Here is a 62496-nt window from a genome sequence, read left to right as displayed (position 1 = left end):
ATTCAAGAACAAATTCCTTATTCATTATTTAAAGACCCATTGAGCCTAACATGCTATAATTTTCGTTTCTCATTGTTTTATTCATTTTTTTTAATTCATTCATTCATTCATTCATTCATTCATTCATTCATTCATTCATTCATTCATCCATTTATTCATTCATTCGAATTCATACATTCATTCGTATTCATTCATTCATTCATTCATTCATTCATTCATTCATTTATTTATTTATTTATTTATTTATTTATTCATTTGTTATTTTTATTTTTTTGATGTCTTTTACAATGTCTCATTGGTCATATAGTTAAACTGTATTTTGCTTCATATGCATTTTGGTAATTAATATAGTTATAGTGCGTCCTAAACATACTTATTTACGTTTTGCTTGTTTACTAGTTTAATCATATCACATTCGGCACTACTTTCTTTATATGATACGAACCTAAGATGCTTTCTATTCATTACTAAACATTATTAAAACTAGTTTGCCCCTTCTAAATAAAAAGATATATTATTTATTCTTGAGGCATAATGTGCCTTTAAAAAACTAATACTATTGTTAAAGTACATTATTTCTCAGGTATAATGTTGAATGTAGACTATTGCATGCGACTTCCTGTTCTTATTTTGACAATGCTGTGGCCGAGTGGTTTAAGTCGCCGACTTCAAATCACTTGCCCCTCACCGCTGTGGGTTTAAATCCTGCCAGGGACATTATGCTTGAAATGGCACCTGGGGTCTTCTCCTACAAAAATAAAGCTGGAAAGTCGCCATAAGACATTCACAGTGCATGTGTCACTTAAAATCGGACAATAAAAACATAAAAAAAATACTTAAAACGTGTAGATTTAAAACAAGAAGAAATAACTGTAAATACTGTAATAACCCATTCATTACTCTATGTGCACGGCAGATTACATGGTCATTTAAATATTTATAACAAAGTTATAAAGTTTATTTCAAAAACAAATATTGACCATACATTGTGAAGAATTTATATTTTATTGGTTTAAGGATTTAACAAAATGAAATCTGGCCAGTTTTTTGCCACTTTTAAAATATCTCGTGAAAAGTACCTTGATGCGTTTACGCTCCTTTATTGTCCTTTAATTATAAAGTATTTCACCATGGGTAATTGATATGTATCGATTTTATTTTAATGGCTGTAAATTTTAATTTCCCGAGTCGCTTATCGAAAAACCAATATAACATATTTATTTATTATATACTCATAAATGAAATATTGGTGAAATAAAATGCGTATTTTCATTTTCCGTATTTTCACTGTAAAAATTATTTTTTACTGCAGTGAAACATATTTTCCGTATTTTCACTGGTGTCTTGCCGGACTACTTTCTTCTTAATTCAGCCAATACACGAAATTAAACGAAAAGTCTTAACAATTGTAAGGTCAAAAAAGAGGAAGGGTATATAATAAACAGAAAATTTAAGTTCTTTTCTATAAATACAGGATTTATTTTCGTTTTGTGATATGAAAATTACCAAATTGCATATTATTTTCACTTGTGGCTACATGTACTGCCACTCATGAAATATCTATTTCATATCACTCGATGAAAATAAATACTGTATTTATAGAAATAAACTTGAATATCCTCTTTTTATTATAGTGCACGTTGGTATAAAGTCATTAAAGTTTGGATAACGGTCACGTTGATATAAACTATATACACGGCTGCTGTCGTCATGGACTCATTTCATTTTTGTTCAAGTAAAGGACGCTTTTTAATTATAAATTCGTAACAAAAATTCCTGACAGATTATATGGCCATATACAGTGTCTACATATATATAAACAAACGTTTATATAGGACCATATAACCTGTAAAAAATCTTTGTATCTGATATTATAACTTATTTAATGTCCTTATTAAGACGATAATAATAATAATAATAATAATAATAATAATAATAATAATAAAAGAAATAATAATAATTATCATTATTATAAACAATTTTTTGTGTTGGTAACACATTAAGAAATACAATTTTTATATACTGAATGTTAGATCAGGTCAGTGTTTGAGTAGTGTCCTGTGTAAGTAGTGTCCTGTTTGCCAGTGTAAGAGTAGTGGTCTGTATGTCCCTGTATGAGTAGTGTCCTGTCTGTCAGTGTGTAAGTAGTGTCCTGTTTTTCAGTGTGTAAGTAGTGTCCTGTTTTTCAGTGTGTAAGTAGTGTCCTGTTTGTCAGTGTGTAAGTAGTGTCCTGTTTTTCAGTGTGTAAGTAGTGACCTGTTTGTCAGTGTGTAAGTAGTGTCCTGTTTGTCAGTGTGTAAGAAGTGTCCTGTTTTTCAGTGTGTAAGTAGTGTCCTGTTTTTCAGTTTGTAAGTAGTGTCCTGTTTTTCAGTGTGTAAGTAGTGTCCTGTTTGTCAGTGTGTAAGTAGTGTCCTGTTTTTCAGTGTGTAAGTAGTGTCCTGTTTTTCAGTGTGTTAGTAGTGTCCTGTTTGTCAGTGTGTAAGTAGTGTCCTGTTTGTCAGTGTGTAAGTAGTGTCCTGTTTGTCAGTGTGTAAGTAGTGTCCTGTTTTTTCAGTGTGTAAGTAGTGTCCTGTTTTTAAGTGTATGAGTAGTGTCCTGTCTGTCAGTGTGTAAGTAGTGTCCTGTTTTTCAGTGTGTAAGTAGTGTCCTGTTTTTCAGTGTGTAAGTAGTGTCCTGTTTGTCAGTGTGTAAGTAGTGTCCTGTTTTTTCAGTGTATGAGTAGTGTCCTGTCTGTCAGTGTGTAAGTAGTGTCCTGTTTTTCAGTGTATGAGTAGTGTCCTGTTTTTCAGTGTGTAAGTAGTGTCCTGTTTTTCAGTGTGTAAGTAGTGTCCTGTTTGTCAGTGTGTAAGTAGTGTCTGTTTTTCAGTGTATGAGTAGTGTCCTGTCTGTTAGTGTGTAAGTAGTGTCCTGTGTAACAGTGTATGAGTAGTGTCCTGTGTAACAGTGTATGAGTAGTGTCCTGTGTAACAGTGTATGAGTAGTGTCCTGTTTGTCAGTGTGTTAGTAGTGTCCTGTTTGTCAGTGTGTAAGTAGTGTCCTGTTTTTCAGTGTATGAGTAGTGTCCTGTTTGTCAGTGTGTAAGTAGTGTCCTGTGTGTCAGTGTTTAAGTAGTGTCCTGTTTGTCAGTGTGTGGGTAGTGTCCTGTGTGTCAGTGTTTAAGTAGTGTCCTGTGTGTCAGTGTGTAAGTAGTGTCCTGTGTGTCAGTGTATGTAGTGTCCTGTTTGTCAGTGTGTAAGTAGTGTCCTGTTTGTCAGTGTGTAAGTAGTGTCCTGTTTTTCAGTGTATGAGTAGTGTCCTGTTTTTCAGTGTACGTGTAGTATCCTGTGTCAGTGTGTAAGTAGTGTCACTGACACTGTCACAGTGTGTGAGTAGTGTACGTACTGTGTGCCAGTAGTGACCTGTGTGTCAGTGTGTGGGTATGGCGCTGTGCTTGTACACGTGTAGTGCACTGTCTGTGAGGTCAGTGCTGATTAGTGCCCTGTGAGACATTTTCTGTGAGACAGAGTCTGGAAGATGTACGAAAACTTTTTCTAGTGTCAGCGACCACCGTTGTGTCAGTGGTTTCTTGTAGACCAGTCTGTGGGTCGTGTCTGTGTCCTGTAGTCAGTGTGTGAGTTGTGCCCTGTAGTCTGTGTGTGTGAGTAGTACCCTGTATGTCAGTGTGTGCGAGTAGTGTCCTGTTGTCAGTGTGTGAGTAGTGCCCTGTAGTCAGTGTGTGTGAGTTGTGTTTTGTAGTCAGTGTGTGTTAATTTTATTATTTTTTCATACGAAAGATTATTAGTAATTTAGTGGAGTAGCGGGGGATCGAACTCGCAACCCCTAGACTTGTAGTCAGACAGTGTTACCACTGCACCACAGCGCCCGCTCTGATTTATTAGTATTTTGGAAATCCCTATATACATTATCGCATTAGTAAACTATGTAATTGAATTTTCACACCTAAATAGTTAATATAGCTGTGTTTCACAATGGCTGACATTCGTGTCCTTGCCCGAGGGGTTATGATAAAGGACTTAACACAAACAAGTAATAAAAGGAAAATAAGTAATCGATACTTGTTGTTAATGATAAATTATGGATTTAAACAAGTCTGTTCAAACTAGTTTCGCTAGTTAAAAATAGTTCTGTTGGTGGAAATAAGGCATGTTAAAGCAGCAAACCTTCGGGCTAATTTTAACTTTCATGAAATTTAAAAGATGTAATGTTAATTAAAGGTAAATTATTTTTAAGTGAACAATGAATGAAATTTACATAAATGACAAACAACACTTTCAATCCACGTAAATTACCAAAATAAATGTCAAAATATGCAAAAAAAGCCCTTACTACGTTAGTCACGCAAACTATTTATATTTCTATTACACCTCATTCACCATAAATCGACCAAGGGACTCAGTTGGTAATTCGCGTGAATCCACAAATATCTATCAGAAGGTAGTTGGTAATTCGAACTTTGCATGCTTTCCCCTCAAAACAGAAAGTATTTTTCCGTAATAAATATAACGGATATGTGGCAAGATGGATGTATTCTTCAACATTGATACACCCTGTCTCCCTGTGTCCACCAGGGGACTCAGTTGGTTTTTCGCCTGAATACATAACCACATACTAGAAGGTAGTTGTAATTCTACTATTGCATAAATTCCTCTGAAAACAGAAAGAATCTTTTATCTGCAACAAATGTTCCGGTTATAGAACTAAATTTTATGTGTATTTTATAATATGGTAACACCCCTATCACCAAAGATCGATCAGGGGACCCAATTGGTTATTAGCGTGATTCCTAAACTACCAACCAGACAGTAATTGGTTATTCGAATATAACATGTATTTCTCTAAAAACAGAACATATTTTTTAACAGAGATATGACAAAATAGATGATTTCTTCCAAAGGTATCACCGCGTCTTTTTTCGTGGACCAGGGGACTCAGTTGATTATTCGGTGAATCCCCAACTACCTACCAGAAGGTAGTTGGTAATTCGACGTTCCGTAAGCTAGCTGGATAGCTTCCTCACATGAAAGAATCCATAGTCCCTGTCTGGAACCCAACAGCGGTGAGGGGCAAGTGATTTGAAGTCAACAACCTTAACCACTCGGCCACGGACGCCCCCTGATTCGAACTTCTGGTAGGTAGTTGGGGATTCCTGCAAATAAACAACTAGGTACCTCCTTTATTATGTGTTCAAAAATATATGATGTGTTCTAACATGTCATGCTGGTGATAGTGGATTGGATTACCATTACACCTGTTAGGTAGTTGGGAATTACGAAAAACCAACTATCAGCTTGTAGGTAACTAGCAACTACCTACCAAAGTGACGCTCATAAGGTATTGTTTAACATTTCTTTCATTTCAGCTGATAAAAAGTACGATATACACTTTAAGAGAGCAATTTGATTTTGTAATTTATTACAGACGTGCTTTATTTGGACATTCCATTTTAAGTTTTCATTTAAGTAAATATCTAATAATTTCTGTGATTTCGTTTGACTTCGGCATGTACCTTCTTTATTTATATCTAAAGAAGGTTTGAATTTATTTTCTGACCCAATTACCATACAAGTGGTCCTTTTCGGATTTATTGCCACGTTGTTAAGTTTAAACCATTTACTTATATTATCAACATCCCATTGAAGAATTCTCTGAATCACTTCATTTTTTTTATTTGATGCATGCATAGTAGTATATTCAGCATACATGCTTATGTTATAGTGTGTTGTACTAAATACCATATATTTAACGTAGAAAATGAAGAGTAAATGACCTAATATAGACCTTTGAGGGACCCCTGATTTCACTGCTGCACTATTTAAATGATTATTTCCATATTTGACAAACAGTGTTCTATTTTTAAGGTGTAAATAATAATAAGTTCTCAGCTCTCAATAACTTATTATTCTAATACGAGTGCGGCATCAAAGTTAAGGCGGCCTTCAGCTTTTATATTTTGTTGGAAAAACAATTCTGTTTTGCTTCAAACTAAGTATTAAGTAACTTTATCTCGTAAAAATGTGTCATATCACTGTTAAGCCTTTTTACAAAGCGTCCCGAGAGCTATCAATAACGCGACAGTGACGTTCGTTTCTATTCTAAAAATAGAAGGTCGGGTAACGAATCGTCAGCTATAGAGGTATCGATGGGTCTCTTTGTTGTTTATGTATCTTGACGACGGCAAACTTTATTTCCCACCTTAGTTCTTGATTCAACAATTATATGAAACGATAACTCTAAAAACAACATATTTTACCTTTAGAAAAACTGGGACAAAAAGACATGTATATTTTAGGTCCCAGGAAGAATAATAAAACATTTTTAAATGCAATTTCCACATACAATTTAAATAAAAAGTACCCCCCCCCCCCCCCATGTTCGGAAAAAGTCCACCATATCACTGTACAAAGCATCCCGAGAGCTATTTATAACGCGACAGTGGCGTTCGTGTTTTAAGGAAACGAATTGTACACTTTACTAATTTACATATAAGAGAGCAGTTCATGTATTTTGACGACGGCAAATCCCATTTTTCTCCATGATTCTTCTGATTTGACAATTATATGAAACAAACGACATATCTAAAAATAACATATTTAAACATTAGAAAACCTGAATTGACCGCTAATGTTAAAAGTAAATACTTTTTGACAAGGCTGGGCCGATGTGGGGTCAGGGTTTTACACCGATCAATACAGAAAGAAAACGCAATAAACCTTTACTGACAACAATTAATTAAAACATTTTCTTTTGATTTACTTACTGTGCAGCTTCTTACACCAGCTGATAAGAATCTAACATGCTCTAAAACCATTGTTTAAATGTTATAAAACTTCTGTTTGTGTTGTTAAAGAATTTTTTTTAATTCAATTCTGAAGTCTAATGTGCCGCTATCTGCATATGTCTAACACCGCTTAAATCGACATAGCATTAGTCTTTGAACTACTTGTTTGTCAATGACAAGGTCATAATTTGAAAAAAAAAATCTGACTTTCTATACGGACACTAATAAGGATAAAAATAACTATTTGAACAGCTTGTATTATGGTGCAGACATGGTTTATATTTAACCACATTTAAGGGGAAAAGGTGCTTTAAAGTTCATTCGATCTCTTTTTCTTTCTTTTTTTAACTGTTTATTTAAATAGTTTATTCTTTTCTTATATATGTTAGCGTCTAACTATTATATAAATGAAGTTCGATTACTGATTGTAAGTCAGATCAATATCTACTTTAAAAAGTCACAATTATATCAAAGGAAAACCTCTCGAAGTTATTTGCAAATATTTATTAAACTTTCTTGCGTCTCATTTAAATATTTTGTTTTTCATTTATTTTTTGTTTATTTTACTTAGTTTTTATTGTATTATTTTATATGTGATATTTAATTTAGCTGATTTTTGTCTTTGTTTTTTTGTCTGTTTAATAGTTTGTTATAAAAGGTTGCATACTAAAATGCATTTGTTTAAAGGCACATTATGCCTCAGAAATCCTTTTTTTTTAAAAATTCTTTTGAAATGTCACACATGTTTAATAATGTTTAAATAATGGATTAAGTGCACTATAAATGTTTAACAACTGAAAAAGTAGCGCTGTATGTGCGGTTATGTGTCGTTAAGGTAGGAAAATGTAAACAAAGTAGAACTTTAACTTTCATACAAAATACTAATTCACTATAAATATATTTATGCCAACAGAACTAAAGATGCAAAGGATAGTTAATGTATATAGCAGATGAATATGTTTTAACAAGATACAAAAAATAAACAGGTTTTTAGAAATAAAAATGATTTCTGAGGCATTATGGGCCTTTAATAATAACTGAAACTGTTTATATCATTGCGCATGACTTTGTCATTTGCGCTTGAATCGATTTGATGTATAGTTAGACTAAAAATAGTGGAGTGGAGCAGTAGTAAGACTTATCAAATGTCATGACGGCCCCGGTTATATCATAATCAAAACATGAATGCAATTGCACGTAAAATGCGGAAGAACGAAACTGCTTTAAACTTTACTAATTACCACTGGGTCACGTATATAGATATTGTAATAAAATATTGTTTGAAAAATATTGTTGATAAAGATCTAAATGAATCAGTAAGGACATTAAAACGGCCCTAAACTTTAAAAAAGGTTTAACAATAAAATAATAATAATAATAATAATGAAGATAATGATAATAATAATAATTATTAGTTTTATTATAAAATTATGTTTTTTTATATTGATCCTTTCTTATAATTGTCAAATCAAAAGAATTATGGTGAAAATGACATTGACGGCGATAAAATACATACACAAAAGGAATCTACCAATCCACTCTCTGTATTCAAATTAGTAAAGCGGACGATCTTCTAGAAACGAAAGTCACTGACGCGTTATAAATGGCTTTCGGTACTTTGATTTGAAGACGAGTTGATGAAATTGCAAAATAATTAGTTTGAAACAGCATAGAATTGTTGTGGGTTTTTTCCCCAAAAGAAAACAAGTAGAGATTTTGATGCTAAAGCATCAAGTCGCCGGATAGAAATATTATTGTATTATCATAAATAAAAGAAAATATCAGTTTAATGGTTCGAGTATAAAGAAAAGAGGAACAATAAGTTGAGTAATGTGTATTCATAAACACGTTTTCATGTACTTGCCACAATTATATCTTTCTTGCTATAAACTTTGTAAAAGAGTTTTATGCAATAAATTTATGTTATGTTATAATAAAACATCATATTTGAAGCAAACTTGCTTAGCAATTTTGTCAAGAAACTGTTATCATTATTAAATAAGCAAGTATTGTTTGGCAATATTTACCCGAGACTCAATCGGGAGCTGTTTCGTTAGCTTACATATCTTATTATGATTAATGTTAACGATTTTATTGTAAGTATAATTACATATATAATTATATCAATTAATACTGCTCGATGGCCTAGTGGTAAGTATGACGAACTTGTAACCTACATATGTAGTAGGCGCAAGTTCGAATCATTAACAAATCCTGTGTGTAGTTTTCATAAATTGATTTTTATTATATCTTTTAACTTTATGAAACATAAGTTGATAAATCGTGTGTTTCATTTCTAGCACTTTTTTATTTCATAATTTTGATAAATGGTCAAGTTTTGCAAAATACAAAAAGTACATTGTGTATTATAAAAGAAAACATAAAAAATCACTTTATCGAGCTTGAAACTAACATAAAATCTAACACCTTGTCATCGAGGCTTGTAAAGCAAGTGATATGATTATAATTTTAATTGTAATTCTACTTTATACATATACCGTTGTACTCCGTATGGTTTACTTCAGAATCCGATAATTATCGACAAATTATTACCGATCATCGAATATTTGCAAAGTGACTATGAAAAAATATATGCTTAATTATTGCATAAAACAATGCAATTCTACTGTAAAAGTGGTGTCTGCATAAAAAATTAGTCTTATGCACTATCGAAAAAATATACTATTTAGCTGATATCAATATTCCTGTCGTTACAGACGATATAGTTAACGTTAAATTGCCTTTCAGTGCGATAAACTATCAACACAAAGATAGTTTATTAGTTTTCTCTGTGTATCCAAAACGATTCCGGCCCCTACTGTCATACCGAGATTTTTCATACAAAATTACTTTGATATGCACTTTTATCAGCTGCCAACCATTCACAAGTATCAGCCATTTGTTACTATTAATAGATTTTATAACAATAACATACAACGTGTAGTCACGTGATTCTGGGAGAAGCTGTTTATAATAAATAAGATAAAAAAATAGAATAGGTCTCATTACATACAAACAACCAGATAATTTAAAAGTGTCATTTCAAATATCATGCATGATTTATTTATCATAAAATAGCAACGATTGACACTTTGAAAAAAAGGAAAAACATCCCTAAATTCAATGACTGGTCCATAGGGATACGTCATTAATTCATTTTATATAAATTGTAATGTTGCTTTTTACGATGTCAATATTTGAATATTTCATTTCATTGAGCAACATTATTCTATGTTTTAATTTTTGAGATTACTGAAAACAATTGTAGTCTTTAATTGTTCAGTAATTGATATGCTTTTATTTTCAGATTTTAATGCCTTCTCCTACCATAGGTATAATATTAAACTGTTACAAATATAGTCGCCGGTTTCTACCGGCGACTAATAAACGCTGAAGGCCGCTTTATTAAAGTCGATGAATAGTATTATTCTGTTCTAGAACAACTTATTATCTGCATTTTGAATAATATGTTATAGCAGATCATGTATCACAAACTTGCAAACAACAATCATATCTATAATTATTTCATGCTTTGTTGTTTTGTCTGATACTAAATAATATCCGCATAATTATTTACTGTATTACAGACCGTCATTTATTAACAAATTCACTTTAAAGAAACCGCGTAGAATGCATATAGCAAGGATCATTTACCAAACGACATTAATTAATTAAAACTGAAGGTTAGAATGTATTAAAAAATGTTTTAAGCTCGGTTTAATTTAGACTACACGTGGTCATTTAGAGATACCCGAGTAATATTTTCTAACTTCGATGTTGCCTTGTTTTCAACACAGTAATATATAGTATTAGTATAAGTGAAATAAAGTCTGATTCCACCGTGTTTCAAATGGGATGAATTTTTGTAAGAGTTCAAGTTATTCTAGAATCACTTTCATATATGAAACATGAGAAAATGTTTCGAATTCTTGGACCTGAACAGTTTCAATTATTCAACGCCACACGTGGAATGTTTGCTTTGCGTCCTATTAACGATATGGGATACTGTTAAACTATGGAATAAAATATATGACTTAAATGCATTAACAGTCATTGATGTGCCTTTAACCTGATATTGATATTGTTATGCAAGCTTGTTTACTTTTTTTCTACTCATGCAATTTTGAAAAAGACCCGCACTTTCACAATATTGCTTTTCCTAAGACGCATTTCTTACCGTCCTCGAAAGCGAAAATGTGCTCTACGACAGACCTTTATACAATGGTTCTTCTGTTATTTACCTGCATTTTTGTGATTGAACTTGGCATGGTCTCAACATCTACGGCCATAAATTGGGTAAAACTTCAAGCTGAAGGACAATTCGTTGAAGACATATGCCCAGCGGAAGATGTTCGGTTTGTGAAAGAATCGGTTGCTGCCGCAGTAACATGCGGTAAAATCTGTAATGAGGACAAGGAATGTAAAGCCGTTACGTATCAAATGGATGATCATAAATGCACTGGCTGTCGGGAGTTTTTGAAATCGTTACCAACGGTAAACTCAGCGGGATTGCTAAAATTTGCAAAAAGAGGTTCGTGAATTTTGAACTATGTAAAGGCACATTATATGCCTCAAAAACTGATAAATTTTTACTTTCTTAGAAAGGGCAAATATTAGTTTTATAATATTTAAATAACGGTATTTGAGGATGTTTGATGCTTGTTTCCTAAACAAAAAGTAGCACTAAATGTTAAATAATTTGTCACAAAAGTAACAAAGTGTAAACTAAGTAGTTTTTTGACTTCCATACAAAATACAAAATCACTATAATTGTACTGATTGCCAAAGCGAATCTGAAAAAAAGATGGATTAGGTAATTGGCCAATGATTATCTTTTTGAAACTATTAAAATACACTGAAAATAAAAACCTATTGAGAAATTAAAGTAAAACTATGCTTTATTTAGTGTAACATATAAAGCTATTTATATTTGCGAAATAAATCATCTTGTCTTAGTTATAGATTTTTACAGACTTTTTTCTGGAGGTTTAAGTTGTTCTCTCACTTGCTGCTATTTACTTCTTTGTGGTTATTATTTTTACTTTGTTGTATTTAACTCAGCCTCGTTTTGGATCCAAAAAATTTCCTTTGTTGTTTACAGAGAAGTTTCTATTTTTGCTTTTTAATTATCACCGCTTTCCTCCCCGCCTCCCTCCAGATTTAGTCATCTTAGCTATATGTGTTTTGTTGTGGACATGTTCGTGTCCAACTTTCTGTCATCCTTTGTGATATTATGACACAATTTTCTAGTCTTATAGTTTCTAGTCATTTTGATTAACTTAGTTTATTTACCTTTTTATAAAATAAAGTCGTCTGGCACATTTGTGCCAGACATTTTCAATCCACTTTTTGTCAGACTCTTCTTTACACTTTCCCCTTCCGTGATGACAGAAATAAAACTTCAAAGGCGTTCAGGCAAAGCAAATATAAAAGCATTTATGGGGCATAATTGGCCTTTTAGATTAGGCACTTCGGTTGCTCAAGCTTATTTTTTAATGGTCTGGTATCAACATTGGCCGTTAACTGTTTTAACTACACTGGTAGCTTTAAACTGAATCAGCAACATTTAGGTTAGGCGTTTAAGGCTATAGACATGTAAATGTAATAAATATGATCTAAGTCCAAAACTATTGCGTCAATTATTTAATGCTTTGTTCTTTCTTTTTTGGGCTTTTCATGTGAAGTTTGGGGAAACAAATTGAAAGAATTAAATTTAAATTTTTGAAAACGATTATTTATTAAAAGTGATAACGAATACATGCAATGCACATGTAAATGGTGAAATGGGAAGGTTCCCATTGTATGTAAATAGATATATAAGAATAACAAAATACTGAATGAAAATTGTTAACACTGATAATATCTTATTGGAAAGTTGAAAACAATGTATCATGTAACTTTAATGATCCTGAAACACATTTTTTATGGTTTTAAATCATAAATACGATGCTCAAATTAAGATTTATCAATTTTGTATGTTCCAAAAAGCATTATTTATAAAGATATTACCGAATTTAACATTTCAAGTAAATAAAGGTAATAAAATATTTATTTTCTATAAAGTTTAAGTCAAATTTTACAATAAGAAATGAATGCACATATTTTAATCATAAAAAAAAGAAAAGGAAATCCCATCCATTCATGTCAAAACGTCTGTGAATCCCCTTAAACTAAGTCCGGAGAACAAAATATTCAAATATACTTAGTGGTTAAAAGTAAGTAGTATTCAGTACTGTGCCGGTTGTAAAGACTGAAAATAATTTTTCGGAAAATTTAATTTGTACCATTTGATGTAGGTCCGAGCTTAAAACTAGACGTGTGCAAAATTTCAGGTAATTCCCTCACACTGTTTTTTCCACAAAAATATTAAAGTGACATTATGCCCATCCAAGGGTGTATAGTGAGTGAACGGGTGAAAGTCAAAATATGTTTTCATTTTGCCATAATTCCTTTTAATTTTATAATTAAGTTCGCATAAACAATGAATAACTCACAGATCCAAACAAAATTTTGTAAATATCCATAAGAATTTACCTATAATGCTTAGTTTATCAAAAGAGTGGGGCAGTCTTTTTAAATTTAAGACAGATTTATAATTTTACCCTAAACATTTTCCAATAAAAACTGTTGGTCAATCACCATTTTGACAGTGAATCTTTTGAAATATAAAGTTAACTTAGCTCAACTTGACCATGAAAATATGAGCATAATGTCACTTTAATAACCGGGAATAAATCGCCAAAAAAAAAAATCAATTTTTAATTTAGGTCTGAGTATATTGAATAGTTTCTTTATAACCTGTCGCAGAATTTTTCATTTCTAAGTGTATCACTTGATAAATGCAAGAATTACAAAGTCTATATTTTTACGTTTTTCAACCTCAGTGGAGTCCCTTTAATAAATTTTAAGTTATTTTTCAAGTGAAGTTTTTCTTGTGAACTTATGAGACATCATAAACGTTAAACGTGACTCCAGAAAAGGTTGTTTTTGTGTGTGTGTGTGTGTGTGTGTGCGTGCGTGCGTGCATGTGTCTGATTGTATGCTTGCGTATGTGTGTATGTTTATCATTTCAAATTTTCTGGTGTGTTGGTCTTGATTTATGTTAAGTTTTAACGTCTTAATATATGTTTGGTACTTTCCGTCTGCTAGGTGAGTTATTTTATTTTGTTTTAAGAACACCTATTCGACTGCAAAGAAATTCTAGAAAGGGACAGGTTTGCAGATACTGGTGTTTATACGATAGCAGTTGGTGGAACGGAAACTCTACAGGTTTATTGTGACATGAGAACCAATGGTGGGGGATGGACGGTATGTCTTATCTTTTTATTTTTTTATATTTATAAACAAAGACTCATGGCCCCTATGGGCATAAGAGTGAACAATCAAACAAAACAAAAAATGATAATACAAACTTGGCATAGAAGTAAAATAAGTAAATAAGGAAGATGACTTAGTGAAATTTCAGCATTATTGCTTTAACAAAAAATGGCTAGATCAAATAAAGTATTTCTGTTGTCGCTTCACATTAGAGCCTGAAAATTACCTTGAATAATACTTACATTAATAGTAAATAATGTTCTAATTTGAATTGAGTTTTATATATTCTATAATTTAAACACTTAACAGAATTAAAAACATCACTATTTCATACTTGTAAAAACTGATCACGTAATCGTGATTTGATTACATATTTGAAATTATTAAAATTTGTAATAAAAGAGGACTGGTGGACTACACTAAATACCGTATTCCGGTTTAAACCGGACAAGGCGCTTGAATGATTAAATTCTCAATCTTGCCTTTTTATTTTTTACCAAATGGAATGAACTTTAAAACATCTAATGCACCTTTACACGCATTTGCATCATATACGAGAATGAATGAAAAATGTAAATTTTGTGCTCATTATTTTTTCAAGCGTCTAGAGGTACTGCTCCAATCCTGTATATTGCGTGTTGTCCGTATCTTAAAAACGATTAGCATTTTACATGTACCTCAAATAAACGTCTTGATAATACAGACTTATACGTTTACTCTAAATTATTTTGCATGATTGTGTGCAATTTTATTGAAAAGCTTATGAACGAAGAAAAAACGTGTTTCAGTCAGAAAATATAGTATGATTTTATCGCCTCAGTGTTTTAATTCTGATGATTTTAACCTGCTTTTACGGTAACTGTGGCTTACCTTATATTGTCTCTGGTAACAACCGATGCACTTGTTGACCCCTATATAATTTGAACCGGAAATGATTAGCCCTTGCCACCAATGAGCACATAGTTCAATTTTTGTTGTTTTGTTTTTAGATCAAAATCAATAAAACTAAGATTGGATTGTGTCCAGTTTTAAGAAGTGAAATCCATTATACAAATTAAGCCGGTATTGGATCGCTATTGAATTTCAGACGCTATACGTTCGTATAATTAATTGCTCAGTGAATTCTGATTTAATTTTTGGTATTGTATTGAAGGTTTTCCAACACAGACTTGATGGTTCTGTTAATTTCCAAAGAAACTTTTCACAGTATGAAAACGGATTTGGGGACATCAATGGCGAATTCTGGCTCGGTATGTTTGGTTTTATTTATCTACTTGTATGTTTTTGTTCGTTCGTTCGTTCGTTCGTTCGTGCGTTTGTTCGTTCGTTCGTTCGTTCATTCATTCATTCATTCATTCATTCATTCATTCAGTGAATCGGTACTGTACTTTCTATGTTATTTGGCATTGGTTAATGGATTGTTTGCTTGATTGTTTGCTTGCTTGATTAATTGATTGTTTGTTTGCTTGCTTGATTAATCGATTGACTGATTGATTGATGATTTGATTGATTGATTGGTTAATTGATTCATCCATTCATTCATTCATTCATTCATTCATTCATTCATTCAATGACTCGGTACTGTACATTCTATGTTATCTAGCATTTGTTGAATTGCTGTTTGCTTGATTGCTTGATTAGTTGATTAATTCATTCATTCATTCATTCCTTTATTCATTAATTTATGATATCAATAAATTGGAACTGTTTTGGTACAATATAGATGACAAATACCAATGTAAAATAAACATGTAGTAGAATTTCTCTTCCTGAGATCTTACAGAATGTTGTCTTAATATAAATGATGCATGCAATTCTAAATATCTAAATATTGTTGCAGGACTTAAATACGTTCAAAAACTGACAGAAATGCCGAGTGAATTTAAATATGAAATTACGTTTTCAAATGATGGTGAACAGCCATGGAACGAACGATTCAGTCGGTTTCAACTCGTTGGCCCTCGGTACGTGCTCTCCATAGACGATCGCCTCTACAGTTCAGGTGAGAGAGTAACTGTAACATTAAACCTTACCATGCTGGCAACGAAATTGTGTAGTCTTTGCCACTACGGAAGAAGACAGTTTCCAGACAAAGTTCAAATCAGCAGATTTAATAATAGATATTAATATTTTTTAACAATCTGACTAAAGTTCAGATCTTCTTATTTCTTTTTTTTTTTTGTAGATCTGATGACGACTGAAGATGTTTCGCCTTCTTTATACATTGTCATTCGGATTTCCCAAAAGAGCTATTTTTAGCCATGCAATCAAACCGGTTTTTACATAGGCATTAGAAATATCAAAAAACCGTTGGACGTGGAATTAAACAAATTGTTGATTTTTGTTAGAAAAAAAAGTTTGATGTATTTTTTAACAAATTACTTGAAAAAAATAGAGCCAATTTTTAATGGGCAAGATTGTTTTGCCAGTTTATCTGTCGGCTATATGTTTGGTCTCGAAATCTTAAAAATTACCTTCTACAGGTTTAGAATTAGAAACCACATCGCTTTCAAAATTATGAAAGCTCGCCGATGATTGGCTGTGTGACTAGTTACCAGAAATAATTTCGTATATGGTCACGCTCAAACCTAAAATCAACGAGTGTTTGTATTTGGTGAATTAACAATTGTATCATACTAGGGTTAAATCGTATACACATATATACATGCACAGTGCGTTAGCTGAAGCGCAGTTTAACATACCAGCACTCCAGAGCATGCCCATTGATTGGCTAATTTTTCCGAGGTTCACTTATTGTAGTAGTATAGGCGTCGGTTTAGCCCCAAGACTGCGCATGCGCGGCGCCATATTGGATTCTATTTTTAGAATGACATCATCGTTCTATTTTGAGAATGTGATCATCCGTCTATTTTTAGAATGACATTATCGTTCTATTTTTTAATCTCCCGGAAGTATACGGAGCTGACTCGTATACACGATCTTAGGGCTTGAATCGCGGACATTGAGGGTCAGGTCCTCGGCCCTAGACGGAGAGATAATTACCATTATGACAGATAAAATAAATGTTTGTAAATAGATACGTACTTAACATTTTAATTTATAAAAAATAGTTTAGGTTCAAAATAATATTGATACAAATATAACTCGTTTACTTACCTACATTTAGTAAGGAAATGACTGTCATAGCGTAACGTTTCTTGTAGACTGCGCATGATTTATTTTTAGTCGCGGTATTTCACAACCACCAGGAGCTATTTCATCAGCCCCACGCGGGTGTCAATGAAAGAAAAAGGCATTAAGTACAGTCGCCGCTCAGTCTAGATTCACAATACCTAGCGGAACTATTTTGAACAAAAACCCTTTATTCCTTCGTTACTAAATATAACTTTTCATTAATCACAAAAGAATCTATTAAATCCTTTCAAACGCAGCGAAGCCGAAAGTCAAGTACAGTCGCCACTTAGTCTAGATTTACAATACCTAAGCGGAACTATGTTGAAATCAAAAACCCTTTATCCTTCGTTACTAAATATAGCTTTTCATTAATCTTATCCTTTTAAATGCAGCGACCATTAAGTAAAAACTCATTAACGAGAAATTTGCTACGCATGCATTAACATATTTTAACACTTCAATATATTGTATTATCCGTTCTTTTAAAGTGCCATGCTACGGTAAACTGATTGCAATATTTTAAACACGGTTGCCCTTAGCAACTGGTCAAATTTTGTGATTTTTATGAACACTTCAGATTCTTATTTTTTTATACAAAAATAAAATTTTAAATGAATAACTTATGTATAAGAAAGTTTGTAAACTGATTTTAAATGAAAATTTATAATACATTTAAGCTATAAACCGGTTTTTTATCGTTTGGGCAACCGTTTACGCTCAAAATTTTTTTGAGATAAAGTCGTTATAAGATAGAATAAAACCGAAAGCTTTCGTTTTGACCCGGGGTTCTCGATCGATTTTCAGCCGTTTTTGAGTTATGACGCAAGAGCGATTTTAAACCCTAAATTGCGAAAGTCAATAAAAACGTTACAACTGTTTTCCAATCGATTCGTCTCGTCGCGCTGATTAAGAAAATATATAGTTTTATGGGTTTATCTTTTACCGTTTTCGAGTAATTCGAGTTTTAAAGTCACCGGAAGTGACGTCACAGAAATTTCAAAATCGATTTTTTTTCCGGTATTACTTGACCGAATATACTCGTGTTTGGTATCTGTTGGAAAGCATTTTACACAACCTGTTACCTGACGCTCTTCAAAAAGCCATTGGACCGGGGAACTGAAATCACTGAAGCGTAAAAAACGTGTTTTCTGTACCACGTCCGGACCGAACTAAAGGCGTGTTTGGTATCAAACGAAATGTCTTAAGCCGCTCTTTATGAATACGGACTAAAATCGAAATTAAAATCAACTCATGCGTAAAAATCATTAAAATAACTAAAATAAGCTTACCCCCCAGTCTTTACTCCTTGCCTATCAAACTATTTATGACAAGTTACTATAGCCTATCGTTAAAACGGTCCAGTTACGACAGGTTTAAACCGGTATTGCTATTTTTGATTAGCCAATGAAATTGAAGAACGAGGTTTTTAAAACCCGATTTTTTTTTAAAAATCATAAAACCCTTAGATTTATATGCCGTTTGAAAAGATCTCTGCGAGTAGATACAGAAAATGTATTATTATATGGATCTATCTTTTACTGTTTCTGAGATAAGGAGAGTTTCAATATGGCAGACAAAAGCACTCATGCGGAAACACGCGCCATAAACTTTTTCGTTATGAACGAAACATAGTTATGTTTGGTATCAAATTGAAGGTCTTGACGAGTACATTTTAGTCACGCGATCAAACCGGATGTGAAATCACTCATGCGTGAAAAATATATATTTTGGTTACTAGTGCAACCAAATACGATATGATTTTTAATTGTTGACTACCAATTGAAAGAACAGTTCAATACCTTTAATTTACACCCCACATTATCGATTCGATTTTCAAACTGTTACAGAGTTATTACGTAACAGCGATTTTTAAACCCAAAATTTTTTAAAAGTTTACAAAGAGCCGCTTCAATTTATATACCGTTAAAAAGATCTCGGACGAGTAGATTCAGAAAATGTAATAGGTTTAATGGGTCTATCATTATGAGTTTACTGAGATATTACAGATTATAGACTTAGTGTATTTTAACCACCGATTTAGATAAAAGCGTTAAATTGGGCACTACAATTGGGTTTCAAAAAAATTATTCAAACGAGTGTGGCGTCCTTATTTATGGGTCGATTTTATTCCATCTTGGTATCCAAATTTTAAAGGTATTTAAGAGTACTTTCAGACGCTGTTGATAGTAAAGTTCATAATACTGGGAAGTCAAAATTACTTTATGCGTTAAATGACAATTCTCCGCTTTTTCTGGACATAACATTGGGTATGTTGGCATATCAAAACGAAAGGTCTTGACAAATGCGACAAGCTGAAACTAACAAAGCCGCAAGTGAAACCAATCACGCGTAAAAAATATTAAAATAACTAAAATAAGCTTACCCCCAACCTTTACTCCTCGCTATCCTAAAAACCGGCAATGAATGAATCGCTACGGTTAATCGTAATAAATGGAGTAAAAGAAGCGTTCGGATTGGTCACTGATAAGACAGTATTCTGATTGACTCGAAAGCAGGTTGGACAACCGTTCCTTGCAATGTGTAAAAATACATAAAACAAGTGAGGAGGAGGAGGAGGGTGGAGGAGGAGGAGGTGAAGGAGGAGGAAGGAGGAGGAGGTGGAGGAGGAGGGAGGAGGAGGGAGAAGGTGAAGAAGGTGGAGGAGGAAAAGAAGAAGCAGGAGGTGTAGGAGGTGTAGGAGTAGGAGAAAGAGGAGGAGGAGGAGGTGGAGGGGAGGAGGAGAGAAGGAGGGGAGGAGGAGGAGGAGGAGGTGGTGGCGGAGGAGAAGGAAAGGAATTTTTTTTCCTGTATCTGCAAACGTAAGAATCGTTAAATAAACTTGTAAGAAGACAGATTTCTTCAGCTTTTATAAATCTTGCTACTAAAATGAATAAGTGTTCTGTATGTAATCAGGTGTTCTCTAGGTTGACAACATGCGAAGACATGAACGTTATATGCATAGCAGTAACGACACAGTTAAAAGTAATTCTCTATTACAAGAAGTAACTCAAGGGAAAAAACTTCAGAAAAAGATGACATTTCACCACCCTTTTTCCATGGTTGTTTCCGGACCCAGTGGTAGTGGAAACAACAGAATGGACCAGAACACTGCTGTTATCTAACCTAGTACGTCAGCCGCCTGAACGCATCATATGGTGTTTCGGACAATGGCAACCTCTGTACGACGAACTTTCAGCGTAGAATACCTTGGATAGAATTTGTACACGGTATCCCCGACTACTTGAATAATCCCGAGTACATCAACGCCAGCAAAAGGAACCTGATTCGTTTTTGACGATTTGAAATACAAGAGGCCAAATGTGACCAGAGAATCGCCGATCTTTTACCAAAGGGCAGTCACCACAGGAACATATCTATCGTGTATCTTGACTCAAAATTTATTTCCTCAAGGAAAAAAGCCTGCAGAGATATCGCGTTGAATACGCAGTACCTAGTATTATTCAATAACCCTATTGACAGACAGCAGGTGGCTACGTTAGCGAGGAGAATATATCCTTCCTCCTATAACATCTTTATGAAAACGCTTCGAACGAGCGACATCGAGACCTCACGGTTATTTAGTGGTAGACTTGAAATCCTCTACTCCAGAACAATGACCGTTTGCGCGAAAAACATTTTTGAAAGTCAAGGTAGGAAAAGACAGCCTGCGGATGATTCCGAAAATGAGATTAGTGAAGAAGAAACCTTGTCTGACAATACTTTAAAATGATGATTTGATGATTAATTATGAGGAGGAGGAGGTGGATGAGTCAGACATAAAGATGTTATAGGAGGAAAGGATATATTCTCCTCGCTAACGTAGCCACCTGCTGTCCCGTCAATAGGGTTATTGAATAATACTGGTACTGCGTATTCACGCGATATCTCTGCAGGCTTTTCCTTGAGGAAATAAATTTTGAGTCAGATACACGATAGATATGTTTCCTGTGGTGACTGCCTTTGGTAAAAAGATCGGCGATTCTCTGGTCACATTTGGCCTCTGTCATCAAATCGTCAAAAACGATCAGGTTCCTTTTGCTGGCGTTGATGTACTCGGGATTATTCAAGTAGTCGGGGATACCGTGTACAAATTCTATCCAAGGTATTCTACGCTGAAGTTCGTCGTACAGAGGTTGCCATTGTCCGAAACACCATATGATGCGTTCAGGCGGCTGACGTACTAGGTTAGATAACAGCAGTGTTCTGGTCCATTCTGTTTTTCCACTACCACTGGGTCCGGAAACAACCATGGAAAAAGGGTGGTGAAATGTCATCTTTTCTGAAGTTTTCCCTTGAGTTACTTCTTGTAATAGAGAATTACTTTTAACTGTGTCGTTACTGCTATGCATATAACGTTCATGTCTTCGCATGTTGTCAACCTAGAGAAACACCTGATTACATACAGAACACTTATTCATTTTAGTAGCAAGATTTATAAAAGCTTGAAGAAATCTGCCTTCTTACAAGTTTATTTAACGATTCTTACGTTTGCAGATACAGGAAAAAATTCCTTTCCTTCTCCTCCGCCACCACCTCCCTCCTCCTCCTCCCCTCCTTCTCTCCTCCTCCCCTCCACCTCCTCCTCCTCCTCTTTCTCCTACTTTCCTACACCTCCTGCTTCTTCTTTTCCTCCTCCACCTTCCTCACCTTCTCCTCCTCCTCCTCCTCCCCTCCTCCACCTCCTCCTCCTCCTCCTCCTTCACCTCCTCCTCCTCCACCTCCTCCTCCTCCTCACTTGTTTTATGTATTTTTACACATTGCAAGGAAACGGTTGTCCAACTGCTTTTCGAGTCAATCAGAATACTGTCTTATCAGTGACCAATCCGAACGCTTCTTTTACTCCATTTATTACGATTAACCGTAGCGATTCATTCATTGCCGATTTAGATAGCGAGGAGTAAAGGTTGGGGGTAAGCTTATTTTAGTTATTTTAAATAATTTTTACGCGTGATTGGTTTCACTTGCGGTTTGTTAGTTTCAGCTTGTCGCATTTGTCCCAAGAAACCTTTCGTTTGATAATGCAACATACCCATGTTATGGTCCAGAAAATAAGCGGAGAATTGTCAATTTAACGCATAAGTAATTATTTTGACTTCCAGTATGAACTTTACTATAACAGCGTCTGAAAAGTACTCTTAAATACCTTTTTAATTTGATAACAAAGATGGATAAAATCGACCCATAAATAAGGACGCCACACTCGTTTGAATTATTTTTGAACAATGTAGTGCAATAACGCTTTAATCTAACAATCGGTGGTTAAAATACACTAAGTCTATATCTGTAATATCTCAGTAACTTCATAATGATAGACCCATAAACCTATACATTTTCTGAATCTACTCGTCGAGATCTTTTTAACGGTATACTAAATTGAAGGGCTTTGTAAACTTTAAAAAATTTGGGTTTAAAAAATCGCTGTTACGTAATAACTCTGTAACAGTTGAAAATCGAATCGATAATGTGGGGTGTAAATTAAAGGTATTGAACTGTTCTTTCAATTGGTAGTCAACAATTAAAAATCATATCGTATTTGGTTGCACTAGTAACCAAAATATATATTTTTCACGCATGAGTGATTTCACATCCGGTTTGATCGCGTGACTAAAAATGTACTCGTCAAGACCTTCAATTTGATACCAAACATAACTATGTTTCGTTCATAAACGAAAAAGTTATGCGCGTGTTTCCGCATGAGTGATTTTGTCTGCCATATTGAAACTCTCCTATCTCAGAAACAGTAAAAGATAGATTCCATATAATAATACATTTTCTGTATCTACTCGCAGAGATCTTTCAAACGGCATATAAATCTAAGGGTTTTTATGATTTTTTAAAAAATGGTTTTAAAAACCTCGTTTCTTATCAATTTCATTGGCTAATCAAAAATAGCAATACCGGTTTAAACCTGTCGTAACTGGACCGTTTAACGATAGGCTATAGTAACTTGTCATAAATAGTTTGATAGGCAAGGAGTAAAGACTGGGGGTAAGCTTATTTTAGTTATTTTAAATGATTTTTTACGCATGAGTGATTTTAATTTCGATTTTAGTCCGTATTCATAAAGAGCGGCTTAAGACATTTCGTTTGATACCAAACACGCCTTAGTTCGGTCCGGACGTGGTACAGAAAACACGTTTTTACGCTTCAGTGATTTCAGTTCCGGTCCAATGGCTTTTGAAGAGCGTCAGGTAACAGGTGTGGTAAAATGCTTTCCAACGATACCAAACACGAGTATATTCGGTCAAGTAATAACGGAAAAAAATCGATTTTGAAATTTCTGTGACGTCACTTTCCGGTGACTTTAAAAACTCGAATTAAACTCGAAAACGGTAAAAGATAAACCCATAAAAGTATATATTCTTTAATCGCGCGACGAGACGAATCGATTGGAAAACAGTTGTAAACGTTTTTATTGACTTTCGAATTTAGGGTTTAAAATCGGCTCTTGCGTCCATAACTCAAAAACGGCTGAAAATCGGGGAATCGAGAAACCCCGGGTCAAAACGAAAAGCTTTCGGTTTATTCTATCTTATAACGACTTTATCTCAAAATTTGAGCGTAAACGGTTTGCCCAAAGACGATAAAAACCGGTTTTATAGCTTAAATGTATTATAAATTTCATTTAAAATCAGTTTTACAACTTTCTTATACATAAGTTATTCATTTAAAATTTATTTTTGTATAAAAAATAAGAATCTGAAGTGTTCATAAAAATCACAAAATTTGACCAGTTGCTAAGGGCAACCGTGTTAAAATATGCAATCAGTTTACCGTAGCATGCACTTAAAAAGGAACGGTACAATATATGAAGTGTTAAAATATGTTAAATGCATGCGTAGCAATTTCTCGTTAATGAGTTTTTACTTAATGGTCGCTGCAATTTAAAAGGATAAGATTAATGAAAAGCTATATTTAGTAACGAAGGATAAAGGGTTTTTGTTCAACATAGTTCCGCTAGGTATTGTAAATCTAGACTAAGTGGCGACTGTACTTGACGGTCCGCTGCGTTTGAAAGGATAATAGATTCTTTTGTGATTAATGAAAAAGTTATATTTAGTAACGAAGGATAAAGGGTTTTTTGTTCAAAAATAGTTCCGCTAGGTATTGTGAATCTAGACTGAGCGGCGACTGTACTTAATGCCTTTTTCTTTCATTGACACCCGCGTGGGCTGATGAAATAGCTCCTGGTGGTTGTGAAATACCGGACTAAAAATAAATCATGCGCAGTCTACAAGAACGTTACGCTATGACAGTCATTTCCTTACTAAATGTAGGTAAGTAAACGAGTTATATTTGTATCAATATTATTTTGAACCTAAACTATTTTTTATAAATTAAAATGTTAAGTACGTATCTATTTACAAACATTTCTTTTATCTGTCATAAATGGTAATTATCTCTCCGTCTAGGGCCGAGGACCTGACCCTCAATGTCCGCGATTCAAGCCCTAAGATCGTGTATACGAGTCAGCTCCGTATACTTCCGGGAGATTAAAAATAGAACGATAATGTCATTCTAAAAATAGACGGATGATCACATTCTCAAAATAGAACGATGATGTCATTCTAAAAATAGAATCCAATATGGCGCCGCGCATGCGCAGTCGTGGCCCTAAACCGACGCCTATACTACTTATTGTGACGACAGACAATCGCAACTTCTCGAACACAGTAGTAAGAATACGGTATTTCACCTACACTAAGAAACATGTAAACAAAGAGTAATATTACGCTGGGAGTTGTTGGCAAGTTTTTTTCCCAATAAATAAAGTAAAAGTCCACCTAAATTAAGTAAATAAATTGATAGATATAAAAGTTAAGAGTTAACTATTTATGTACTTATTATTATTATATGGCTTTAGAAAACGACAGTAAAAAATGCCAGCCTGTTAACATTTAGTCGGATTTGTTTATAATTGTAAATCAGTGGGCATATCTACGCCATGTTCAGGCCTTCTCAGTACCCACTGTCTGAACCACACAACTCGTGCACCAATCATAACAAGTCTCTCAGCATACATTACAGTATAATTTTATTGTAACTTTGAGCAAATTCGATGTAAATGAGCTGCACTCAACGACAGCTCGACTCCAAATGGACTCTTGGTCCATTTCTCCCCGTAATTATAGCTAAATTCTGTTCCCCTCTCCCTACCGTTCAAGGAACGCTCAAGCAATGTTCTTGCGGTGTGACCGGGCCTTCAAAAATTATTGCCAGACATGTTTTCAATCAGATCTAGAATTGTACTGAAAAGACTTTATTTTCAGTTGGATGTCAAATATATACATTCGATTTACATTGTCAAAGATTACACTCTCTTTTTCTCATTACATTTGAAAGCACGTGGTAGAACTACTTTCAAACCGTATTAACTCCGGGGTTAGAAGGAATAATAGCCGAGGACGATCCGATTGGTACCGATAGAAATTCATTGCTTAGGTTTTTTTCTAGGGTTTCATATTGTGACAACAAGGAACGTGTTTTTATTTTTGCCTGTGATATAAAAGAAAAGAACATCAAAACACTCAGCAATCGGATTTGAGCCTTGCCATGACAAAACCAACATAATTGGTTTGCGACCAGCATGGATCCAGACCAGCCTGCGCATCCGCGCAGTCTGAACAGGATCCATGCTGTTCGCTTACCAACCCTATTACATGTAGAGAAACTGCGATCAGCATGGATCATGTCCAGACTGCGCAGATGCGCAGGCTGATCTGGATACATGCTGGTCGCAAACCAATTATGTTGGTTTTGTCGTGACGCGGCTCATTTATTCTCGTGTGGCTATGCCCCTTCGTACAAATCAGATATCCTCGTGTTTCGACGTGCCTAAAGCCAAATCATCTCTTACCTGTGGTATATATTTCGTACATACTTCATTATCTGGACAGTTTAGTATGTACTGAATATATGACAATGATGTCAAATCAGCCTTTTAATCTGTAAAATAATTTGCTTTTTTCAGGTAACAATTATGGGGAAACGTTCGCGACCTTTAATGAATCTCCATTTGTTGCACTTGCTGAGGATTCTTCAACGTCTTGTCTTAGTGGCGACCATATGTGGTGGTCGTTTACCGCTCAAACGTGTAACTACGTCCTTAACCTCAACATTGTGTACGGGACGAAGACAAAAATAAGGTGGGCGCCTGAATCAGACAGCTATAGAATTCTAAAGGCTTCAACAATGATGATCAGAAGAATATGAAAATTATTCCGAACAGGAAAATAAACATACTGGCTCCATATTCACAAAAGGATGTCTGGATCAGGTTAAATGATTTTCAACCAAACCGAGCCTGCAATATTTTTAATTTTGTCATTTTGAACATTCTTTGAGATTCATTTTTTTTCTAAACTTAAATTGATAGCATTTGACTAGAATCAAATTTACGCAGACACAATATATAAAAATGCTCATTTGCGAAGAAACAACTTTATTTGAAGCTTTTCATTGACAAAATGACAGACTTTACTTTCCTAGACAGTCCGTATATCAAACGGGTTCTGAGGAATCACTTAGATAGACTGGATACTCAGTTTGCTAACACCTAAAATGTCAAACTCCTCACAGTGATGACCTCCCTTGGCAGAACTTCAAAGACGTCACATGATGATGAAAGTCACATGACGTAACGTCGAAATTCAAATGTAAATATCGACCGTTACATAGAAAATCTAACGTCATTTTTCTCTTTCTGTTTTATTTTTAACTTTTAGTGCCTACGTTCGATATAGTTTATCAAAAAATTATCAAAAGTATACAAAATAACGAAAAATAAATTCAAAAGCTAAAAAATATAAAATATCAAAATATTGTCTCGGTAGAAAATATTCTCATAATTTTTAAAATTATTTCTAAATATTCATATTATTTATTTATTTATTCATAAACATTGTTAAATAAATGAGAAAAAACTTATCTGATAGATAAAAGCAGTAGATAAAACAATTTTTGAAAAAAATATAGTATATCAGAAATTCTGATATATCGGACCTTATAAATGGTGGCAGAGATCTTCGCCGAAGAATTAAGGGGAGATCACTGCGTGAGGATTGCTAAAATGTTGTAGCAAGCGAGTTAAATGCGCTCGAAAATTACTGAAAATGCATCTACCGATATGGTGGACTTGTGATGAAAGCTGGTTTCACTATCATACGACAGTTCGCAAGTGTAACAGTAGGGTTTGGGCCACCAAAAATGTTCGTGACAAGTGTCAAAACAGGTTGTTTTCGTAATTTTCTCTACACCCATGGAACTGATGCCCGAAGTCCTATTTTAAGTAATAAAGAGATGCCGTGTTCAAAATTAAAGAAAGAAAAAACAAAAACAACACGAAAATAATGTTTAATTGGTATAAAAGGCTTGTATTTTCTGCATGTTTGTTGTTTATGTAGAAAAACGAGTGAATGTACTTAAACATCCACCGCATTCTCCAGACTCGTCACCCTGTGTTTTTTTTTCTCGTTCCTAGACTGGCAGGCCATCGCTTCCAGAGTAGAAAGGGACATGGGTCGACCATTTTTTGGTTATTGAAAGGTAAACATATGGCGGACTATGTTGAAGCACTTAAAAATAAGATAAAATGTCTGAAATGGTGTATTTCTGATTGAGGGAGTTGAAAAAGAAAAGCAATGCATTGAAAGCATTCTTTTTTATATCTTGTCCTTTTTTCCCTTCTCATTTTAAATCGTCCCTCCGTCACCCCTATTAAAGCATCGTGTTATATTGTCTTTTTTCCCTCCGTCACCCCTATTGAAGCATCATGTTATATATTGTTTTTGTTTTTTTTCTCCGTTACCCCTATTGAAGCATCGTATTATATTGTCTTTTTCCCTCCATCACCCCGTATTGAAACATTGTGTTATATTTGCTTTTTTCCCTCCGTCATCCCTATTGAAGCATCGTGTTATATATTGTGCTTTTTTCCCTTCCGTCACCCCTATTTTTTATGAAGCATTGTTTTATATTATCATTTTCCCTTCCGTCACCCCTTTTGAAGCATCGTGTTATTTTGTCTTCTTGTTTCCTTTAATTCTAATGTTTTGATTGAAAGACGTTACCCAATTTAAGCAAGCAGTATTTCATCTAGAAGTGTATTATATAAAGTCATGTTATTTCATGTGTCGATGCGAGCAAATTTTCTTTTAAAACTTCTAACTCATATCTTTGGTTGTATTCATCTTTATTTTCATCTTTAAGGATTTCATCCGTTACTTTGTCTGGTTTCCCCCCTTCTTTCAAGTCAACAGAAATTGTTATGTCATCGTTCTTTTTGTCGTTTCTGTGTAAGAGATACGGAATGAAACCAAAAAATGCGGAAACTGCAATCGAAATACCTGAAATAGTTAGAGACATTTAACCTACTTGTTCGTAAGAAAAACTTGGTGCATATCAAATTCAAAAGTTGATTCTCTTCAGAGACTATTTTTAAAACCATTTGAATTAAAACTGGGCGAGTATTTTGTAAAATTTCTTTAATTTGAGTTAAAAATGAATTAAAAAACTCTTTCCCTTTTATGGAAAACTAACTATTAAAAAAGATTAAATTTGATTTAAAAAGAATGGGTTTTTTTTTTAAAGGTAAATCCCTTTTTCCTGTTGGGGCCTCGGACCCCAACAAAATCGAAAAACGAAAAACGCGTTAAAAATAAATATAAAACCCGATGGTGAAAAGTCGAAAAAACGAGATACTTTTTTAAAGTACGTTTGTGAAAAGTCAAAATAACAAACACGATGGCAAACGCGATAAAAATTTTTTTTTATGTTGTGTCGCCCCCTTTTTTTTTTTTAAAAAAGAGGGAAATTTTATTAATTAAATAAAAGTCTACCGCGAGGATAAAAACATATGAAAAAGGGACTTCCTAACAGCTTTTTAAACTGAAAACTCATAAATTAAAAAATATTTTTTCACTGAACAAATAAAAACAAATATTACCGCCCGTGAATATCATTTCCATATTTTCAGTATAAAAAATTATTTCCAAATGCAGTGAAACATATTTACTCCATATTTTCAATGATGTCTTGCCGAATAACTTTCTTCTAAATTGAGCCGATAGACAAAATTAAAGGGGAAGTGTTTTAGTTTTCATAAGGTAAAAAAAAAAACAAAATTATAAAAGAACAAAATTCAACTTTTTTTCAATTAAAAAATTTATTTTTCAAGTGGGAAATACAAATTATAAATATTTCCTGGGGGGTAGAACCCTAAATATTCCATTCCCACTGATTAAAATAAACCCCTATGTATAATAAAAAAAATAAAACCTCCAAAAAAGGCTCATAAAATGATAACAGATAAATAAAGTTTAATACATTTCAGAATAAAAATTTTTTTAAACTTAAAACCATAAAAGACTTCACCTGCTAAGATTGGTCCAACTATGCCACCTGCCCCACAGCCACAAAGCTCGATACCTAGTGCAGACGAGATGTGCCCAACGCCGACAAATGTGAAATTAATCGGAGTGATTGTAATATATGGACATCCGAAAAATAGTCCGAACACAATTGCGAATGCTATTTGCCCAGTTAAACTTGCAGTATATAACGGAATCATCGCAGAAATTATTGCAATAATTGTCAAACTTCCTACATATAGAGATATTTCGTTGACTTGTCTAAAATTTGCTATGAAACCTGTCACAATACGGCCAAATATTGACGATAACCCACAAATGGATAAAATATACGACGCCTTGCATTTCGCTCGATCCTTGTCGTATGCAAAACAGGTAAATATACAAAATGATGGTACATCCCGAAACCATATGCAAACATACTAAGCGTATAACACAGAACAACTTTTCGTTATTAAGATTTTTAAATACATAGATAGAATCCGCCTCTTTCAAACCCCGTTTATTTGTTTCTGCTTTTGCGCACGTGGCGTGAGTGAATTTCTCTAGACTAGATGGACGCGCTATCATTCCGCAGACTATAAACTGAGCGGAAAACACATGCAAGTGCAACAAAAAATCCAAAACTGCCATAATTGTTTTTCCCAGTCCATGATATGATTGGTGGAACGCCAACATTCCTGCTCCTATACCGAAAACGAAATTCCCTGGGCGATATTTCTGTATTTTTTGAAAATGGAATTAGGTGCAATCATACTTGCTGTCCATCCGCTAGCTCCACCAAGACCTGAAATATATGTAAAATATTGAATAACTGATTTGTGGGATGAAATCATGTTGGCAAATTATGCGTTAGGTGTTGTTTTATAAGGCATCCCCTAGTTTCTGTTTCAAATGTGTTATATATATTATATTATTATTAAACAGCTTGAAAGAAATCTGACTTTTTAAAAATGTAGGAAAAATCTATCTATCAAATTACTTGGAACTTTACCAAATTTCCATATTCTTGGGTACGAGTCCACAGACTTTTTATTTTTCCCAAAATTGAAAGAACCATGCGAGAGTACGTTTGCGGTTTTAAAACAACCTGGAAACAGCCCTTATTCAATGAATAAACTTTTGTTTCTTTTCAATGGGAGCAGACGATTCCCATAGGTGGATTCCGTCATTGAAAAAAGGGGTCTATATTACCCCAAAAAAACGTAATGAATATTTTTAATAAAACGGAAAATAAAATTTCTCACTTATTGTTGGGTTGACCCTTTAATTCATTAAGAAAAAAGTTGTTGGCTTATATGCGTCTGTTTTATTTCTTTTGATGCAGACACAACTTAAGGGAAGTTCTAATGTACATTTCATTTTTTTATTGATTTTTACATATTGTAGCAGAAAAAAACTCAAACATAAATTACCGAATCAATCTCACCTGCAATTACCCCAAAGGTCAAGACAGACAGACTAATGTTTGGAGCAAATGCTGTGGACAGAAACCCGATTGTATAAAGCAGGCCACCTGTCATCATTGCGGTTCGAACACTAAAATGGTCGATAAGTGCGCTGGAGAGTGGAGCTGTAATAAACAAAGTTCCATTAGCCAATCATATGAGCCGCGTCATGACAAACCAACATAATGGGTTTGCGACCAGCATGGATCCAGACCAGCCTGCGCATCCGCGCAGTCTGATCAGAATCCATGCAGTTCGCTATCAGTTTCTCTACTTGTTATACGGTTTGTAAGCGAACATCATTGATCCTGAATCAAAGAAACTTTTTTGGGCCGCCGGGGGATTTTAGGCCCCCCCAAGGCCTGGTCTGGATCCATGCTGGCGTCACAAAACCAGATTATATATATATATATATATATATATATATATATATATATATATAATTATATATATATATATATAGTATATTATAATAATGATTTTTAATCATAACATTTGGTCTCATTACATATAAATACATAGCAATAACATCAAACAATTGATAAGCAATGTATTTCTGTGACAATTTCGATATCAATGTATGTAAAGAAACCCTACCTGCAAATTTGATATTGATGTATGTAGATAATCCTACTGCTAAATTTGATATCGATGTATGTAGATAAACCTACCTGCTTAATTTGATATTGATGAATGTAGATAAACCTACCTGCTAAATATGATATTGATGTATGTAGATAAACCTACCTGCTAAATATGATATTGATGAATGTAGATAAACCTACCTGCTAAATTTGATATCGATGTATGTAGATAAACCTACCTGCTAAATTTGATATCGATGAATGTAGATAAAAATACTTGCTAATTTGATATTGATGTAAGTAGATAAACTACCTGCTTTATTTGATATCGATGTATGTAGATAAACCTACCTGCTAAAATTTGATATCGATGTAATATAGATAAACATACCTGCTAAATTTGATATCGATGTATGTAGATAAACCTACCTGCTAAAATTGATATCGATGTATGTGTAGATAAACCTACCTGCTAAATTTGATATCGATGTATGTAGATAAACATACGAACCTGCTAAATTTGATATCGAGCCATGTAGATTAACATACGCTTAATTTGATATCGATGTATGTAGATAAACTTTTACGAACCTGCTAAATTTGATATCGATGTATGGACAGCTCCTACCCATGCAGTTGTAGTCTGAGTTTCGTTATATTTCTCGAGTAAAATGTTGTGTACCAGTCCCACTGTATAATTCGTGCCACCGATAACAGACAATGCCACAAAAATAGCAACCATTACAATCCAAGACCATGTCGAGTCGAGATCGGGAAATTCCGCCATATTTCGGCTGCTATTACGTCACCAGTCTGCTGTAACTAAATTAAACAAAGTATAAATAAGGTATTGTTTTTAACGTTTTTTTTATTTAATACGTATTTTTGATTGATTAGGGAAATTTCCACTCTTTTTTTATGTGATATTTAATAATTGTTTTCTACCCCACAAAATAATGTGAAAAAAAATTTATGATTAAAAAAAGAACCAAACCCGGGGTATAAAAATTTCATATTACTAGTGTAAATCTCGGGTTTAAAAATTTTGGGGACATCATGGGGGTATTTCTGCCCCCGATAACAATACTAGGAAATTTAATTAAGAGGTTAACAAAATTCATTTTTTAGTTAACCCCCCTTAATTAATAGTTGTTTATTTTATTGGTAACAGAAAATTTGCACCATATCAATAATTAAAAATTTTTTAAGGGGAAAACCGTTACCAAAAAATGTATTCGGAATTTAATTCGTAAGTCTTAATTGTGTTTCTAAAAGTTGAAACGTGAATTCGTGAATTCTGTATATCTTATTCGTGAGTTCATGCATTTGAATTTGTGAATTTGTGAAGATGAACTCCAGAATTTAAGAATTTGAAATGTCACTGCCGGTCTTTCGTTTAATTGCGCGTTATTTTACTTCATAACATATTGTTTTTCTGTGTTGTTTTGCTTGCTTGCTGCTGCTGTTGCTGTTGTTATTGTTATTGTTGTTTATTTTCTCAATGATTAAAGGCCAAACTGCACATCATGACCTGTCATGCATAAGACTTTTTTTGTAAGTTGAAAAATGTTCATCTCGTCATGTTTGTGAAGAAGACGAGCCAACAAACATAATCATTTTAATGGGATTGGTTCAATATAAAGTCACGCAGCAAACAGTTTAAGCAGCAGTTACTTACCTTGATCAGTAAAGATAAATTATACATGTATGGACTTGTATTTGTTTGATTGACTGATTAATCTGGCACGACCATATTGATTTTTACTTGCCTGACGTGTTAAAGCTGCACGCCTCCAGTTGAGCCAAACTATCTCAAGAAAATCAATATTGAGAAAAATGTACAAAGATGTTAAGAAAGGTAAAGACATTCAAAATCCGAGTTGAATTTTGCATATTTTGTGTAGTTAAAGACTGATTTTGCAGTATTTTATTGCCATATCTCTACTACGTTACTAACGCAGTAAACGCTGTTTTTGCATTTGTTGACCATAATTTGGTTATTTTCTTGAATTGTACATGTCGATTACAATATGTAAATTGCATAATTTTGTTCACCTGACAATATACAAAATCTTCAATCTATCCAAAATTTTCATGACAATTAACATGAATCTGGAGGCGTGCTGCTTTAATTAAGGATAACGTTAATGATGCGTGGCACAGTTTTATATAGAACGTAAATTGTTGCTTCTGACTAAAGATGGGTGATGATGCGAGCGTAACGAATATTACATGTATTATACTTGTTCGCGTATACATTAATTTTTCTTCACAAACATTTAGTATCGAACCGAATGTTATTGGTTTTTCATAAATTTAGCTTTGGATTGTATTTGACATCGGCTAAATGCAACTTTGAATATCATCGCGTAATTTAGCACTCAACCATCAAAATTGCACGCGGAAAAATGATCCTATCCCAATTCTAAATGTTTTCCTATTTAAATTTTGTACACCCCACCCATCCACTTGCTGTGGTGAGGCGTATAATTACTTATTGATCAATATAACTATTAATCTACCTATTGGATTTTTTCGTTTTGATTCGGCGTAATCTATAAATCACAATATGATCAGACTAGTGTCGAATATTCACACTTAATACGTCACCAAAATATATGTACAACAAATAAATTAAAAATGTACTTCATTATATAATAAATTATATAAAATGATTTTTATAATTTACACTGCACAGACCAATGTACAACCATATTTACATCCTTGGATACTACATCATATTATAAAATATTGATGTCTGACTGTTATCCTTATAACATCATAAGTGTTACCTGCTACACACATTAATATACTTACATATTTAAATCACTATAGCACAATAAACATGAATTTTTAGAATAAATTGTATCCTCTCATTTTTTTAGGTTATAATTCCTCGATGATGTTCTTTTAAAGATATATGTTTATACTCACAATATTAAAAACATTAGCATACTTTTCCCCCATGTATTCAAGCATAAAACATATCTTTACATACACCGTGAAATACACAGACTTATAATCGTTTTTGCCGCGTGCGATGAAGGCATTAAACAGGCATTCAACTAAGTGGGTGATAAAGATAATTACAAAAGCATAATTCAGAGAGCCGGAGAAAACCCCCCTCCCCACCGGTGCGTTCTGAGGACTATTACCGCGTAATGGCACTTAAAGCAGGTAATATCACGAATCAAGGTTCCTCGTGATTCTTTTGCAAAGTAGCTTATTGTTTATATATACTTGTACTTTGTCCTTGAAATGCCATTAATTCTCATGCGTTTGGTTATACTTGCATAAAATGTAGAGGCATTAACTAAAAAAACAAGCATAATATAGATTATTATTTTCTGGCATTGTATTTTAGGGCATTAACTTTAAGGGCATGAACTATAGAGAGCATTAAATCTATGGTCATTAGATGTAAGGTTAGAATATCTAATGGCATGACATATAGAGGAGCATGATTAAAGAGAATGTTTTTCTAAGCATAAAAAGGGAGCATAAAATCGAGGAGCATAAATTAGGTCTAGAAACATCAAATCTAGAAGTATAAATTCTATGAACGTTACATCAAGGATTGGAGCATATAGAGGTGTAATATCTCAGAGCATAAAATCTAGGAGCATAAATTCTACGGAAATTACACCAAGGAGCAGAAAAATCCAAAAAAAATCATCAAATCGAGGAGCAGACAATTGAGGAGCATAACATCTAGGAGCATCAATAATTCTGAGAGCATTATACCAAGGAGCAGGCAATCTAAAGGCATTATATCTAGGAGTTTAAGTTCTAGATGCATTGAAGATTTAGATGTATAGAGTCTAGAATTAAATATGGGAGTATTTAAACCAGGGACATATAATGTAAGAACAAAAGCCAGAATAATTCATTCTTAGGGTAATTAATTAAGCAGCATATAACATTGTGATATAAAATCCTGGAGCGTAAAATCTAAAGAATAAAATTTGAGGAATTAGATAAAGGGGCATTGAACTCTTGGGACATTAAACCTAGAGACATAAATGATATAACTCTTTCAAAAACACATAAAATGAAACATGATGCATAAAATAAAAAGCTATGTATATCGCAACGGGCACCGAGCTATGACGGCTATAAAACCGTAAAACATATGTTATATATGTGTCCATAGTGTATTACATATATTTTAATGACTTGTTTATCTCGAGTAAAATCAAGTAAACTTGTTATTATAAAATGTGTATAAACTACAATGATCTCAAGTGTAACGCTTCAAACACATACATTTATTTATTATGTATGGCAAAATATGTGTGCTATAGCAGAATTGTGCAGCAGGAAAATTAATATAATTACAATAGTACACGCGATATAAAATTTTCAACGTCTTACCATATTTATTAACAATATCAAAATTAAACAATGGATACACCCAATCGACATGTTTTCATATGTCATAAGCGGTTTGGACACGCAACTAACCAACTACAGTGTGGCAATACCACGTGACATTGACGTCATTTTCGGCATCATTTCCAAGACAAATATTGCTCGATTCGGAAAAGAAAATAGCCGTAAATATTTTATTTCTGTACCAATTTCTTTGGGATATGCACGAGTCTACGGGGAAAAATATAAGCTTTCCACAGAATGTTGGATCTTTGTCAGTTTATAAGCCGTTTTATCAAACACTTTGCATAACCTTGGAAATTGCTTGTATTAGAACGGACTTCAGTTGCAAGCTATTTCGTTTTCTGGCGTTATTTGGTCTATGCCATGATTAAAAAGTCAGGTTTACATCAACCGGGGGTACAGAAGGCACAATCCTACCTTAATATGTTTATATGTTTATTATTTATGGCGTAAATCTTGCCTTTTTCTTCAATTGTCAATTCTGGCACCAGTTCCAAGTCGAAAAAAAGACTACAGTTTAAAGCAGATTTTATAATCCGTTGCAAATGCAAAGAAACATGCCTTCCGTTCTCTTTCTATAATTATGTTAACCATGAAAACATTTTATTTACTATACAATTTACATAAACACAAATGAATATTTAAATGATTTTTACTCGCTGCGCTATAAGTGATTTTAAAAGTCGTAAAATTGTGGTCTGTATTTGTAAAGAAATTGATTTGCTCTTTTCACGATAATGATTGTGAAAAATCTATTAGTGTCATGTGTAGCAATACGAAACGTGGAATATTCAAAATAGAGAGAAAACAGAAACCCTAAATATCGCCCAAAACGGCAAAATTGAAAAAGTTGCAGGCTCGGTTTGACTTAGATAGCCTGTACAATGAACGTGCACATTCAGGATCACTTCCATTTGTATGCTGTGAAAAGGGTTACGCCTCAACGCGGCAATTTTAAAGTCAAAGGTTATTCTTTTGTAAAGAGTTATTTCATAAACATGTATATACTATATACTTGGTAAAGAACCTGTATGACAGATTCAGCTTTTTAACACAGTGGCACTCGTTGATAAAAAAAAATTTTACATCCTGGTTTTATACCCACGGTAACCGTTTTTCGTGAACTGGATATAACTTCGTTCACTTAAGAACACTAAACACTATTTATTTTATTATTGAATTTATTTCTGTTGATAAACTGCATATCTGACAAATTAAGTTAATTATATCAGTCAACCCAGCTTTATCAGAGAGGTCACCAATACACATTGTAAAGAGAGGAAGGGGTTTGAAAACATTTAATAGAGTAGAATGTTTTAACAATAATGTCTCTTTCAACTGAATAAAATCGATAGGGCTATTTGGGACTATTTCTTATCGATGTGGTCATTGGCTGTAAATGCATGGATTATTGCACGTGGCATGACCTGCAGATGTCCTCAATAGGATTTTTGTAGCATTTTAAGATTTAAAAAAAGGACCACATATTAAAATCTAAAATATGATAAACATAATGCAAATGCCAAATAAGTGAATTATCTGATAATGTAAATAAACAAGTAAGTCATTTGACAGTTGAAGGATAAAAAATGAATATACTCTTCAAATGTAATCGTAATTTTACTTAGCTTATGTTAGCTATCAATTATTCAATGGACGCATCAGTGTCATATGGACCCCAGTCATAGAGCTTGCCGATGTGCTATTTCAGATGTTAATGTAAATATTTATATAATTATTGATAATCATTGTTATTTCCGTCTTTTTGAATGTTTTGTTTCAAGAAATTTGACTGTGAGCGAGGGCTGTTGGTTTGTAAAATCATTTATCTGTTTACTATTTTCTACTTTGTTTACTCCACATGGCGTCCATTCTCGTTCTTTATTGGCGACTCATGGCTATTTTGGGCCTTTTTGATAAATAGAGAATCATAAGTAATGCAACTAAGTAACAATACTATCAGGTTTACACGGCAATGTTCCAAGTTATATGTAATGATATTTAAAAATTTAAAATTGTTCTACACAAGGAACAAAATCTGACTGATGATGAAAGTGCTAGCATAAAATGTCAACGTCATGTTAATGCGCGTGACAATTAGATTCATGACTTTAATACCGATACATGATACATGTGCATAGTACTTCAAATTGTGATTTCGTTTATCAAACTCTATAGAAATTTATTATACGGTAATTCCATAAAAAATATATACCTTTTAAAAGTCTCTCTTTTGAGGACAGAAGAACCTATTCGCCACATTCACGAGTGTGACCAGTGTTTGTCAGTTACTTTTTACAAAAAATAGACTGAAAAATTACCTTAAGCTTTACAACACTCGCGTTAAAGTGTAACCCTTTACGTAGCATACAAAAGTTTTTTTTTTATTTTAACTCTTTCTCTCACTGAGAACACATATATTTCTTATCAATTTCGCCAGTGTGAAATAGAATAAAACATACTTTACTATATAGGATAAGATGAGCAATACTTTAAACATCTTTAAAACGAAACCAAAATATTATTTTTCGACAGGACTTAATCTACGTGACGTGCACTATTGCGATACAAGTAAGGTGTTATTGCTTTAAGGAACAATCAGTTTTTCACAATCTCTCTGTGAAAGATCAACAGTGAAAAACTCATTATAACTTGTAGAAAGAGATCGGTAGGCATATTGCTTCGCATTTGCAACGGATTCTAAAATCTGCTTTAAACTGTAGTCCTTTTTTTCGACTTGGAACTGGTGCCAGAATTGACAATTGAAGAAAAATGTAAGATTTATGTCATTCATAATAAAAATATGAACATATTTAGGTAGAGTTTTGCCTTCCGTACTCCCGGTTGATGTAAACCTGACTTTTTAATCATGACATAGACCAAATAACGTCAGAAAACGAAATAGCTTGCAACTGAAGTCCGTTCTAATACAAGCAACTTCCAAGGTTATGCAAAGTGTTTGATAAAACGGCTTATAAACTGACGAAGATCCAGCATTCTGTGGAAAGCTTATATTTTTCCCCGTAGACTCGTGCATATCCCAAAGAAATTGGTACAGAAATAAAATATTTACGGCTATTTTCTTTTCCGAATCGAGCAATATTTGTCTTGGAAATGATGCCGAAAATGACGTCAATGTCACGTGGTATTGCCACACTGAACTACGGGGTCGTATAACAATTTTGTTTTTCTCAGTGTTAAAGCAATATGCCTCCAACTTTCTCACCTTTTTTCCCTCTGTGTTTTTTTAATGAATTTTAAAAGTAAAAATATTGTGAAGTGAACAAAGAAAATAATTTAAACATTGCAAGCGGCACTTACATTACACGTCAATAACTGCAAAGAGCTCAAAACATGCAAAAATAGCTCTTACAGCGTTAGTCACGCAGTAGAAATATGGTGATGAATACTACAAAATCATTAATGGTGAATACAATACTATGACATGAATCTTGAATCATTTTTACTATTCTTAAAATCTTAGTACACTTTTCTTAAGTTTGCTTTCTTGAAATATTTGGACTCATATGGAGGCATGCAGCTTTAATCAATCATATATAGGGGAACACGCGTAATAAAATGAATCCTCATAACCAAAACATCATGTTGAAACAAGTTAATTACACCAACGTTTTATTGCTACGATTCACATTTGTTGGAGAGTTCTTTATTATGGTAAAATGCTTTGTGTAATAATAAATAACTAACCGGAGATAACCGGTTATATATCTGTTCGAATTTTTTGCGCACTTGTGATGGAAAATAATAACGTCAAGAAGCAGTATAATATTTTTTTGTATATCCATTCGGAACACTTCGGCAATTAGCACAATAATCTCACCCATTCGGAACACCCGGGCATTTATTCCTTATCCGAATATTGATGGAAGGGTCCGGAAGATGCGATTGCATCCCATCGTACGCCGAAGTTTAACGGAAAGAGCCGAAAAATTATTACAAAACATCTCGTCTGCTATGATTATGACAGTTATTTACAAAGGAAAATTATAATTTATGGTCTTATAGGTGACCATTAGAGTAATCAGCCAGTCCGGCATTCTTTTCTTTTAACTCATCTAAGGAAACGTTAATTAAATTCATTAGGCGCAACTATATATACTCAACATCACTAATTCCGAGTCATCACTTATTTCACGGTAATGGAATATTTTCAAGAGACCAGTGTTAAAATTGGTCAGAATTGACATAATAAAATTATTTTATTCAAACACCCAAACAACAAAGTTTTTGTGCCTATAGATTTTTACGTAAAACAGAACAACATTTAACAAACTTCTGCAAAAGGCAACAATAGTCCATTAAATTTGTGCATTCGTCTGAAACAATCATCATTTTCTAAATGTTCTTGTTTGTTGAAAAAATGAATTTTGAGTTACAATGTAAAGATACTTTTAATATTTAAAATTATGCAAAATGACATGTAGAAATTGTAACTGAAACATGAAAAAACTGAAATTAAACACCATTACCGCGATTTACATGATGACATACTGTTTTCAAAATGGCCGACATATGGTCTACGTCTGGCTCATTTAAACTGATTTTGACTAACTATATTGTATTTTCCTTGTGTCATACGGCAGAAAATACCTATATAAAACAGCTTATGACAATTTTTGTACCATATGTTTCATGTGTTGTTTTCTTTCTTGCTTCAAAGCGTTAAGTACCGTGAACTAAGAGGACCAAGGTATACATGTAATTGACAAAAACGTATCCTTCTAAACAGAAAAGGTACATGTTTATACCAATGTCTATTTTAGTCATTATACCCATACTACGCTCAATATCCTAAATGGACGCTTTATATCATTAAAAAAATAGTGTTCATCATTCAATCCGGACTAAAGCATTCATCGTTTTTAGGGAAAAAATCAAAATAAGTACGAGCATTTTCTGAATTGCTTACAACGCAGACCATGATCAGACATCTGGGTTATTTGTTTATTTTTTTGTAATAATTGAATTCACAGGCTACTGTAGTACCCAATTTTTAAAAATAAATTTCGTTTCATGAAAATTCAAAGGGCCACCATAATCAGTTTATAATAGTTGTTGTATTGCATTAATTTGTCCATGAATTTAGAACGATATCAAAAGGTATGCGGCTCCATATAAAACGCCAGATCGAGCCAATCTGTGATCCGCTTTCCGTAATAAAGAACATGTTATATTGATAACTTCGAATAATTTGAGCCACGTCACGACAAAACCAACATAATGGGTTTGCGACCAGCATGGATCCAGACCAGCCTGCGCATCCGCGCAGTCTGATCAGGATCCATGCTGTTCGCTTACAAACCCTATAACAAGTAGCGAAACTGGTAGCGATCAGCATGGATCCTGATCAGACTGCGCGGAAGCGCAGGCTGGTCTGGATCCATGCTGGTCGCAAACACATTATGTTGGTATTGTCGTGACGCGGCTCATTTATTTCAACATCACAATCTATCATCAGATGATATATTAAGAAACTCATCGTGAAATAAATTTTATTTAGAAAAAGATCTTTATTGCAAAACTTCATTGCAAATGGGGCCTTTCAAAAGAAGTGTCATGTAATAATTCACTGTCCGATAATTTTCGAAATAACTCAGCATTCTTTCTTTCTTCATTAGCATAATTTAGCATAAGTTTACATGGTATAACAAAATCATAAATAAACTATATAAAATATACTTTTATAAAAAATCTCAACAGTAAACACAAGTTGTACTATACTTCTTGTGTATTATAGGCCTGAATTTCAGTGTACTTCATTGTACAGCTATTTATAAAATGTAGAATAGGCATTTCCTCTAGTGTACAATAGCCTGTATTTTCAGTGCACTATTGGAGTTATTTCCAGCTATTTATAAAAGTACAAAAGGCATTAATTACCTCTATCCTACAATGGGGTGTATTTTCAATGCCCTATTGGAGTTATTTCCAGCTATTTATAAAAGTACAAAAGGCATTAATTACTTCTAGTCTACAATGGACTGTATTTTCAGTGCACTATAGGAGTTATTTCCAGCTATTTATAAAAGTACAAAAGGCATTCTTATTACCTCTTGTCTACAATGGGCTGTATTTTCAGTGCACTATTGGAGTTATTTCCAGCTATTTATAAGAGTACAAGAGGCATTTTTATTACCTCTTGTCTACAATGGGATGTATTTTCAGTGCACTATAGGAGTTATTTCCAGCTATTTATAAAAGTACAAAAGGCATTTTTATTACCTCTTGTCTACAATGGAATGTATTTTCAGTGCACTATAGGAGTTATTTCCAGCTATTTATAAAAGTACAAAAGGCATTTTTATTACCTCTTGTCTACAATGGGCTGTATTTTCAGTGCACTATTGGAGTTATTTCCAGCTATTTATAAGAGTACAAGAGGCATTAATTACCTCTATTCTACAATGGACTGTATTTTCAGTGCACTATTGGAGTTATTTCCAGCTATTTATAAAAGTACAAAAGGCATTTGTTACCTCTAGTCTACAATGGGCTGTATTTTCAGTGCACTATTGGAGTTATTTCCAGCTACTTATAAAAGTACAAAGGCATTAATTACCTCTAGTCTACAATGGGCTGTATTTTCATTGCACTATTGGAGTTATTTCCAGCTATTTATAAAAGTACAAAAGGCATTTATTACCTCTAGTCTACAATGGGCTGTATTTTCAGTTAAGTATGGTTGTTATTTCCAGCTATTAATAAAAGTACAAAAGGCATTTATTACCTCTAGTCTACAATGGGTTGTATTTTCAGTGCACTATTGGAGTTATTTCCAGCTATTTATAAGAGTACAAGAGGCATTAATTACCTCTATTCTACAATGGACTGTATTTTCAGTGCACTATTGGAGTTATTTACAGCTATTTATAAAAGTACAAAAGGCATTTGTTACCTCTAGTCTACAATGGGATGTATTTTCAGTGCACTATTGGAGTTATTTCCAGCTACTTATAAAAGTACAAAAGGCATTAATTACCTCTAGTCTACAATGGGCTGTATTTTCATTGCACTATTGGAGTTATTTCCAGCTATTTATAAAAGTACAAAAGGCATTTATTACCTCTAGTCTACAATGGGCTGTTTTTTTTTCTCAGTTAAGTATGGTTGCTATTTCCAGCTATGAATAAAAGTACAAAAGGCATTTATTACCTCTAGTCTACAATGGGTTGTATTTTCAGTGCACTATTGGAGTTATTTCCTGCAATTTATAAAAGTACAAAAGGCATTAATTACCTCTAGTCTACAATGGGCTGTATTTTCATTGCACTATTGGAGTTATTTCCAGCTATTTATAAAAGTACAAAAGGCATTTATTACCTCTAGTCTACAATGGGTTGTTTTTTTTTTCTCAGTTAAGTATGGTTGCTATTTCCATCTATGAATAAAAGTACAAAAGGCATTTATTGCCTCTAGTCTACAATGGGTTAATTGTATTTTCAGTGTACTATTTCCAGCAATTTATAAAAGTACAAAAGGCATGGTGCAACGGGCTGTATTTTCTGTGCATTATTGGCGTTTTTACAGCTGCTTATCAAAGTAAAAAAGACATTAATTACATCTAGTGTTCAATGGGATGTATTTTCAGTGCAATTTTGGTGTTATTGCCATTTTACTGTGGTCGGAATTTCCATTGTTTTAATTGTACTTTGATATTGGGTTTCTCTTGAGATACTAGTCTATTATTATTCAATAGTTTTTGTAAAAACAAATCATTATTTAAAATATAAGAGGAATTCTTTAAATATTAGGAACAATTATTCTCTTGTTAATATATTAAGTCTTCAAGCCACTGGTTTTAATCTCTTTCTGTTTTATATGTATAATATTAACGAGTTTCTATGTAGTATGCTATGTTTTCAACATGACAAATGAATCACAAGTCCCGCCAATCGTATCTTCTCCGTCCTTTCCGTTAAACTTCGGCTAACATTTTCTCGGCCATTTTCGTCGAACTTCGGATATAATTGATAATAGCCGAGATTTTCCGATTGAAGGTATCGAGGTATTCCTCAACTGCATTCGCAACTTTTCTGATTATAATGAATATTTGTCGAGGTGTTCCAATTGCCTCTAGAGTAATAATGTGTTATAGATAGTAATGATAGTAATAAAATGAAAAACACTTTCCGGGAGCTAAATTTAAACTTCCGTTTATCATAATTGCTACATGGTATGTGCTCTTAAGTAGATGGATATTGATGCAATCTTGACATTATGTTTAAAATACATCATATGTTAATGTTTTTTTCTAGTTTCAACTAAGCGACACAGCTCGTGTTATTTTGTACACGTGCGGCGTACTCCAGCGTTCTATGGGAAATGTCATTTCCTGTATATTATGGGTACTATTTCTAGTGTACTAAGAACATTGATTTTTAAGTTACTTACAATATTATCTCAATGCACTAAAATCATTATTTCTAGTGTACTGATGCACTGATGTACTTTGGCCATTTGTTCCCAGTGTTATTTGTGCATTGCTTCCATTGAAGCGTGTCATTTTTTCCCAAGTGTACTTTGTACATTATTTCCAATGTACAATAGCCAAATTTCTCGAATGTTCTTTGTAAATTATTTCCCCTTGTTTGATTATAATTATGATTATATATATAAATTATATATATATATATACTTGTATAAATGAGTTGAATCTCTTACCTTAATAATAGTGCAGTGCTTTCAAGTTTACCATATAACATCCGTCCTAGAATACCAGATTCACTCCAATTATGATTTTTGTTTGTTTATATTTTTCTTTCATATTTTTGTCACTTCCTTTTAAGTTACTGATTTACTTTCCTGGGTTTTCATGAATCATTTTAAGTATGCTACTTGTATATTGGATTGATATATCCATGTATCAATCAATAAATTCACAGACATGTGTTAATATTTATATCGGAAAAACGTATATACATAACACTGTTATTCGATATTCAGCATGCGGATATTTTTTTCTATAACAGTGAATATAACTTTGTATTCGTTTTAAAGTCATTTGCATGAATGAGTATAGTAAAAAATGTTATTTGGAGCACAACAGTCTGTGACGGTATCGACCAAGAGATGCTTAGTCATGCGTATCGAATTAGGTTAATGTATAGCGCAGCTTTCAAAGCGGTGGCTCGATTGTACAAGTACTGATAGGTTTTCCAATTGTGCAAAAAATAAAATTATAAAGGGAAGTAATCATGTTACTTTCCGAGTCCAAATGTTGCAGAAAAAATCTCGGATGATTTACAACTTCAAGTTTGATTTTTGATTTCTACATGTGATTTTGCGATGATGTGAACATGTGATGATAGTCTGGGACCTATGGTGGCTGATTTGGAACACTTTTGTGCGTCGTGTTGTCGCTAGTGACAGCACGACAAAGCGCCAGACGGCGTGTTGTCGGACTTTCGTCTCGTCGTCTAGTCGCTAGCGATGCACGTCGTGCAGCTTGTTGTCGCGATGTTACATTGTCGCTCGGCTCAAATTGAAGGATTGGCTATTTGTGTATATTATGATGGCTGATTTGTATGGTATGGTCCGTAGGTTCCAGATTATACGACGAGTACCTCAAGGTCGATCCTAACAAACAAGCAGACAACATTTTAGCAGACGACAATTTTCCTAGCATGCAAATGGTAAAAATTCCAAAAAGTCGATATTGATATTTTTCATTGTATATATTTTGATTTATTCTGTGTATCGGAATAAAGTTTGTTTTTTTCATCTTTTTGAATTGAAATTTGAACTCTCAAGAAGGATTATCCTTATTATGTGCCTCGTTATATTTATTTCTTTTCAGATGATTACCTAAATTGTATTTATTATTTATATCAGATAAACAAATATAATACCACATAATGTGAGAGATTTACATTCGAATAATACTTTCACGTATTTGAATGGTTTGTGTATAATTGGGAATTTGAGGCGTACAATGAAATGTTTCAACAGGTCAATGTCAAAGGTATTGGTAAAATAAACGCTCTTTTAATCTGAGAGTTATGGTGACTTCGTGACTTTCGTCCCGCGACCCCGCCAAGCGAAAAGTCGAGAATTTACAAGTTAAAATGGCGGGGTCGTGGAGCGAAAACACGCTAATTAGCGGGGGCGCGCGGCGAAGTTTAATAAATAAAACTTCGCCCCGCGAGGGCGCGGAGCGAGAATTAAGAAATAAAACGGCGGGGGCGCGGGGCGAAGTTTAATGAAATAAAACTTCGCCCCGCGCCCCCGCTTATTAGCGTGTTTTCGTCCCGCGACCCCGCCAAGCGAAAAGTCGAGAATTAACAAATTAAAATGGCGGGGCGCGCGGGGCGAAAACACGAATGGCACAAATCAGCCACCATAGAGAGTAGATATTTAAGTTGACTGGTTATTATAGATTCTATCATTTGATACATACGAAGGGTTTATATATTTCTTTTACTGTTCTCAATCTATGTTTATTATAGGCCTATCTGTCAATGAAAAACAAATCAGTTATACGGCCATATAACCGGTTAAAATCTTATTAGTAAGCCGTGTATATAGACAATACAAACGTCAAGATTATGCATTGAAAATCGACTTAGTGGCGTTAGCCGTATGCAATGAGTAATGTTCTTAGTGGCGTTAGCCGTATGCAATGAGTAATGTTCTTAGTGACGTTAGCCGTATGCAATGAGTAATGTTCTTAGTGGCGTTAGCCGTATGCAATGAGTAATATTCTTAGTGGCGTTAGCAGTATGCAATGAGTAATATTCTTAGTGGCGTTAGCCGTATGCAATGAGTAATATTCTTAGTGGAGTTAGCCGTATGCAATGAGTAATGTTCTTAGTGACGTTAACCGTATGCAATGAGTAATGTTCTTAGTGACGTTAGTAGTATGCAATAAGTAATGTTCTTAGTGGCATTAGCCGTATGCAATGAGTAATGTTCTTAGTGACGTTAGCCGTATGCAATGAGCAATGTTCTCGGTGGCGTTAGCTGTATGCAATGAGTAATGTTCTTAGTAGCGTTAGCCGTATGCAATGAGTAATGTTCTTAGTGACGTTAGCCGTATGCAATGAGTAATGTTCTTAGTGGCGTTAGCAGTATGCAATGAGTAATGCTCTTAGTAGCGTTAGCCGTATGCAATGAGTAATGTTCTTTGTGACGTTAGCCGTATGCAATGAGTAATGTTCTTAGTGGCGTTAGCCGTATGCAATGAGTAATGTTCTTAGTGGCGTTAGCCGTATGCAATGAGTAATGTTCTTAGTGGCGTTAGCCGTATGCAATGAATAATGTTCTTAGTGACGTTAACCGTATGCAATGAGTAATGTTCTAAGTGGCGTTAGCCGTATGCAATGAGTAATGTTCTTAGTGGCGTTAGCCGTATGCAGTGAGTAATGTTCTTAGTGACGTGAGCCGTATGCAATGAGTAATATTCTAAGTGGCGTTAGCAGTATGCAACGAGTAATATTCTTAGTGGCGTTAGCAGAATGCAACGAGTAATATTCCTAGTGGCGTTAGCCGTATGTAATTAGTAATGTTCTTAGTGGCGTTAGCCGTATGCACTGAGTAATATTCTTAGTGGCGTTAGCCGTATGCAATGTGTAATGTTCTTAGTGGCGTTGCCGTATGCACTGAGTAATGTTCTTAGTGGCGTTAGCCGTATGCAATGGGTAATGTTCTTAGTGGCGTTAGCCGTATGCAATGAGTAATGTTCTTAGTGACGTTAGCCATATGCAATGAGTTATATTCTTAGTGGGCAATGTGCCGTATGCAATTGATAATATCCCGAGTGGCATAAGCCGTATGTAATGGGCAATGTTCCTAGCGTCATTATCCGTATGCAATGAGTAAATATCCCAGTTGCGTGTGAAGTATGCAGTGAGAAATTGTCTTAATGTCGTAAGATGTTGAATTGAGTAATGTTCCAAGTGGCGTGAGTAGTTTGTAGTGAATAATATTCCCAGTGACTTAAGTAGTAAGTAATGTTGCAATGTTGCTAGTAGCGTCAGAAGAATATAAGATAAGTGAGTTAAGTACCTTGTAACGTGAGTACAACGCCGGTGGCATTTATAGAAAGCAGTGAGTGATGTTGCTAGTGTCTTGAGTCGAATGCAATACAATGCCCTGACTTCTGTGCGTTAGGTAATCCAAGCATAAAGCGCGTATTTTATTACTATGCCGTAACTAGTGTTCAAGCTGAAACTAGTGTTCATGTCGTGAATGTGAAAGACACGCATCAGGCACAACCTATGAAAGTGATTGTGCGACCACTACTCGTATCAGTCATAGTTACGTCATATCTGCGAATAGAGGTAAGAAATTGCCGTTATCTGAATAGACAATAGGAAGACTTGTCTATATTTTTCTCAGCTAACGGCTAAGAAAAAATAAAGATTATACATGTATCTTACCAAACTCTATACTATTGGTCGACCAAATGTGATATAAATGAACTGTCAGCTAGACAAGTCCATTTAAAAGTAAAGCGCTCTGCATTATAAGGGGGATAACTGTGACAAATATGGTCGCCAACATTATCCTGATTTGTCCCCCTTTAGTTATTATGTGACAAAATGATTCACATTCGCGAAAATGAAATAAATACCGAATATGAATATTATTTTCATGAAATTTTGACGTAGTGTCAAATATTTACACTATAATTAATATATACCTTAGTAAATATTTGTTACTTGAAAAAATAAAGTAGAAGTAGTATTTTATAAGCGTTGTTTTTTATTATATACATGTATAAAGTATCAAAATAATGCTCATATTTAGTATTGTTGTCATTCTTGTTTTTTTCTGGTCACGATAATATGCAACCAATGCATTTAATTTCATTCAATGACATAATGCAAGTAAATAATAATAGTCTTTGTTTGAATAACTTTTTCAGACAAAGTTCATTTATATCTATTTAAAATTTATATGAGCCGTGTCACGACAAAACCAACATAATGGGTTTGCGACCAGCATGGATCCAGACCAGGCTGCGCATCCGCGCAGTCTGATCAGGATCCATGCTGTTCGCTATCAGTTTCTCTACTTGTTATAGAGTATGTAAGCGAACAGCATGGATCCTGATCAGACTGCGCGGATGCGCAGGCTGGTCTGGATCCATGCTGGTCGCAAACGCACTATGTTGGTTTTGTCATGACGCGGCTCATATTCGGTATCCTCGTTCTTATTCACGAATCTCAATTCAATCTTTACAATATATCAAGTCACAATAACAAAAGTATATACTTTTCATGAGTATCAAAAATCTTAATATACGCTGGTTTGAAAAAGAAAAACAAAGTTCAACATTTATATAATTATGAATACTCTTAATGTAAAATCACATCTGCAATAAGTATATGTTTTTAAATTATTTTTTTTTATGAGTTATTTGAATATTATATGTCCCGTTAAGTCTTTTATTGGATATGTTGTTATCGCATGCTGCAGTAATTTGTCAACTGTTTTTTTTTCTTTCTTCATAATTGACTGTTATATAGATCATCCTCGATAAACTATCATTTATTTTAGGTTTTTATTTGTTTTGGGTTTTTTCCGTTTAATATGTATATGTTAGTGTTCATCCGTGCTGTTCTACAGAAATTAGAAACTTCGACGGGAGCGATAGCGACAGGAGAATGTTTCTAATTTCTGTAGAACAGCACGGATGAATACTAACATATTTAGTGTCAAGCTTTATTTGGCCTCATTATCATTCACTTAAAATTAAGCGCTGAAAGCACCGAATGCGACGGCTTAACTTAGGCAAACTCCTCACAGTGATTACCCACAGTGATTACCTCCCTTTACAGATTGTACTGATAAGGGGAGATCACTGCGTAGGAGATTGTAACTTAGGCTGGTATGATAAAAATCCAGTGCCTATGGATGTTGTTAACTAAAATCTTAAAACGTTTCTCGTCCTTTCAGACAATAACGACATGTTCAAACATTACATGTATATGCTGAAAAATGGCTAATATCTTTAAATCAGCTTATAAACATTTCATGTTTTCTTGCTGTGTCAATTTTGATTGTTAATTTAATTGACGAACGATAACTGTAGCCTTATTCATTCATAACAACGGATCCCAAAAGAATGCTATTCTGAAAAATCCAATTCACAAGCTTAATATTTTGATACGATGAAGCCTTGTTTGCTAAGTTGCTTAATATTGCTTTATTTCATTGTATTTTCATACGCAAACCTTAGAGTGCAAAGTTCTGTTCGTTTGACATGAATTTTCAAATTTATTAATAAAATCAACTCTTCAAAAGTATTTTAAATCATTGTAATTATAGCGTCTTTAAACACGGTATGTTTAAATATGTGCTGGGATTGACAAATGTATACAATTTATTTGGATTTTAACGCATTTTTGAGCTCCAACCCCCAAGTGTATGTGATACAAGATACAAGAAACTTTATTTTATGTGCCTGACATTGGCATACATATATACATTTGAAGTTTGAGGTTTTTATTTATTTTCTATGGTTTGGGGTCCTCCTGTGCTCCTTTCCATTGGCTCTTGTTACTGGGTCTGGTGGGGGTTGCGTTCATTGAACGCCGCCTTTCCTTGTTGATCTTGTTTATCATATTTTACAAGGATAATGGCGTACCGTGTTTTACCGGAGACCGGAGTTTGTCGATTAGTGTACACGGAAATAGAAAGCATGCGAAATGTGAAATGTCAAACTAAGTTATTGTCAAATTTCATCAAACAAACATTCCAGTTTACCACAAAGTATTTTTCTTTAGGTAGAATTAACTGTTCGTTAATGGAGGGAATCCAAGCTGGCAAGAAAGCTGCAGCCATAGAGGCTGTCAACAACCATATATCGGTAAATATTCTACTTTCATTTTAAACTGTGAAATACTATTAAATTTTATGTTTGATATTTTATTTGAAATTGTATCAAATAACTGATATTCGGAATAAGATAAAAAAAGCGTATAAAAAGTAACATTAGAGGTGTGAATTTAATGTGTAAATATTACTACGATTATTTATTATGATACCAGCAATATTGTACATGTATATACCAATGGATCAGCGCCTCCCTGTATTTCAGGACGATATGCTTAATGCACCACATAAGAAAAAGAATATGAAGTCAAACTTTCGCAAAAGATTGTTTAAAAAAAGCACATTGGAGACCATGACTGAAGAGATTATGGAAATATTACCCGGGTTCCTGCAAAAACTACACCATGAAAATTTATGTTATGACTTTTGCAACTTTAATCAAATTAGTATGCAATAAGAAATTCCCATTAACAAATATTTCATTCCTTTTGTTTCTCGATGTTGTTAGATGGTATAGTCTGCCAAGAACTTCAATCTTTCCATGTGGGGTTTATCAGTTTGAATAAGTTCGAAAAAGAAAAGACATCCTTATCTATATATCTATACCATTGCACTTATCTAACTGGTAGTATTAACACAGATCAGACCTTCAGAAATTTTCCATAACATAACGTATGATATAACAGCAACATAACATAACAGCAAGTAAACAATCTTTCATCAAATAAAACATATTTGCAAGAAGATTGTATAATTCAAAAGAAGACGGTGCCAGTATTTATCGGTCTAACGGAAAAAGAATGCGGGGTTTGAATTCAGTGTTGTACGGTGCTCCAATATTCTGGTCAGTAGGCCTTTTTTCAACATATATTCTCTGAAATTTACGATAGAAACACACAATTTTGTATGGAACTTGAACTTAGGGTTAACCATAATAAATATACGAGCTCGTTAGGTCATAGAACAAAGACATCGTCGTTATAACACATGTTTTTGTGACAAATACGAGTCATGTTGAGGTACACATGATCTTTTGTAAACACTATTTCTTCGAAGTATGTGTTTTTTTGTGAATTGTATTGTGCTAGATTAACGATAAATTGTCTCAAAAATTCGATGGAATACTTAAACAATTGGAATAATCTTGCAATGTCCAGCAGTAAGATATTTTGTAACCTATTACCTGGAATTTGTTTATCCCGCCATTAATATTTTGTCCAGAAATATACGGTGTCTCGGTCAGAAGGATAATATTTTGACGTTGCGCGGAAAAGTTGTGGTAATCGCCCTATCACCGTGTTACAAGTCAAGTCAAGTCAAGTAAATTTTATTTATAAGTCGGATACATCAACAATAAACATAAGCTCTGATGAGCTTTTTACACCGACTACAATAATATAAAACACATGTTTAAGATATGATAAATGACAAAAATGGTTATGATAAAATAAGACAAATAGCATTGCATTAACAAATAGAGTATACAAACAGCACTGTACTAGCATTCATCAATAGCATACAAAAGTAAGAGGTAATACATATTAGATCTAATAAAAAAAAAACCATTAATATACATACTAAAAGTTAAGATCACACATCACAGCTTATATAAGACACAAAAACATTTGAGCAGAGGAACATCAGCCATACATACACACAATAAAATGCATAGACAGACCAACTTATAAAAAGAGCAAATTATATATAAATAAATAAAACATGGTTAGGACTAAGCAATAGAATGACAAGGTTAAAATATGCATAATGAACATCAATCCTGACATTAGCATACACACAAACATTCAAGTTATACATGTATATAAAAGATGATACATAGCACATAAAATAGGAATAAATCTATTACAATAAAAGCACACAAAAGCATAGCACTTAAAAATAGAAATAAATCTATCACATTAAAAGCACACAAAAGCAGCTCATATCAAGCACAGTGATAAAACAAATGCAAAGCAAAAGTAACTAAAAACTTGAAACATCCAGCATGTCGCTGCCAACATTTTGTTTTTTTTTTCTTTTTTTTTGATGATGCACATGCGTTATGTGGTATTGCATGAAGTACAGGAGCAGTTCTCCCCTTGGCAAGTATTTATCAGTGATCTAAAATGGTTAAAAGATGAAGTTTGTCTAAAATTATCTGGAAGTTGATTCCAAAGTTTGGCAGCGGCATACCGGAAAGATTTCTTACCATATCTGTCAGTTCTTGGTAAAGGTACCTCAACAATATCGGTGTGTCTAAAATTATATTTTGAATGTTTAAGATGTAGTAAATCATTTAAATAAACAGGAGACATATCATTTAGAACTTTGTACGTTTCTAAAGCAATTGCTCTTAATCTCCTAACTTTCAAAGAAATAAGGCCAGACTTCTCAAGTAGTTGATCATAGTTACTGTTAAAATCATCATAAATAAATCTCAAAGCTCTTTCCTGAATTTTTTCTGTTTTCCTAGTGTTTGATTCATTGGTAAAATGCCAAGTAAGAGGACAATAATTAAAGTTTGACATGACAAAAGAGTAGTATATTGTGAGTCTGCTTAACCTATTAAGATGTTTACCAATTCTCTTTAGTACATTCAGTTGTTTAGAGGCTTTCCTACATATATTTGACACATGTGAATTAAAATTTAACATAAAATCTAAGTTTACACCAAGCAGCTTTACTTCATCATCACATGATATTTCTATATTTTTGAATTTAAAATTAATTTTCTGCTGGCGGGTTTTCTTCCCAAGAGCTATTGCCTGGAACTTCTCAGGGTTAGCCTTCATTTGATTTTTAGCTCGACTATTCGCAGAATAATCGAGCTAATGCAGTCACCCATTTGTCGGCGTCGGCGTCCCTGTGGTTAAGTTTTTGTATGTAAGCTGGTATCTCCATAACTACTGAAGGGAATGGATTGAAACTTCACACACTTGTTCTCTGTGATTATCTAAGATGATTGGCACAAGTCCCATAACTCTGATTTGCTTTTTTTCATAATTATGCCCCTTTTTCGACTTAGAAATTCTTGGTTAAGTTTTTGTATGTAAGCTGGTATCTCCATAACTACTGAAGGGAATGGATTGAAACTTCACACACTTGTTCTCTGTGATTATCTAAGATGATTGGCACAAGTCCCATAACTCTGATTTGCTTTTTTACATAATTATGCCCCTTTTTCGACTTAGAAATTCTTGGTTAAGTTTTTGCGTGTAAGCTGGTATCTCCATAACTACTGAAGGGAATGGATTGAAACTTCACACACTTGTTCTCTGTGATTATCTAAGATGATTGGCACAAGTCCCATAACTCTGATTTGCTTTTTTACATAATTATGCCCCTTTTTCGACTTAGAAATTCTTGGTTAAGTTTTTGCGTGTAAGCTGGTATCTCCATAACTACTGAAGGGAATGGATTGAAACTTCACACACTTGTTCTCTGTGATTATCTAAGATGATTGGCACAAGTCCCATAACTCTGATTTGCTTTTTAACATAATTATGCCCCTTTTTCGACTTAGAAATTCTTGGTTAAGTTTTTGCATGTAAGCTGGTATCTCCATAACTACTGAAGGGAATGGATTGAAACTTCACACACTTGTTCTCTGTGATTATCTAAGATGATTGGCACAAGTCCCATAACTCTGATTTGCTTTTTAACATAATTATGCCCCTTTTTCGACTTAGAAATTCTTGGTTAAGTTTTTGCATGTAAGCTGGTATCTCCATAACTACTGAAGGGAATGGATTGAAACTTCACACACTTGTTCTCTGTGATTATCTAAGATGATTGGCACAAGTCCCATAACTCTGATTGCTTTTTAACATAATTATGCCCCTTTTTCGACTCATGAATTCTTGGTTAAGTTTTTGCATGTAAGCTTGTCTCTCCATATCTACTGAAGGGAATGTATTGAAACTTGAAGAGTTTGTACCTTTTCGGACAATTTTATGTATTCATATAGGTAAGCATTATTATACTCAATGAAACACCCTTGTGACAAATTTTCGAATAGTCGAGCGTTACTATCCTCCGACAGTTCTTGTTTGAGAACCAGTCTATCAAAGTTAAACTATCTTTTTCTAAAGTGCTAACCAAGTCTGTTTTACAAGTGCTTGAGTAAGAAAGAGTGTTATCATCCGCATAATTATACAGTTGACTTTTATTTATGAAAAGGAAAATGTCGTTTATAAAAATATTAAACAAAATTGGGCCAAGTATTGAGCCTTGTGGGACGCCTTTAATTATGTTTTGATAATCACTACATATATTTCCTATCTTTACACATTGTTGCCTATTAGACAGATAACTTTTAATAAGATTGAGTGATTGTTCAGACATACCATAAAATTTCATTTTAAGTAATAATAATAATAATAATAATTCGAACATACCCTGGGGCTTAATTGGCTTAATTTACTGGGGCCAAAGACACTGAGGTATGGGAATTTCACATTTTTTTAAATAACAATACACATGTTTTGCAAAAATAGCAAATTACAATAAAATATTAATTGTTAAAGGTCTCCTACTTTAGGGAGGTAAAATATGAGATTGGGCTATTGTATATTACGTAAGATATAATATGTAATAACATCAAGGTATTAACTGAAAATGATGGCAAAATTGCACCAATGAAGTTGGAAAATACCAACCACTTTAGGAATATGCTCAACACACAAGAAGTTGAAATTTTGTGACCCTTTTTAACTGGTAATAAAATCCTGGATCTGCACCTGACAGTTCTCATTTTCTTTGTTTATAATATTCTTCTCACAAGCTTTAACAAAGCATTTATTGGTATATAAGTTAACATTTATGTTTTCTATGTGTTAACAGGACAATCAGGTGATAGGAATAGGGAGTGGAACCACCGTGGTTAGTGCTGTAGAAAGAATAGGTAAATATCTTTCTTTGTTAGTCACATATTCATTAAGTCTTGTTAATTTGACCGTAATGCAATCTCATTAAAATCATATCCTAACTGATGCTCAACTATCTTTCGTGTAAAGAATAGGCATGATCAAGAAATGGAGCTCAAACAATTATCTGATTTTGATGAGATGGACATATTATTGGTACAGCCCATTTTAGGATTTTATGTTTTGATGGCATTTTCCAGTTTTGACAGATGAAAGTTCCTTATGGCCGATGATTTATACAGGTTCAAGAGGCACTAAATGTTATGTTTTAAGTCAGTACCAGATATTATATACAAGACTAACATACATAACCAAACCTTACACAAATGTATATTTTGATGAGATTGAGTTTGATATATGTCATGTTCTAGAACTGTCTGGTACTTAGGATAAAAGAGGGTCCCAGGTTGGAGTCTTTGTCTTGCTGGACAGTTTCTCATCCTAATGACTAATGAGTGAACAGTTCTAGGTGGTGATATATACCCTACCAGCAAGTTGGTCATCTGGAATGATATAATATCACTTTGGTGTCCAGGTCTAGTGCTTAAAATAATGGCAAAATAGGCATCTGAGGTCTTCCTCTGCCAGTAAAACAGAAAAATTGCCACATCACATTTGCACAGACAGTTTGACTGTAAATCTACCAGAACATACTACTGCCAAAACTTAATGAGGTTATGGCTCCTTAAGGAAATCATAGATTTCTAAAACCATAAACAAATCTTTTTTGATAAAATGTCACAAAATATGATAATGTGACAACATGCGATAATGTGGCATGATAATGTGACAAAATATGATAATGTGACAAAGTATGATAATAATTATAGTGGCAAAATATGATAATGTGACAAAGTATGATAATAATTATAGTGGCAAAATATGATAATGTGACAAAGTATGATAATAATTATAGTGGCAAAATATGATAATGTGACAAAGTTTGATAATAATTATAGTGGCAAAATATGATAATAATCATAGTGGCAAAATATGATAATGTGACAAAGTATGATAATAATCATAGTGGCAAAATATGATAATGTGACAAAGTATGATAATAATCATAGTGGCAAATATGATAATGTGACAAAGTATGATAATAATCATAGTGGCAAAATATAATAATGTGACAAAGTATGATAATAATCATAGTGGCAAAATATGATAATGTGACAAAGTATGATAATAATCATAGTGGCAAAATATGATAATGTGACAAAGTATGATAATAATCATAGTGGCAAAATACGATAATGTGACAAAATAGACTTGATAGTGTTATTACTATCATTTCATCAAGTTTGAAGAGGAAAAAGAAAATGTTGACATGTTTAACATTTAGATATAAATAGTTTAACAACATTTCCTAAATGGCAAAAGTAGATAGACATTAACACTTTTCAACTAAATACCGTATACAGTATTTGAAGTATTGGAAGTTTTTTTTTTTATCTTAAGGAATGTTGACAAATTGATTAAAAAGTGATAAGTTTACAATGTAAATACATATGTATTGTATTATATATCAATTTATTTGCAGCACAGAGAGCAAAAGAGGAAAATTTGAAGCTTATTTGTATACCTACCTCTTTCCAGGTCAGTATCTTATGTTTAAGATATTTATTTTTATTTATTTAGGCCAAATTTGGTTAATTATTTGTTTATGGAACCCCGCAGCCAGACTGATAGTTTGTTGATTAATTTGACAGTTTATGAAAATATGCAAGGAGTAATTAAAGAGACTTATTACACTTTTATACTTTATTTAAACAAAAAAACCCCCAAACAATAGAATATTCAGTTAGTAACCTTTTCAAGCAACTGTAACAGCTGTAGATATGGCTTTTACTTAGCCTCTACACGGAGGAGAGATGCTTGTGTCCCTGATTTCCAACCACTTCCCCTGAAGACTATTTGTTCGAATCCTAACTAGCCTACAAAAGACTTAGTATTTCTACATGTGAGGAAGGTGTCTAGCTAGCTTATGGAAGTTTGGTGGTTCTACTAAGATGCTTGCCATAGATGTGTATTAAATGACATAATAATATTAAAGATGTGACGGAAAACCCAATAAAAAATATTTTTTTTTAAGATTAAGTGTGTTCATTTTGGAAGGCATGAAGTCATTTATTATGAAGCCATTTAATAATTATGATTTATTGTCAATTTATGTATTAAAGATTACAGTTATCACTTAATCATCATATATTTTCATTATATTTTTGTTTTGGTCATGCTAATTTTACAAAATATATTACTTTTTATCACAAAACATAATTTTATATTGTAAGAATATATAGTCGTTTGTGTTCAATTTCAGGCCAAACAGTTGATTGTTGATCATGGATTGGTTCTTGGCACTTTAGAGCAATATCCTAAGGTGTAGTATACTAAATAGTATAGTGTGGGGATGGAGGCGGGGTAGGGGTGGGTGGTGGTTGTAAGTAGATTACAGAACCAGGTACATTTATTTCAAAAATATCATGTCATGTTTAAATACAATGTAGTGTACAGAAGACTTTTTAATATTTTTGTCATAAATAATATTTTATGCCAACACAATATTACTTTTGTCCCTGTACCACTAATTTTAACATCTGGAACATTATAACAAACATTATTCAGAAATGTAGCTGAATGCATAAACAATTAAAAGATAACTGCCAAGGACTGAGAAAAATGTGCAGCCTGACCAGGACTCTAGCCCTCAGAATACGCGTTTTTATACCCAACCAGTCAAGCTTTCCGGTAAAACATCTTCTCTCCTTAATAGATAACAGTTCTAAATTATGACCTATTCCTCAGCTGTTTTGAAATTTGTCCTCGAATTTCTCAGGGTTACATGGCAATTTGAATTTAACTCTTAGCTGTATGAAATCACAGTCCCCCATGGCGTCAACGTCACAGCCTGACTGAGAGTGTATACTTGGGACTCTTGGAATACTGTTCTGCAGCTGGACCAACTGAGCTGAACATGCTTAAACAAGAGGGGACTGCAATATTTTCAATTTGGCCGTTAAAGGTTCTTTAGGGTACATTTTTCTCAATTTTAAAATTTTACTTACTTGTTTGTGAACGTTTTATGTCTAGAGTGGTTTAAAAAGATATATGAGCCGCGTCACGACAAAACCAACATAATGGGTTTGCGACCAGCATGGATCCAGACCAGCCTGGGCATTCGCGCCGTCTGATCAGGATCCATGCTGTTCACTTACCAACCCTATTACAAGTAGAGAAACTGATATCAAACAGCATGGATCCTGATCAGACTGCGCAGATACGCATGCTGGTCTGGATCCATGCTGGTCACAAACACATTATGTTGGTTTTGTCCTGATGCGGCTTATATATCTTAAATATTTTATACAGTTAGATGCAGCTATTGATGGAGCAGATGAAGTGGATGCCAACTTGGTGTGTATAAAGGGCGGAGGTGGATGTCTAACTCAGGAGAAAATTGTAGCTAACTGTGCGAAATCCTTGATCATAATTGCCGATTCAAGGTTTGTTAATATAAATATACTTCAACATTAAATGAATAAATAATTGGTAAGTAAGTCTTGATTCTGAATTTAATTTAGGTTAATTAAATAGTGATCAGTGAAGATGATTCAAAAGGAGTTGATAAGGAACTGTCTTAGGGCAAAATTTTGAAGAAAGTATGTGGTGGCTTGGTTGAGTGGTTAACCCTGAGAAAGCTGTAGTTTCCTTAAGCATGATTTTCTACATCTATCGCTAAGTATTGGTTGGTTCAAGGAACAAATTCAAGAGTGTTTGATTGATATTGCTTCCTTCACACTCAAACTTATCAATTCTTTATAAATTCAGGTAGTCTCTACTCGCTCCTGGTGAAAATGAGAGATTAAACTATGATTAATAGGCGAGCAGTTAAGGTTGTTAACTTCAAACCACTTGCCTCTTACCGCTGTAAGTTCGAGCTGCACATCTGATTCTTTATGTGAGAAAACTATCTAGCTAGCTTACAGAATATGAGCCGCGTCACGACAAAACCAACATAATGGTTTTTCGACCAGCATGGATCCAGACCAGCCTGCGCATCCGCGCAGTCTGATCAGGATCCATGCTGTTCGCTTACCAACCCTATTACAAGTAGAGAAACTGATAGCGAACAGCATGGATCCTGATCAGACTGCGCGGATGCGCAGGCTGGTCTGGATCCATGCTGGTCGCAAACGCTCTATGTTGGTTTTGTCATGACGCGGCTCATATCAGTTGCTCTACTCATACTGTAAAGAGGGACACTTGAGGTCTTCCTCCTCCAGTAAAGCAGGACTGTTGCTGTATGACTTTTACTTTGTTGGTGCAATGTAAAACCCAACCAAAAAAAATGCATGATGGGATACCAGAGGTCTTCCTCTACCATTAGCATGGGAAAGTAGCAATATAACCTTAATAGTCATGGTTTGACTTAAAACTAAATAAACACTTTTCTCAAAAATGTTATACCTGTACTCTATAAGGATTTTTGAAACTGACATATATTTATACCCCTTATGGCTGAGTGGTTGATGTTTTGACATCAAACTGCTTGCCTTCACCACTGAAGATACCAGCCAGCGTACGGAATGCCGGTGGTCCTACTCATGTGCCTGTTTGTGTCTGAAATAATTCTTAGAAAGGTACCTGAGGTCCTCTACCAGTAAGGCTTGAAAGTCGCCAGTTGACCTATACTGTGTTGATGCGACTAAATACCCAACAGAAAATATCAACATACATTAACACACAATATGATTATAATTTGTCAGAAAAAATGTGGAAACTTTGGGAACAACTTGGAAACAGGGCATTCCATTAGAGGTGATAGACATTGCATACAGACCTATACAGCTGCAGATTGTGGAGCTACTTGGTGGATCAGCTCAGCTTAGAATGGGCAAAAGTAAAATGGTAAATTTAAACTAATATTTGAAAATATTTTTGATTTTCAAGCAGAATTATTAGGTAGTTATACAGATGAATAGAATATTGAAAGGAGAATGTATTCAGCTTAATATGTCAGTTATTTTGACCATGGGGTTGACACAAATTTATTCATAATTTAAACATATGAAATGAAAGCTTGGGATAGAGGTATTTTCTTTGTGACAATAGATCTTGGACATTGAGTCAGAAATCATGTGAAATTAGTAGTCTGTCACTTAGGGAGAAATTGATAATTATTAGTTTATTATCCAGGAAAACTGGTAGGCCAACAAGATACGACTTTCATGGTTTAGAACTGTTCAATAATTATGGTGAGGAAACTAAATAGCAGACTGACCAGGGCTCAAACCTGGGACCATTGAATACTGTTCCTATGCTTTATTGACAGAGCAATCTGGTCACTGACACACTATCTCACTTAACCCATTACCAGATATATACGCCTTTCTACGCCTTTTTCACCCCCCCCCCTTTTTTGCTTTCTCAAATGGTGAAAAAATGCCTTATTTAGGCCCCCAAACACTTGTTTTTGTTTGAGAAATGTTGTTAAAAAATGTGACCACTTTTTCGGCACCATCCCCCATCCAAAAGATACATCAGGGGGTTGCCAGAAGGGGGATGTGCCCCATTCTGTTTGGGGGGTTTGAAGGGGGGCGGTAGTCCCCCTCATCACCAAGAAAATTTTGGCCTTGTGAGAGGCTAAGAATGACCCCAGGTCGATCATAAGGTAACGTGTAACCAATGCTGAAATGAAAAAAATTTCGTAACAGTTTTGTCAACAACTACGTATCACAGCCTCTTGATATTTGGTATACAGCATTAACACATGGTCCCATACCGTGGGATTCGATTTCAGGTCTGTCGCTCATCCACTTCCTGTTTATCCACTTAGTTGAATTAGTTAGATTTTTCGACATTAATGGTCAATGGTAGGAAATTTTCGTAACAGTTTTCTCAGCAACTACTTATCACAGCCTCTTGATATTTGGCATACAGCATTGACACATGGTCCCATACCGTGGGATTCAATTTCAGGTCTGTCGCTCATCCACTTCCTGTTTATCCACTTAGTTAAATTAGTTAGATTTTTTGACATTAATGGTCAATGGTAGGAAATTTTTGTAACAGTTTTCTCAGCAACTACTTATCACAGCCTCTTGATATTTGGCATACAGCATTGACACATGGTCCCATACCGTGGGATTGGATTTCAGGTCTGTCGCTCATCCACTTCCTGTTTATCCACTTAGTTAAATTAGTTAGATTTTTCAACATCAATGGTAGGAAATTTTCGTAACAGTTTTCTCAGCAACTACTTATCACAGCCTCTTGATATTTGGCATACAGCATTGATACATGGTCCCATACTGTGGGATTTGATTTCAGGTCTGTCGCTCATCCACTTCCTGTTTATCCACTTAGTTAAATTAGTTAGATTTTTCGACATTAATGGTCAATGGTAGGAAATTTTCGTAACAGTTTTCTCAGCAACTACTTATCACAGCCTCTTGATATTTGGCATACAGCATTGACACATGGTCCCATACTGATGGTTTTGATTTCAGGTCTGTCGCTCATCCACTTCCTGTTTATCCACTTAGTTAAATTAGTTAGATTTTTCGACATTAATGGTCAATGGTAGGAAATTTTCGTAACAGTTTTCTCAGCAACTACTTATCACAGCCTCTTGATATTTGGCATGCAGCATTGACACATGGTCCCATACTTTTGGATTTGATTTCAAGTCTGCAGCTCATCCACTTCCTGTTCACATTAATGGTCAATGGTAGGAAATTTTCGTAA

At 33.9% G+C, this 62496-nt stretch overlaps 4 protein-coding genes across 7 annotated transcripts in view; 2 read left to right on the top strand and 2 right to left on the bottom strand.

Moving 5' to 3' along the window:
- The first annotated feature begins 10974 nt into the window (after positions 1-10974).
- Positions 10975-26641, top strand: LOC132751206 (ficolin-2-like). The gene is made up of 5 exons (XM_060741348.1): positions 10975-11309; positions 13953-14086; positions 15249-15345; positions 15936-16097; positions 26202-26641. The coding sequence occupies exons 1-5, from the start codon at positions 11000-11002 to the stop codon at positions 26441-26443; spliced, it is 945 nt and encodes a 314-aa protein (XP_060597331.1). The 5' UTR covers positions 10975-10999; the 3' UTR covers positions 26444-26641.
- A 1288-nt stretch (positions 26642-27929) lies between these two features.
- LOC132751193 (uncharacterized) lies at positions 27930-30168 on the bottom strand. Its single transcript, XM_060741331.1, has 3 exons — positions 30070-30168; positions 29603-30020; positions 27930-28575 (listed from the first exon to the last, which is right to left on the bottom strand). The coding sequence occupies exons 1-3, from the start codon at positions 30166-30168 to the stop codon at positions 28346-28348; spliced, it is 747 nt and encodes a 248-aa protein (XP_060597314.1). The 3' UTR covers positions 27930-28345.
- An 81-nt stretch (positions 30169-30249) lies between these two features.
- Positions 30250-45040, bottom strand: LOC132751205 (monocarboxylate transporter 9-like). Of its 4 annotated transcripts, none has more exons than XM_060741344.1 (4): positions 44708-45040; positions 32222-32452; positions 31028-31171; positions 30250-30385 (listed from the first exon to the last, which is right to left on the bottom strand). In XM_060741344.1, exons 2-4 carry the CDS (start codon positions 32415-32417, stop codon positions 30285-30287), a joined length of 441 nt encoding a protein of 146 aa, XP_060597327.1. In that variant the 5' UTR covers positions 32418-32452; positions 44708-45040; the 3' UTR covers positions 30250-30284. The 4 variants fall into 4 exon arrangements, with proteins under 4 accessions (XP_060597327.1, XP_060597326.1, XP_060597329.1 ...); XM_060741343.1 differs by lacking the exon at positions 44708-45040 and adding an exon at positions 34565-34779; XM_060741346.1 differs by lacking the exon at positions 44708-45040 and adding an exon at positions 34448-34579 and having other exon boundaries at positions 32222-32446.
- Positions 45041-50656: 5616 nt separating this feature from the next.
- Positions 50657-62496, top strand: part of LOC132751195 (ribose-5-phosphate isomerase-like) — a 26007-nt gene continuing 14167 nt past the window's right edge. Inside the window, exons 1-6 of the mRNA XM_060741332.1 lie at positions 50657-50858; positions 55664-55724; positions 57290-57345; positions 58070-58129; positions 59119-59252; positions 60516-60657. Coding sequence (XP_060597315.1) covers positions 50691-50858; positions 55664-55724; positions 57290-57345; positions 58070-58129; positions 59119-59252; positions 60516-60657 — 621 coding nt within the window. The 5' untranslated portion in view covers positions 50657-50690. The remainder of the gene's footprint in view (positions 50859-55663; positions 55725-57289; positions 57346-58069; positions 58130-59118; positions 59253-60515; positions 60658-62496) is intronic.

The sequence above is a fragment of the Ruditapes philippinarum genome, unplaced genomic scaffold, assembly GCF_026571515.1.
Source record: "Ruditapes philippinarum isolate M1 unplaced genomic scaffold, ASM2657151v2 ctg5376_1_1_1_1, whole genome shotgun sequence".
NCBI lineage: Eukaryota > Metazoa > Mollusca > Bivalvia > Venerida > Veneridae > Ruditapes > Ruditapes philippinarum.
This window is presented reverse-complemented; position numbering and strand designations above follow the sequence as displayed.

Excerpts from the sequence above, each read along its gene's own strand:
- LOC132751206 (XM_060741348.1), top strand. The coding sequence starts at position 11,000 with ATGGTTCTTCTGTTATTTACCTGCATTTTTGTGATTGAACTTGGCATG. Across the intron at positions 14,087-15,248 it reads CCAATGGTGGGGGATGGACG|GTTTTCCAACACAGACTTGA; the intron begins GTATGTCTTATC and ends ATTGTATTGAAG. Across the intron at positions 16,098-26,201 it reads CGATCGCCTCTACAGTTCAG|GTAACAATTATGGGGAAACG; the intron begins GTGAGAGAGTAA and ends TGCTTTTTTCAG.
- LOC132751193 (XM_060741331.1), bottom strand. The coding sequence starts at position 30,168 with ATGATAGCGCGTCCATCTAGTCTAGAGAAATTCACTCACGCCACGTGC. Across the intron at positions 30,021-30,069 it reads AAGAGGCGGATTCTATCTAT|TATGTTTGCATATGGTTTCG; the intron begins GTATTTAAAAAT and ends TTATACGCTTAG. Across the intron at positions 28,576-29,602 it reads AGTTGGACCAATCTTAGCAG|GTATTTCGATTGCAGTTTCC; the intron begins GTGAAGTCTTTT and ends TAACTATTTCAG.
- LOC132751205 (XM_060741344.1), bottom strand. The coding sequence starts at position 32,417 with ATGGCGGAATTTCCCGATCTCGACTCGACATGGTCTTGGATTGTAATG. Across the intron at positions 31,172-32,221 it reads ATCGATATCAAATTTAGCAG|CTCCACTCTCCAGCGCACTT; the intron begins GTTCGTAAAAGT and ends TGTTTATTACAG. Across the intron at positions 30,386-31,027 it reads GACCTTTGGGGTAATTGCAG|GTCTTGGTGGAGCTAGCGGA; the intron begins GTGAGATTGATT and ends CATATATTTCAG.